Genomic DNA, 71,735 nt, shown 5'->3' with positions numbered 1-71,735 from the left:
TGAGGGAGACCGAGTGGGGCTCCTCTGGACAGGGAAGGCCCCTCTGAGGTGACATTTGAGCTGACAAGACCTGGATCACTGAAGGAGCCAGATGTGTCAAGAGCAGAGTGTCCCAGGTAGAGGCAGGACCCACCCCATGATTTATGGGGTCCCGGGCAAAATAAAAATGTGTGGCCTCATTCAAAACTCATTAAGAATTTAAAGATGGTGACAGCAGAGCATAAAACCAAGTGTGGGGCTTAGACAAGCTCAGGGCCCTGTGTGACTGCACAGGTCATACGCATGGGTCGTGCACCCAAGAAGCACGCCCTGGCAGAAGGGAGGGTCAGCCTGAGAGCCCTAAGGTTTAGATGGGCCTGGAAAGTTCCAGAATTAGAAAGAAGCCAGTGTGCCCAGAGGCAGAGGGCATGAGAGGTGGTCATAAAACTGCGTGTGAGGGGCCAGCCCCATGGTGTAGTGGTTAAGTTTGGTGCCCTCCACTTCAGCCGGGGTTCAGTTCCTGGGCACGGACCTACACCACTCATTAGCAGCCATGCTGTGGCAACGACCCACATACAGAATGGAGGAAGATGGGCACAGATGTTAGCTCAGGGCAAATCTTCCTCAAGCAAAAAAAGAGGAAGATTGCCAACAGATGTTAGCTCAGGGCCAATCTTCCCCAGCAAAAGAAAAGAAAAAGGTGTATGTGTAAGCAAGACAGATCAGGCAGACTTGGGTAGCCTATGAGAGAGGGGCTTTGCATGAGGGAGAGACTTGATCTGGGTAGCGACTGGTGTGTAGTGGCATCCGAAGGGAAGCAAGGAGCCAGGCTAGAAGGCAGAGACGGTGATGGTGGTGGTGGAGATGGATTGGCCCAAACTGCCTACAGTGTCTCAGGGTCACATCTCAGGGTCTTCCCTCCTCCCTCACCCACATCTGAAAGTCCCCCCAGCCTTCCATCCTCGGAACATTTGCTTTGCATCCTCATACTCATCCTTCAGCTCTGCCTTGAAAGCCGCACCTCAGTGAAGCCTGGCTGCAGGCGGGCCCCACCGGTGCCCCTCAGTAGCACCCGCCCCGGACAGCACCCACCTCCCCCTGGACCAGGAAATCCCTTGTGTTTCTAGGGTCCAGCAGAGTGCCCGGCACGCGGCGGCTCGTGCTCAATGGCTGCTTGTGAGCGAGTGGATGAATGTATTGATTCATGTCAGAAGAAACAGGCCCCGCTCCAGCCGGCCGGTCCCAGCCTGGACCTCGACCTGGAAAAGGCGGCTTCTATTTCCAAACCCGCCTGGTTCCCTCTCATTAGATGTTTACCAAAAAAAGTCAGCAAAAGAAAGAGAAGCTGGCACCTGACGCTGTGGCACTCAAATTGCAGCCTCCGACTATTGTTTACACTATATTTGTCCCGTCTCCAGGCGTCACCCCCGGAGACAGGAGGGGACATGCCATAACCGTCCCTCCCAGCTGCAGCATCCCAGGGGGGAATGTTGCCCTGCTGCGCCCTCTCGTGGCCGGTACGGACACCGAATATGCCTGGAAGGCTGAAGTCCAAAGACTGAAGAACAGGACGGTTTTGATGGTGAATGAAGGCGGGGTGAGCCCCCAGAGAGGCTCCGGGAGCTGGGGCCTCTTGGGCTGGTGGCCTCCGTTGACCCGGGCTGTTATTTATCCCGGGTCGTCCCACAATCCCAGGATTGCCAAACTGCCCGGGAGTTGGAAGACAGCTCTCCTGGACAGATGACTGGCAGCTCTCGCAGGAGCAAGACAGAACACTGGGCCTTCACATGGCTTTTTATGGTCCCTTCACAGAGCCGTTTTATTTACCTGCTGCAAGGATGAAGTCTAAGAAAAACCCAGATCTACCTTATAATTTGGAGCTAAGTACATGATGGACACCCAGAGATTTAAAATTAGCCAGGGAAACTTAATATGGGGGCATTATGCTTGCTTTCCAGCGCCTGGATGTCTGTTAGGGAGGCATCACTTGGGAAGGACTCCTCACAAAATAATCAGACTCTATCCTCCCTAGAAGTGAAAAAGGACCCGCTCTGAAGGGGACCAGTTGTCCCGAGCATCCTCCAACCAAATCAGTGTGTAGAGCTGGTTGTCCATGTGCATCACGTCCTGCGTGAGGGATAATTTTGTGGTTTGCACAAATTCAAGTGGGGTTTCGGGTGATTTCCAAAAGGTAAATGTGTATTTGCTATTTTATCAACACACCCCACTTAGCTTTCAAAACTGAGGTTCTCCTCTCTCCCCCACTCTACGGTGGGGTGAACGGTAGGTGGGGTGGGGGCAATGACGAGGCTTGTCCCTTGGCACCTCTTGCAAGTTCATGGTGAGAAAAGAGATGGCACAAATTCACAGTAATAGCTTGCATGTGAGGGGACACATGCCCTTATGCTCTTTAAACACATTATTTCATTTAATTCTTACGACAACTTTACAAGGCAGATGTTCTCACTTCCATTACTAAATGAAGAGGCTGCAGCTTAGAGCCATTAAATGACTTGCCCATGATCATGCACGAGGATGAAATGCAGAGCCAGGATCCAAACTCAGGTTTGCCTAATGGCTGCTCAAGCATCCTGCGCTATTTTCTCCCAAAGTGGAGTGGAATCCGCCAGGTGTTACACCTCAGATCCTGTCATCTGTTGGAATTGTAAGGAGCCAACCAATAACACCATTTACTCCCCTTTGGAGCATCCAAACAATTGAGAAAGGGACTGTATTATTTATCTGTTGCTATGGAACAAATTTCCCCAAAATTTAGCAGCTTCAAGCAACAATAAACATTTATTGTCTCACAGTTTCTGAGGGTCAGGAGTCCAAGAGTGGATTAGCTGGGTGATTCTGAGACAGGGTCTCTTATGAGGTTGTGGTCAAGAGGTCAGCCAGGGCTGTGGTCAGCTCAAAACTCAGCTTAGGCTGGAAGATTGGCTTCTATGCTCACTCGTCTGGCTGCTGGCAGGAGGTCTTATTCCTCGACATGTGGGTTCCACCCAAGGGTGCTCCTGATCCGCATGCTGGCTTCCCCTGGAACTAATGATGAGACAGAGAGCTCAGAAGGGCCACACTATCATTTTTGCCATATGTTAATGGTCTCATAGATCACCCTTGATACCCTGTGGCTCTATACGAGAGCACAATACCAGGAGGTAGGGATTATTGGGTGCCATCTTGGAGGCTGCCTATCACATAGACAGAGAAGTTCGAAGGATGGAGAACAAAATGATGGCTTTAAAACTGAAAAAGCTGCATTAAAGGAAGTGGCACAAAACGTGTGGCCACAAGGGACTGCTTAATCCTTCATCCCTGAAATAGACACACTTAGCCACCTGGTCACAGGTGGCGCTGGGGAACCCCAGCTTCCCCTGCAGGAGCACAACAGGCCAGGTAGGCTTAAGGCACGGAGGAGCAGAGAACACACACTGAAAATAATACATTCTGCAAAGAGGATGGGCTGAGCTGGGCAGGCTCAGCAACGTCTCCCAACTGCCCAACCCAGGTCACTTCTCCTCTCCCGGGATGCTGGGGATGCTGCTCTAGTAGACTTGCCCTGATAGGGACATACAGCCAGGGGACGGATTCTCAGTAACACCATCCTGGTCCAATCAACTCTGCATCCCTGGTCCAATCAAGTCTGCATCCCTGGTCCAAACAACTCTCCATCCCTGGTCCAATCAACTGTCTCGGTTCCACCACTACCTGCTACATCCAATGGATGTTTTATGGACCCCTGTAGGCAAGGGATGTTTCTCATTGATGTTGGCGCCCCCAGAACCTAACATGGTGCATGACATGTGTCATTACCATCATCACCACCATCGTCATCATCCATCATCGAGTGCCTAGCATGTGCCAAACAGTGTGCTGATTCCTTCACAGGAATGATCTCATTCCATCACCATAACCCTCTGCAGCAGGCACTGTGACTGTCTCCATTTAAGGAAGAAGGCAAGCCAGCCCTAGAGAGGCTAATGTGCCCGTGGTCATACAGTTAGCAGGTGGCGGAGGTGGGATTTGAAGCCAGCTGGTCTGACTCCGCATCCTTGCTCTTAAACCCTATGCTAGAGAGGCTGTTCAGTAAAAATTTGTTGAAATAGATTAATTCAAAAATAACTATCGGCTTAAGAAAAGGAAATAAAGCCTAAATAAGGAAAGTTCCTGGACCATAGCAGGTTTTAGAGAAAACCTAATCCCCACAGTGCTTTCTCCAGGTCTCAGGAATAAACTTAAGGTTGAAAAAAGGAACACCGTCTTGCAAAATAAATAATTAATTTCCAGAAGGCAGAAGCCTGGGGCAGGAAGCGGCTTCCTTTTCAGCATGGAGCTGCTGCTTCTCTCTCCCATTCGCTTCTGTAGATGCCGCCTCCATGGGTACAACAAGGCTGTCCAGGAGATCTCAGCAAAGCAGGAGGAGGCGAGAGCTGTGCTCCCCTAAATAGCCGCAGGAGGCCAACACAGTGGTCAGTGCAGATGGCTTGCGGGCTAGGAGCAACTGGAAATGGGGCTAGTCACGCCGGACTTCCTGGGAGACAGAAGCCCAGAGTTTGTTTGTTTATGAGACAAACAAATGAAAGGCCAGGAGACAAGATGCTTAGAGTCTTAAGGCCTCCGCCCAAGTTGTCAGTCGGCCTGGGAGCAACAGCCCATTTGCTAGTATCCACCAATGTCTTGCCTGGTTTTTCTGCTTACCCTGCCCCTCCCCACTGGCAGCTGTGTCCCTCTGCTTATGCTAACTCATTTTAATGTCCAAACCCAACCAGAGTTCACCAACTGCCATGAGAGCACCAATTATGTGTAAGACACAGGGCAAGGCTTATGGGGAGACAGGGGAGGCGAAGTCTCAGGGGGACACAAGGGGAGACGAGGTCTCGTGGGGACACATGGGGAGATGAGATCTCGTGGGGACACATGGGGAGACAAGGTCTCGTGGGGACACATGGGGAGATGAGGTCTCATGGGGACACCTGGGGAGACGAGGTCTCGTGGGGGCACAAGGAGACACGAGGTCTCGTGGGAACACGTGGAGAGATGAGGCCTCATGGGGAGACAGGTGTGAGGGAACACTTAGGCTGTGGGGAGCTGGATTTGGGTTTTTATTTGGCTGTCCTCAAGAAGCTTGCTTTGGTCTGAGGGTGAGTTAGGGTACACGGCACAGATCGAAGAGGGGATCAGCAGGAGGGAGGCTGAGAGGCGCTGGCCTTGAGGCTTCCGACGCTCAGAGGAGGGAGGGGGCGCGCGGGGCTGGGCCGAGGAGGGAAGCTTTTAGGGGACATGGGACCTGAGGAATTGGGCCAGCGGTTCCCAACCCTCATTCTCACATGATTTTTGCAATATTTGGCTAATGCCTGTACTATTGCTTACTTAACATTTTCTTTACATTGAATCATTTTTTCACGTGTAAATTAATTCCTCTTTAAAGGAAACTTTATATCGCTACAGTAAACAGAAATCCAGTAGTACTTTCCATCATAGAATGTAGCCATAAGATAAAGATAATGAAAACAAAACAATGGTGTTAAATTCTAGCCGGATATTATTGCCAGTGAAGTCGCTCTTAACAGGTGTTACAGCAATGTTAAAGAGACAAGAACACTTAAGGCAGACTTTGTCCTTGATCGAATCCAAAGATGAAAAGTGAACTGAATTCCTTTTGCAGGAATATGGCAAATCTGTTCCCCTGAGGGCCCCTCCCACCACACGACAACTAGACCCTAGGAAGATTACGGTAAACATACTTCTATGATTGCCTGTATGAAAATAAGGACAATCTCCAAGGTTGGTGGAGGAATGGGAGAGAATACTGAATTGACAGTAGATGGGGACTAATCAGCAAACGTGACAGCGGGAGATGACATGAGTACCCGTGCTGGGGTCAGGACACAAAGCTTTGGGCTCTCTGCAAGATGGGAGAAACAAACCCGAGACTCCTGCCATCAGCCCTGATTCTCTGAATGGAGCCCAATGTGGTAACAGCCTCTGGCTCTTGAGAAAAACAAACACAAATCCTCCCCAGAAGAAAGCACCACCAAATTAGGCTCCAAGGAACCCTACAGATGATGCTCCACCAAATATAAGCTCACAGTAAGACATTACCAAATAGGCAAGGAAACAAGCTTCATCGAGCGAAATCAGCAGAATGAACAAGATACAGATATAGAATCATATGAATTTCTGATATTGAAGTTGTAAGATACAAAGTATAAGGTATGAAATGTTTATAGAAAAAAATGTGTAATTAAAAAACGAACAAAGAACAAGAGACTATAAAAAATTGACCAGGTAGATTGGAAAAGAACCAAATAGAACTTTCAGAAAGGAAAAATATAAGCATTGAAACCCAAGGGATGGGTTAGCTCCAGATTAGAGAGAGAATGGGTGAACCAAGGAAGAGATCTGAAGAAAGTATCCAGGATGCAAAACAGAGACAAGGAGATGGAATACATCAAAGACAAGAAGTCATAATGAGACAGTGTTATATACACCCGATTAAATTAGTTAACACAGGCAAAGCACTTAGAAGAGCGCCCGGCAATTAGTATCAGCAAAGCCAAGTGTTGGTTCTTCAAAAAGACACACGAAAAATTTCAAAACCTCTGGCAAGATGAACCAAGGAAAAGAGAGACTGCCCAAATAAACAAAATCTGGCATAGGAAAAGAAATGCAGATGTAGCTGAGATTACGAAGATAATAAAAATATACTGTAAACATTATGCAAATGGATTGGAAAATCCAGATGAAATAGACAAGATAGAAAATATAACTTACCAAAAGTGACTAAAGGAGAAACAGAAAATTTGAACAGTCATATAATCATCAAGGATATAGATGTTTGAAATAATAGCTAAAATTGACCCTAAGAGAATATACGAGTCCCAGAGACATTTACAGGTGAGTCCAACCAAACTTTCAAAGAACATGTTATTGGGGGAAATATTTCCCTATTTATTGTATAAGAGAAACAAAACTTTGATGTTAAAGCCAGACAAGAATAGGGCTGGAAAGGAAAATTACAGGTCAATTTCACTCAGGCACACTGATAGAAAAATTGTAAACCAAATAATTTATCAACAATCTATAAGAAAGGTAAGAAAGACCAAGTTGCATGTAATCTAAAAATACAAGTATAGTTTAACGTGAGAGAAATGTATTTATTTATTGAGGAAGATTAGCCCTGAGCTAACATCTGCTGCCAATCCTCCTCTTTTTGCTGAGGAAGAATGGCCCTGAGCTAACATCCATGCCCATCTTCCTCTACTGTTTATATGTGGGACGCCTACCACAGCATGGCTTGCCAAGCGGTGCCATGTCTGCACCTGGGATCTGAACTGGCGAACCCTGGGCCACCAAAGGAGAACGTGCAAACTTGACCGCTGCGCCACCAGGCTGGCCCCTCATCCTTCTTCTTGTGATGATGAGAGATGATACAATGCCAATTTTTATTGATTGATTGATTGATTGATTGATTGATTGATTTACTTTTTAACATGAGAAAAATTTATAAGCACAATTTGTCATCTTAAAAAATTCAAGAATGGAATCATGATCATCTTAATAGATGCAAAAAAATCATTTGAAAAAGTTAATACCCATTCAATATTAAAAACTCTCATCATATTAGGAATGAAGGAAATTGCCTATAGCAAGCATCATTCTAAATGGAGAAACATTAGAAGCATTCTCTTTGAAATCAAGAACCAGATAAGGAGGCCCACCACCCCTGTTTCTATTTAACATTGCACTGGAGGTACTTGCCAGGGCAATAAGACAAGGAAAAGAAACAAGAGCTTAAGGATTAGAAAACAAAAGTATCAGTATTCCTAGATAACATGATTATCTGCACAGAGATAGCCCAAAAGATTTTCAGATTTAATTATTAAAATTAATAAAACAGTTTAGCAAAGTGGCTGAAAATGAGATCAATATACAAAAATCACTTGCATTTTTACACATGAGTAATGAATGAAAATATTAATTTTTAAAAAGATGTTATTTACAATAGCAACAAAATAGCAAGTATCCAGGAATAAATATAACAAAAGATGAGCAAGAAGTTAATAGAGAAAAATTTTAAATGTTTGGAAAGATATTTTTTAAACCCTAAATAAAAACCATATTATGGTTAGAAACACACAATATGAAGATATCAATTGTCTCCAAATTGATCTATAGCGTCAAGTGATTTCAATCATAAACCCAACGGATTTGTTGGGTTTTTTTGATAAATCACACAGATTTGTTGGGGTTTTTTTTTTTTTTTTGAGATATTTGAGGAGCTGATTCCAAAATGTCTATGAAAGAAGGGCCAAAGGGCCCCAAATAATCTAAAGCCTTTCTCAACTGAGTTACTCCTCTCAGCTGTAGAACTCAGAAAATGATTTTAGGGACTATTTTCTCAATTCTCCCAAGGATGGGCGTGACTAGTACCATTCTAGATGCCTAGGAGAAAGTGATTCTTTACATACAGCGCATGCATTATGGCATTAGGGCGAAGAAAGGCTGGCTGGAAGGTGAGGGTGGAGGAATTTGCCTAATCTCCTATCAAGACTTATTATGAAGTTATAGTAATTAAGATAGTGTGATATTGATGCAATTATAGGCATAATAATCAATGCAACAGAACAGACCCCCAATTATTTGCAAACTTGATGCATGAAGAGGAGACATAGCAGTTCTGTGAGTAAAGGATGGACCATGCAACAAATCCTGAGACAACTGGTCATCCCCCGGGGGAGGGGGGAGCCCTTACCTCACACCTTATGCAAAATCAGTTCCAGGTGGATTAACAACTTAAATGTGAAAGGCAAAAAGTTTAAACTTCAGAAGAAAATATGAAAGACTATTTTTTAAGAGTATCTTTATATTTTTGAAATAAGGAAAGATTTTTTTCATATAGATTTAATTAAAAGAAAAACTTGACACATTGAACTACATTAAAATAATAGTTTCTGTTGATCAGAAGACAGCATAAAGAAAAAACAAGCCATGCATTGGGGGATATAGATAGGCCTTATATCCCACGAATAACCACAAAGGACTGGTAGCAAATAAAGAATATACATACGTGTGTTAAATTCCCGCACGTCGATAAGAAAAAGACAAGACAACCTACTAATAAAATAGACAAAAGATGTGAGCAGATCTTTCATAGAAGAGAAAATGTACGTGATGAATGAATAAATGAAACGACAATGTCTTATTAGTAATCAGGCACTAATTTGCATATAGCACCCTAATGAACGGTATTATTTTACACCCTCTAGATCTGCATCGTGCAGGAGCGAAGAGCAGACCCCAGAGCCAGACGGGCTGGGTGCCACCCTGGCTCCTCCAAGACTTGGGAGGGCAACAATTCTCCACACTTTGGTTTCCTCGACGTAAAAAGGGACATGACCCGGTAAAACCTTGTTGAAAATTGAGTGCCATCATCCACCCAGCCCCTGTTTTCATTCCATCAACCCTGTAATAATACCACCTAATTTCTTAAGTAATTGGGTTTTTGGACCTCGTTTATAGGATTATGGCAGGGTTTTACCATAGCACCTAATTTATAAGGTTGTTGTGAAGTTTGCATGAAAATTAGCATATGTAAAATACAGAACAGTGCCTGATACATAGTAAGTATTATATAATAATTAGCCATAGTATTATTGGAAAGTCTGACATTAAGATGCGATGACAGCTTGTGGGGTGACAGAAACTCTCTACTTCTGTGAGGGTGGCGGTGGGGGAGGGGTGTCAGTCGGAACAATGTATCACTCTGGAAAACAATTCAGCTCTTTCTTGCAAAGTAGTGTCTTAGTTCATTCTGGCTGCTGTAACAAAATGTCATAGATGGGCTGGTCCTTATAAACAAAAGAAGTTTATTTCTCACAGTTCTGGAGGCTGGGAAGTTCACGATCCAGGAACCCGCAGATTCAGTGTCTGGTGAGACAGTCTTTTTGCCATGTCCTCATGTGGCAGAAGTGACAAGGCAGCTCTCGGGGTGTCTTTTACAAGGATACTAATCCTATTTATGACCTAATCACCTTCTAAAGGCCCCACTTCCAAACACCATTACTTTGGGGGAATAGTTTTTACCACATGAATTTGGGAAGACACAGTCGATGGCAGTTAGACATGCTCACGCATATGCTCACTCCCTTTAATCTAGTAATTCCACTCTTAAATTTATGCTAGTGGTTCTCAAACATCAGAGGGTATCACAATTGCCTGGAGGGCTTGTTAAAACACAGATTACTGGGCCCCATTCTGAGGGGTCCTGATTCAATAGGTCTGAAGAGGGGCCCAAGAATTTGCATTTCTAACAAGTTCCCCGGTGATGTCATGATACTGGCCCAGAGACCACACTTTGAAAATGATTGATTTAGAAAAATTCTTCAAAGTGGACACCAAGAGACCTCTATGCAAATAGTCATAGTAGCACTGTTCATGACAGCAAAAAACTAAAAACCCAACCCAAAAGTCCATCAACAAGAAATGAAAAATAAACTATGATATGTCCAGACAATGGAATATTATACAGCAGTGAAAATGGATGAACTACGCCATGTCCAACAGGGATGAATATGCACAACTTGATTTTGAATGAAAAAAGAAACAAGTTGCAGAAACTACATAATTTAGGAACCCCCCTTTTTTTAGTTCAAAAACAAGCAAATTAACTAATCATTGTTTAGATATACATACATATGTGGTAAACCTATTTTAAGAAAATCAAGGGAAGGATAAACAGAAAACTTGTGATGGTGTTAGCTCTGAGGGTTGGCAGAGATGCTCGGGGGGAAAATCCTACAGTATTGGTGAAATTTTTGTGCTTAAATTACGTGGTGAATTCACAGATGTTTATTTTATTATGGTGCTTTATAATTTTATTAGGTGCATGTAACGTATAACATAGGTTTACGTTATATATTTCTTGCATGTGTCAATTATTAAATAATTTTTTATAAAAGAAAATTGAAAAGAGAATAACTCCCTCTCCATGAGATTCATTATTATTTAATGTAATGGAAAACGCTTTGTACAGAGGTCAAAAATTAAACACTTCTTTGGGAGCAGGCAGAGAATGAAGTTTTCTTCATTTTTCAATAGATGTCTTCACTTTGGTCCAGATATTGGGTTTGAGAGGAATTTAAACACTCTGCTTATTGCTAACTGGATCTCTTCTGGTTTGGAAGAGTCCCCTAACAACACCTATTCATTCCTTTTTGGGGAAATGCTCCATTTCTCAGAATTTCTCTTCCTAAATGGTATCTGGGTGCAGGGGAAGTTTCCACGACTCATGGGGACAGTGGTGCGAGGCCGTGCCTCTTAAATATGCTGTGACTGCTCTGGCTTTGTCCTTGGGTATCTTGCTGGCCTTTGGGCACTGGCCTCTGTCATTGCTGAATGGGCTGGTGAAGTCATTGGTCCTGCCTGCTCTTAAGCCGTGAGCTGGCATCCGCTATTGCTATTCTCCGCTCTGCCATCTGCTCTGTCATAAGGTCACTGCTCTCTGAGGTCTCCCTGTCCTAAACAGGTCTTCTGTCAGGACCACTGGTCCTCTTAGTCGTCTCTCTCTTTCCCCCAGGGGGACATGAGGGACTTCTCACGGAGGGGAGCCAGCAGTGCCATTTCAGGATGACCGATTCGGACCCTATCTGGTGTCGACGCAAATAATCCATAATCAATCTAAAAATCAAAATTCAGATGAGCTTATTATGAGCCAGAGTGAGGACCGTAGCCCAGGAGAATTTTGCCACCAAGGAAGGAAGCTCTCCGAGGAGGCGGGGTGTACAAGGCGGTTCTACACCATCTGGAACAAAGAACATACATCACACAGGACAGGAATATCTCTTTTGCTACCGTCACAAGATGCCTTGCTAGCACAGGAGGTCAGTGGTCACAAGGTGAGCACAGCAGGTCGGTGGTCAGCAGGTCAGCGGTCACAAGGTGAGTTAACGCAGGTCAGTCATTAATTCTTAGTTTCTGGGAAGAAAGGCTTGTCCTTAAAGAAATGCTGATGTGGGGAAGGCAACATCCTCATCTTTAGGGGCATCGTTCTTGGCTTTGGGACCTTGTGACTGTTTCAAGCAGATGTAGAAAGCATACCCAACAGGCCACGTCAAACCTTTCTGGAAAAACAAGGTCAGACTGAATTAGTTCTAAACCAAATTACTTCCTCATATACTCCAATATATCTTGTGCTTTTCACGTATTCATGACTGGGAATCTCCCTCCTCTGGGCGCACTATTTCCTCCTTGCCATGTCAGATGTTTCTGGAAAGAGAATGTCAGCCCATATGTTCTTGGGATGTGCCCTTGACCTGTGGGGTTTCTGCCTTCTTCCCATCACTCCCAACCTTGGGTAGAGCCCCAGGGGACCAGGGAGCACCTGCTCTCCCCTCTCCCCTTCTTCTCCCTTCTGAAGGTCTTCTTTTCTCTTCCCTCTCACTTCAGAAACATCACCCCTCCCTCCCCAGGAGAGAGCAGCCTAGTGGGCAGCTGGGCATACGAGTCTGGAGCTTAAGTTGCGATCTGGCAGGAGACGTCAATTTGGGAGTTGTCAGCACTTAAAAACCGTAATTCCGATGAGAGTGATTTTCAAAACTATGTGCCATTGAGTTACTGGCGCCATTTTGAGTTTCTGGCAGGCCCACCGAAAACACATTACCAACACTGATTAAATGACTACTAATTTGCCTGTCATTCTTTCGCTTAAAGGCACTGTGTTTAATTGGTTATAGTCAAAAAACAGTTGGGAAAATAAAAACATTTCTCATTTCAAGACACCTTTGCCAATGTATTTAAATAAGTTAATTTCATCTCATCACATGCTTTACGTTTATCTTCACAAAAACCCCATAGAGCCGCAAGTTTTGCTTGTTGAATTAATAGGAAATCTCTGAATTAATAGGAAATCTCTGCCATGAAACCTGATTTTCAAAGCTGATGCTCTCCATCAAATCAATCAACCAAATCAGACTTTCCTCCTGCCAGGAATCTACCTTTATTTCAACTCAAAATGACGAGTTACTATTACCCCTTCTCGAGAATTCCGATTCTTCTGAATTCTGATTCTAACATGGATACACTGATACAGCGGGAACCTTGGCCAGGAGTTTTGCCTCCTCCTTCTTGCAACGAGACCCTGCAGCCTCCAGCGTTTCTCTTTGTTCCCTCTTTGCTTTGGTTCCCCGGGGCTCTGTCTCAGAACCATGCATCTGGGTCAAGAGCCAGGGTGTGGAAGAGGCCAGGTCATAAAATTAAATTGTCATCACTTTCGCCCCTCGAATTCAGAATAACCCAACCTGGATCAAAATACCGCCATTCTAAAGCTGGATTTCACACTTAACAGAAATATCCACATGCCAGGAAAAGATGTCAAGATCTCCTGTGGGCTTGCGGTGCTTTGCTGAAAGAAGGTCACGCACACACCAACATTTCAACCTGTCCCTTATTTGCCCTTAGCGGGTTTTCACCTCCCTTAGGCAATGTACCACTGTAGGATTAAGGATGATTATGAGGTTTGTCTTTCTACAGCAAAGTGGAAGACAAACAATTGTGAAAGGGGAGGGAGACCCATGTTAGCAAAGAGAACGTGTGTTGGTTGAGAATCTGCAAACGGATGCCCTTTAAACTTTCCTGCCTGTGTGCGTCCCCTTGGAGGGTCATCGCTGTGCAGCCCCAGCTGGAAGGTTGCTACTCTGCCCCATTGACTTCTTTCATTTTTTTTTATAACACTCAGCACAACCTCTACTTACCTTATTTGTTTCTGTCCCTATCATCTATCCCCTGACAGAATGTCAGAGGCTCAGAAACAGTCACCTGGATGCCTTCTTCCCTGCCACGTCCCTGGAGCCTAGGACACTGCCTGGCACACGGTCCACGTTCACTGGATAGTTGTTGAATGAAAGAACAAATCCTCTGTATTGCAGCTCCCCGCTGTTACTGCCAGTAATTACAAGGTGATGTGATTCCCGGGTTCCGCTAAGGAAAGCAGTCGGATCTCTCCACCAACATCTCCCGGAAACGCTCCTGTGCCCCCCCCCGCCCATCTCCAGAAACCTTTAACATGCTGCTCCAGTGCAGGGAGAGTCCTTGTCCCATCCGAAGGCAGCTGGGGCTGGGGGAGGGGCGCAGGCTCTGGATGTTGGACTGCTAACATAGAAGCTGTTTTCTTCCAGCTTTATTAACTTTTAAGCCTTTTCCTGTTTTCCTCTCATAGCCAAACCCACCTCTTGGCAGACACGAAAGTCTGAATTTCTGAATTAGATTCCTGAACAAAGATTAAAACAGATTTGGGACCTCAACAAAAGAGATTCCAAAATACCAACAAAATCCAGGCTATTCCAAAGGGATTGGCCCAGTGGAGGCAGGCAGGGCAGGCCTGTCCCGTGGGTCTCTTGGTCTCATCTCTGTGGAAAGCACCGTCTGCTCCCGGCAGGGAATTCCAGGCTGGGACGGCACGAGGTCTGCGGTTGTGGCTTGCTGTCATTGCCCCCAGCATGTGGGCGGCAGGAGCTGGCGGAATACAGGATGAGTTTGCTCCAGACTTCAGCTCACATCATGCCTCCTGGGTTGGTGTTCTCACTGACACGCAGAGGCCTTACCACCAGCATTTTCACAAGCCCAGTTTCCGCCCAGGAAAACCCAGGGGGAGAAAGGCTGGGACTGATGTCTTCAGGGCTACCACCCTTCAAGAGAGCAGTAAGATAAACACCGACCGCCCAGCTCTGTCCCGGCTCGACTTCCCAGCCTCCCACACTGAGACACATTCATTCAGATTGTTTTCCAAGCGGTGCTGAGTCTTCAGAATGAAGGGCTCTCTGAGCACACCAGTGAAAGGAGCTTTCTGTGGATCGGTCTGATTTGTAAAAAACATCGACATCTCCCAATGCTTGTCTGACCGTTAAAACTCAGTGTTGATTCAAAAAGAAAAAAAGAAAGAAAGAAAAACCCAAACGAACAAAACAACAAAAAGCAAAACAAACATAAAACTGACTCTGTGCTCCCAACCCATTAATCAGTGACCTTTTTCTCCCCAACCATCCAGCATACCTGAATTCAAATCCGCTGGTGGATTCTGCCGACTTCTTCTTTTGTGGGGGAGGGTAGTATGTCAATAAGCAATTTGTTGTGGTGAAAACAAATTACCAGTGGCCTGAGTGAGTTCTCTTTACATTTCTTTGGTGCAGTTGGAGCCCACATTAGAGTAAGAGTGTAGAAAACGGAGCGTGTCACTTCCCCATGGAGGGGATGTCCACACCCTCGGCCAGGTCAGAGCCCTCCGTTCTCCTAGTGTCTGTGGACTCGCTCTGCATCCAGCAGAGAGGCCCAAGGCTTCCCCAGGACGACAAAGTTCACAGAAGCCTGTTGATCCCCAGGGTTGAATGTTTTCCTAATTGCTTCAAGCACAAGCCCAATGCTTTTAATAGACCAGTGACCGCGGAACATCGCATCTTGTTCCTTGTCCCGAGACAGCCACAAAGAGGGCCCCACCTCGGCAACCAAGACTCAACCTCCCTCTACCAAAACGAGGGATGGAGTGGAGCAGTTGACCGAGGGGCTGATGACATGTAGAGGACGGCGAGGGGAGGACCAGCTCCAGCCAGACTCAGGAGGTGTCGAAGTTGCCACTGCATGCCCAGTGCCTACAGCAGCGCTGGGCGCCTGTCGGGGAGGAGTTCCAATAGCAAATGAACAACAGCATGAACCCTGAGCTGCTGCTTGACCAAAGAGAGCGACGAGGTGCTTAAAAGATGTCTTTAGCATCTCAGGGCTTTCTCTCGTGTGTGCTTTCCCCTTCTCAGCAGTATCCAAGAAACTAGTCCCCTTGACACCTTATCAAAACCAGCTCTTGGGAGAAAGAAACCCACCCACATCGAACTCTGCAAGACTGACCGTGCCGAGCGCCATCCTTCCCAGGTGTACTTCTATTCTAAAAGGGGTCAGGTCTTTAAGCTAAGGAGTGAATCTCTATGTATGGAATTTTAGCCAGCAGCCAGTTTGCAGTCGGGGGGTGGGGGGGGGATGTCCAAAGATGTACAAAGGAGAGGTGCCCAGAGGGCTTTCCCAGAATCGCAGAAATCTCGGCAGCCCACCTGTTCATCTTGACTTTGCACAGTCAGGCTGACCCGTGGTATATCATGTGCCATTGACGCAATCTCGGGGCTGGGCTCGGCCAGATGGACATGCGTGGGGGTCCTCGGTGATGAGGATCTTCTAGTGGGCCAGATAAAATCAAGCTTTCCTTTCATAGATATTTATGGAGCGTGTGCCAGACGCGGGGGCGACAAAGATGAAAGTATCGGTGAGCTCCTGGCTTCCGGGAGCTCACGACAGCCTCAAAGGGGGAGGGAGACGCCAGAGCTTGGATCTTATTGGGCGCATCCTTTAACTATAGCAGGATGGGGTGAGGTGGCCCTAATGCCGGGAAGAGGTCCAGCCAGGCGGGGGGACAGGGCTGGGGACTTCCAACTGCACACAGAGTTCCCCAAGGGCATGCCAGCAAGGGATCAATCTCTTAAATCCTCAACGTTCATAAGTTTTCCTCTAAAACTTCCCAGAGAATGCAACACCTGCACAATAACCCTCCTCCCATTTACACAAGAGAGGTGGCTCCTCATCCATCTGAAATCTTATCACGGAGCATTTTTCCGGGGTGTAAAAAACACTGTCTTTCCCCGTTTTGCACACATGCTGTTGAGGGTGGAGTTGGGGTGTTCCGAATTCAGGATCAGAATGCCTTAACCACGGGATCAAAGTCAACACTCATGCCCACTGGGAACTGACAGCCTGGCCACCCCCAGGGACGCACCGAGAAAACACGACATCACTTCTGGGGTCGTCCAGCCACCAGTGCAACCCTGAACCTAATCATGAGGAAAGATCAGACGAACCCAAACTGAAGGACATTCTGCAAAATAAATAGAGCCTCTGGTCTCCAAAAAGCGAGTTCAAGCCAGGCTGAAGCAGAGTTCCGCTATCTTCCGGACACGACAGCCGAGTGTGATATGTGGTCCGGGATTAGATCCTGGAAAAAATCATAAAGGACATTATTGGGACAATTGTCAAAATGTGAATATGGACTGTGGATTAGACGATAGTACTGTTTTAATATTAAATCTTGTGATTTTGCTAATCCCACTGCAGTGACTGTGTTCTTGGGAAATACACACCCAAGTATTTGAGGCTACAAGGCAGATATTTCCATCACTCTCAAGTGATTAGAACAAACCCAGGATGGACACATACATCAACACACAGTAAACGACCAAGCAAGAGGGGCAAAATATAAGCAAATCATTGAATCTGGGTAAAGGGTATATGGGACTTCTTGAGTTATTCTTCCAAGTTTTCTGTAAATTTGAAATTAGGTCAAAAGAAGTTGCAAATGAAAACACAAGGAAATCTGGGCATATGATCATTTTTCTACATTCCTGTTTTCTGCATTTTCTTTAATGAATGCATATTTTGTAATGAAAAATTAATAAATGCATATCATTTTTTAAAAAGAATATGGCAGCAATGCTGACTCTTTTAAGTGTAACCAGAAAGTTTTCTAGATCTTCTATCAAAAAATATCACTATGTATGGATTAAAATTCAGAGATAAAAATTTTATATAATTTTTTTCACGAACAGTGTGCATATTCAGCCAGTGTTATCAAACGGTATCATGAAATATACTTTCCAATTACAGTTAGTCTTCATCTTATTTCTTTTTATGGAGTGTTTAATATATTCTCCCTCCCACCAAATATACGTTTATTTAACTCTATGATGAAAAATAACTGGTACTTAGTTTTTTCAAAATTCTTTTAGGGGGTCCCCAAGCGGAATCGTGTGCAGCCCACTGGACTAGGGCATGTGATGGTTTGACAACAGAAGGGGGCAGTCAGCACTGGGGAGACCCCTGGGAGAGCCATGGGGTGCTCTGGCAAATAGAGGCAACCCAGTGGGTGAGAATGCAAGCCAGCCCCTGACGCGTGGATCGGCGGGAGTCAGCCTCCAGGTCCAGTGCAGAACGTAGCTGCTGGGTGGAATGCGGAGATAATCCAGTTTCCCTGAGGGGGACTTGGGCCCAGAGAGCAGGACGGGGATCCGGGGGAGCCTCTCAGGAATCAGGCCAAGGTCAAGGTTGGACTAGCAGAGAGGATGAGTTGATCCTGACCCAGAGGACTCAAGAGGCTGAGAACCAGGCAGGGCCCGGCAGAAACAGCCGTCACGACACTCAGCAGTTATACTCCTTGCTGTGTACAGAACCCTCCAAAGTAGGAATAACATGCCCATTTGAAAGGAGATCAAACTGAGGCTCATATTGCTGGAGACCACCATGGAGCTGAATTTGGATTCCTAAACACTGAGGCTCTTTCCAGCAAAGCAAGCTGCTGCAGCTTCCTTCTGTCCCAGCACCACCACCCACACACCATCCCCGCCCCGCCCCGCCCCGCCCCCGCCCCCCAGCCTCATTGCATTCCTGCTAAATACACTTTGGGCCCAGCTCATACCCCTAGGTGCACGATTTACTCCTGAGTCCTAGGGGCGCCCTTGATATCAGAGTTCCATCAGGTGGAATCTCAGCTTGGCAGCCTGCGTGCTGCGCGGCAGGAGAAGATGCTGTGATGTCTTCCCGGGCAGCCTGAGGAAGCTCGCCTGCTGCCCTCCGACTGTGCAGAGGCCTCAGAGAACACGGGGAGCACCAGGGATCCTAACATCCCCCGTCCAGCATCCCTGGGGTGGCAGGTCCCACGCGGGGTGCTCTGGCTCCGCTTCTTCTCCTTCAGCAGCCTGGTCCCCCACCCTCAGGGGGGCCTCCTGCTCCCTAAAAGCAACTTACAGACCTCTTTCCAGATCCTTAAGCAAGACAGCACAACAGGCTCAAGGCCTGCCGAAGGGTGATGGCGGCTCCACCCTTTCCCGGCAACCCGGAGGATCTGTGTGGTTTCTAAACCAGCAGTCATCAAAGTGGGGCCCCAGGGCCAGCAGCAGCAGCGTGCCTGCTGGGAACTTGTTAGAAACGTGGAAATCTCCCCTGACCTGCTGAGTCGGAAGCTCAGGAGGAACCACCCACCCCTTCAGGCGGAATGGATGGACTCAGCTTGGGAAACCACAGGTTTCCTAGTATGTAAAATGCGTATTATCAGTGCTCTTAACCCGAGTGTTGTTCTGAGGATTAAATGAGATAGTGGGGGGGCGGGGGGGCGGTCCTGGCCTGCAGGGTAAATGTCACTGTCATCTCACCAGTCTCCGCTTTAGGAGTACCAGCTGTTTCAAAGAACAGAGGAACTTCTGGCATGTTCCCTGCTCATTTTCTTCTTCCCCTCATCCTGGCTGGTGGCAGGTTTCAAATCCCCTGTGTTCACAGTGGCTTCTTTGTCCTACCCTTGTGTCACTCAAGTTGCCCTGGCTCCAACCCCTGTGTCCGAGGCCAGGTCCCCTCTCTCTCCTCTGCCGTTTGCCATGGTTGAGGAAGGTCCCCCCACTAGGCTCAGGCGCTCTCCCCAGTTACTCAAAGCGGCAGCACCCGGACCCTGTCCACAGACTCCGGGGCCTGGCCTCTCTCCCCATCTCCTCCCCTCCTCCACCCTCTACCAGAAGGTCAGGTGACCAACTTTGCAGATTCTAGACACCTCCCTGGAGGGTGGGGGAGGACGAGGGTGCAGGGGCATCTCCTTCAATAATAACCTAGCCCCGAGCGCTTGAAATTAGCTGCAGTTAACGTGTTCTCCCACCTAGGCTTCATTTCCTCTCTGTCTGCACGTGAAGGTGGTCTATCTTTTCCTTTTTCACCCTTGACTTTGGAGTGGATTTGCATCTATTCTGCACCTAGCAGGCTCCACAGACAATACAGGGCACCATTCAGTCTGTGAGCAAACCTTAGTGACAACGCAGTAACAGTAATATAATGTGTTAGAAGATGGGCAGTCACTTCGGTGTCTCCTCTCTCCCCAGTTTTCTCTTGACATTTCCAGCCTCTTGACTCTCCGGGCCCCTTCCTCTCCCTACTTTGGGCGCCGGCTCCTCTCTTGTAGCCCCAGGACCAGGCCGCCTTTGGGAGATGTTTAGACATTTGAATCTACCCACCCCAGACCCACCCAGCTGCACTTGCATTTTAACGACACCGCCCGAAATTCTCATGATCCACACGCTCGGGGGCCACTGGCTTAAAATAGGAATTCCCAAAGGGTCTGACGAATGAGTTGGAGGTGGACCCCAGGAATCTGAGTTTTTTAAACAATTTCCCCAGGTGATTCTTACGATAAAGTAAATTCGGAATAGGGGTCTAGGATAAGGATCTGAAAAACAACCAACTTTCACCCCAGTTCGGCGCTTTGGGGCATTAGTCTTCGGGTTCTTTTTGTTGAATGGAATTTGTGGCACCTGGAGTGTGGCAGAGGCCAAGTCCCAAACTCCTCTTTTTAAAAAAATTTTTTTTCTTTTAATTCCAGCAATTCAAAAGGAAATAAAGTAAAAACTATAAGTTCTTTCCCTGATCCTAACATCCAGTACCTGAGGTCAGGACAAGACTACTCAAACTAGCAAAGTGGAGATTTAGGGACCAAACTCCCCGGCTGAATGGGCTGCGCCCCAGCTGGAAGAGGGCACGGGTTTGGCGGCCAGGTGCATCCTTGGACATCCTCGGGCCGCAGCGCCGCAACGACCGTCCGTTCGCGGGCCCCAGAGCCACGGCGCTGCATCCAGTCGGGAGAGGCCGATCTCCAGCTCAGGCGTTTTTCCCAAACTGCCAAAGTGCCCCCTTCTGCCAAGCTCCGCGCCGGCTCTCGGGGGGCAGCCCCCTGGAGCCCGCCCCCTTCGGTTGCCTGGACAAGGGCGCAATTTACCAGCGCGAGCCGCCTCTGCCCACCCAGATGAGGGCGGCCACTTTTTTTTTTAAGCCATCAGATTCAATATTTACAAGAACAGTCCCATGCTCGGTTCTAAAATTACTGGCCACACAAGGAAGGGTTTACTTCTCACAAGAAAAACCTAGGCTTGTGACTCACTCTTAAAAAGCAGAATAATAAAGTAAAACATTAAACAAAATAAATTGCTGATTGCATGCGCCCCCTTTCCCCTCCTGCTGGGGAACAGAGCCAAAGCCAAGCGTGCGGCGCTCCGAGCCCTCCGCGCGTCCTGGCAGCCCCGCAGCTGCAGCCCTGTAACTTTAAACCTGGCCTGAGGTCATCGTTTTCGCGCCGGCCAAAGAGAGCAAGGGGGCGGTCCTAGAGAGCCCCGGACTGGGACCACCTTACAGCCGACCACTCCCCGCCCTCGTCGGGAGGGATAAATGCGGACTCCGATCCGAAAGTTCCCAACGGCCAACTTTGCTGCTCCAGCTGCTGCGGGTGAAGGAAGCTTGCGGACCCCTCCTGCACTGGGACTTCTGCTCCCTGCGTCTTCACTCTCGCGCTCCGCCAGGCCTGTGGCTGCAGAGCTTTTTAATCTTCCCCCAGCCCAGAAACCAGCTGCCCGGCCCGCAAAGAGCACAAGTCAACTGAGAGGATGTGGAAGGTGCCAGTTCTGCTCTTGGTTCTGGGAAGCGCCTGGCTCTGGGTCCTGGCAGAAGGAGGTAAGACACGGCAGGAGTGGCTGCCAGGGGCTGCTGGAGGGGACGGGCGAGCCGGGGCTTGCTGGGCTGCCTGCGCCTGGTAGTTGAGGTTGCCCGGGAGAGCAGAGGGGAGGCGGGAGTGTGTGTGTGCCCGAGTCTGGAGGACCGGGGAGAAGGAGAGACGGAGGCTTAGCTGGTGCCAGGTCCCAAAGAAACAGCTGAGCTGGGTGCAAGGAGGAGCCCCCGAATCCACAGGCGGCAAGGGTGGGGAGCAGAGGGGGCCTCCCTCCAGCGCAGCCCACCTCCTTCCACCCCCTTCTCTGAGCACCAGTGAGAGGGCGAATGGATAACAGTAAAGAGCCTTCCGCTGGCAGGAGTGGGCTCTCCTGCAGGGCTGTGTCCTGGAGGAGCTGCCCGTGGCCTCAGAAGAAACTGGCCCCGTGGAGTCTGGAGGCACATTCAGGAGAGCTGGGGTGGGGGAGGTCCCCCCGGTGCAGCGAAGGTCTCCCTCTGGGGCCTACCAGGTCTTACAGGCTGTGCACCCACCTGTTGGGCACACTCAGGCCCCATCAGTGGGGACCGGCTGGAAGAGGCCTCGTTATCCTCTGTAGAGAGGACAGTGTGTGTGGAAAGGACTGAAGTGGAGATGGCTCCTGAGTAGCGTGAAGGAACAAGGATGGCTGTGAACACCGAGAGTTAAGAGGGTTTGGGGCTGTGTGTTGAACTTGGTCAACAACGTCAATGACTAAGGAGTGATGTTGACTCAGAAGTTGTCTTAGATCTAGTGCTGGGCGCTTCCTGCCCATCCTCTACATCTTGCCGTCTCCTTTCCCTCCTCTTCCTTGCTCTTCTTGCCTCTCTCTGCCCAGAGTGCTGTGTCAAAGTCATCCACGCACCTTTGTCAATATTTTAGTTCTTTTCTTGGTGTTTGTTTTGTAGCTCTTTTCCCAATAGAATATAAGCTCCCAAGGACACAGCTGTGTCATAGCCTTGATCCCCAGGGCCAAAACAACGTCCAGCACGGAGTAGTTGCTCACTGAATATTGAGTGAAGGAACTGTAAGCTCACTAGCGATCTTTGGAGTTGGAGGTTGTTAAGCCGCACTCTGAAAGGTGAACTCTTACCTTCTCCAGATTGAGGCTGGAGGCAGTCCTGGTGCCAGAGGGTCCTTCTTGGCAGGAGAGGTTTGAGGGAGCAGTGGACCTGCCTTAGGTCTTTATAATTCCCTGCAGAGATGAAAATACCCAGCCCTAGGGACATGATACAGGATGTAGTGCTCCGTGCTGGACTGGCTGCTTCGAAGAGACCCAGCAGCCCTCTCTACAGGGCCACGGGCTATTTGTGGTGGTCCTATCTTTGGAACTTCTCTTTCTACTGGGATATACACAGCTCTGCATTTCAGTTACGTTTCCTTTTTGGCGAGACAGTATGCCATTGACACCATCTTGTGCTCACCAGGGCAAGGTGTGGGAGGCCCCCAGACTGAGCCACATCCCGGCTCTGCTCAGGGCAGGAGGCAGCCGGGTGGCCTCCCCTGTTTTCTCTCAGGGAAAGGTTAGCTGTAATTATCTTTAAGCCAGTTCCCGAATGTCAAAGCTACTCCTAAGGGTGGCGGTAAACCCTGTCTGAAAAGACAGTCACCACTGGTCCTAGAAACTACTAAAGACAGAAGCCCCCCCCCCCACCCCCGCCTGCCCTGGCTGTGCTGGGGGGCTGGCTGTGTGTAGAGGCTGTGTTGCTGGGCTGCTGGCAAGGAGCTGAGGCCCATGAGGGGTTTTGTCTGAGGATAATGAGTGAGGCCGCTTGAATATGGATGAATAACTTCATTGAGCTGGCTATTGTTGGTCTTGTTGGGGAGCTGGGCTGGGGGTAATTATGGTGATGAATTTTATTATTTTTCTCATAGGCTCCTACGCCCCACTGGGCTTCCCTCGGCTAGTGTTATAATCTGGTTTGGTTTTATAATCTGGTCCCATGTGTTGTCTCTTTGGATGTGAGTGGACTCAAAGGAGTTCTGTTGTCCGCACATCTGGCATTTTCCTCAGTTGTCAGGCCCCACCCTCGTTCTGAACGTTCATCCTGAACGCACACTTCAGGGCCCTCCGTTAGACGGTCTGTCTTGTGAAATTCTGCAGGCTGCTGCTTGCTGCAAACCCACATGTGCTTTTCCGGGACCAATCCACCCAGGATTAATCATGCTGTGAGCGAATTTCCCTGTGATTTCCCTCAAACTCTTGCCAGTTTCGGAGGCCCTGAAATCTTCATGAGTTGCTAAATTTTTGTTGCACTTAAGGCATCTATCGAGCGCTAAGGAAAGATCGGGTCAGTTAGAGCCTTTGTGAGGGAGGCCTATCCATTACACTAGAGGATACGCACATTTTTAAAAAGTACCCAAGTGTGAGAAGGCCAAGTCGGGACATGGTGCCTAGGGAGGAGCCCTGGCTGGGCAGGGGTACGCGGCTGCTTCTCTCTTTCTCTGAAACGGGTCGCCGGTGAATGATTCTATACCACAGAATTATAAAGACCCCAAACCTTGGCGTGACAGTGGATGGGCTGACCACGTAGGAAGGCCACCACTTCCCTCCCATTCCCATCCCCCACCGAGTGCTAGGAAAGTCAGTTACCCCATTGAAACATCACAGCTCCTTAAATTATACATTATTATCTTCAGAATGTGCCAGAAGTGGGATTCGAAAATGGGGTCTGACTCCAAACCCTGGGCTTTTCCCCACTACATTACCTTGCCTCAAAAAAAAAAAAAAGTTGAACTTGAAATTAAAGGTTAACCTCGCTTTAAGTTCCTTAACCATAAAAGCAAAATTTCTTTTAAGGTATCAAAAGTCCTTTACATGACATACTTAGCATAATATTCCTTTAAGAAGGAAAATGTCACAGTACATTAAAATAAGATTCATGAATTCATTCCCCAAATAGTGATTAAGTGTCTCCTGAGAGCTCGGTCCGGTGCTCCATGCAGGATTTGAGCTGTACACACGTTTGAGAGGGGACCGCCTGACACTGTGAAGTGGACTCCGGAGTCTTCACCAGCACAGCAGCGGACCTGTGCTTTAAATTCCACTGGCTTATCTGAATATTTGTCATATTTCTGGCTTCTAAGAGCGGGCATACCAGGTTACAAGTTGGGAAATATGGTGGGGGAGGACGTGGAGGGAGAGAAGACCGAATACGTCTCAGTGCCCTGTGCAACTCACTTGAGGAGTAAAATGTGGTCCCGCCAGGCTCTCCAAGGAAGCCTTGCCGTTCCTGTCCCCCTGAAACCTCTAAAGGAAATATCCAGGGGGAGCGTTTGGATGGAAGAGAATCCAACGATTGGGGTGAACGGAGGTGAGGGTGATACTTCCAAGCCGAGTGAACAGTAACAGTTACTGAGTCTTAGGATTTCCATAGGGGCGGGCAGGAGAGAAAGAAACTCTTGACTGGAATTTTGAATTCTTTACCTACTGATTTCTTAAAGCTTTTGGGGGAAGGAAAGTGATTGGGCGCTTTATCCGAGGGCTCTGATGGAGCCAGGTTAGGGAACAGCTGGAATTCTGCCAGCTTTATCCACGGCAGGAAGATGAGGTGGCTGTTTCCTTCCCTCGTGTCTTGTCTCGTCCCAGCGTGCACCAACCCGCCTGCTGGTTGGCAGCAAGCCTCCCCTCGAGCCTCGAACTCCCACAGATCGGGTGGGCCGGCTCTCCTGCCTTTTTCTCTGGCCCGGTGCCTTTGACTTGAGAATTGCTCCAAGGAGATGGGTTTGTCCTTTGAGGGGAATCGTGCTAAATACGGAGGGAAACCTGCAGACCTGGCCCCCTCATTCACCTGGTTGTTTAAGGAGCTGCAAACTGAAATTGATAGGGCAACACTAAATTTCATGCAGGGTTAAAAAAAACAACAAAACAACCCAACAGACCTACAAAGAGGATAATCACCTTTCCGGAGGAAGATGTGCTGTCGACCTCTGTCCAGAGGGGCAGAGCGGACAGCGCTCCAGGCAGCAGGGAGAGAATCTCACTGAGCTGTGCTCTGGTGATTATTGCTGGTGTTACCTTTGTAGCGTGCAGGGGAATGCCAGTTACATAGAATACAGATGGGAAGCAGGGAAGGGGCGGGCTAGAATTCGTGTAAACATATTACCGATGAGAATGGCGTGTTTCCTGTAATTCATCAAGGTGTCTCCATCCAGGGGAATAGAACAACGAATGGAGGCAAAGCTGTGATCCGATAACTAGTATCCTGCCCAAAGGAGGAGAGAGTCCATTTGCCTAGAATCTGGAAAGGGAGAAGAAAGGAACAAGGAGTTGATGACGTAAAGCCTGCCTTGCCCAAGGAATTCATTTATTTAACAAATATTTATTGAGGAACTGCTCTGTGAGTCAGGCAAGACACATGGCATTCCTGCTTGCAGCTAGTGTGCAAGCTGTCATATTTGGTGGCTGTGGGATTCTGATCTCAATCAAGGTGGTTCTATGATGAATCAGGGACCCCTGTTTTATCACAGTCTGGAAATGTCTTCCCCCCGGGAGCCCCACCCTCTGCCTTCCACGTACACCCAGCAGCATCTCAGGTATGTTGCTCTCGAGAAGGACATGCCTTGGATGGCAAATATATGTATGAAGCATTGGAAAACTATTTCCCGTTCTAAATAAACTGTTGGTTTCGTGTCCTCTTGTGAGTTTGGCTAAGGTGAAACAGTTTCCTCTGAATTGGATCACTCCATAATAAGAGTAAATTTCTGAGTCTGTAAAGCTAAGGGAACTCAATTCTGGACAGATGGTATTAATAGCAGTAACTATGTAATAACAGCTGACATTAACCAAGCGCTTAGCACGCATCAAGCACTTTCCAAGCCCTGTTTCATTTAATTTGCGTAACAGACCTACAAGGCAGGAGCTATTTATATTTTATAGATGAGTAAAGAGGCTCAGAGAGGTTGAGTAGCTTACATACAGACGCAGAGCAAATGGCCGTGGTGAGACTTGAATCTAGGCAGCCTGAGCCCAGAGCCCATGTCCCTGACGCTCAGCACAACGGCCAGCTATGCTTGAGGTCAAGGCCACCAAGGCCACCCAGAAAAGTCAGCCAGTTGATTTCTTCAGGTACCTCTTACAGCAGCAATACCACTCATTATTTGTTAGAGACATAGTTCAGATGGAAGAACTGAATTTGTGTCAGAGTACCAAACTGAAGGCCACTTTCCCTGCCGCCTTAAACGTTTACAGAGCACACATATTGTTAAGAACTTTAAGAGTCAGAGAGGAAGCATAGGGTGGGATCGCGACTCACAAAGAGGCAAGACAGATGTGTGTGTGGTGTATGCGGAAGGGGACGTATGAGGCAGCGTAAAGTGACAGCACGCAGCATCATCTGCTGCTCGCACTTTGGAGGTCAGATTCTTGCGGCTGTCGGGTGCTGGAGAGAGCCTTGTGGGGAAGATGCGACTTGGTCTTGGCTGCGAAAATGCTGGGGTTGGTTGGACAAGGTGGCAGAGAAGGGCGGTCCAGGCAGGAGAGGCTGCTTGAACAAATGCACGGAAGTTAGAACAATCTGGAGGTTCTATGGGAAGAGCCGTGAAGGCTGCCCAGAGTCAGGGGCGTTGAGCTGGGGAGTGGCAGGAAATTAGGGAGAAGGATGAGTCCTTGTTGAGTAAGAGAGGTGGAGCTTCTCTAGGAAATAGGCAATGACAGCATGTGGGAGCACAGCGGGCCATGAATAGTGATTTTCGGACGAAAAATGATAAGGGAACCCCATGCGGTTGAATCTAGTTTATGGCACGAGTGTTGCGGGGGCGGTGAGTAGAGACTAAGTGTGTTGACAGCAGAAAGGTGGGGTGAGATCAGATTTGGGGGAATAAGACCAGCAAGCTTCACAGCTCAGTATTTCCTGATTTCTTATTATTCTTTCCTCATTTCCTGACTTCTTCTTATTCACCTCTTACAGCACTCATCACTGTATTAAAACTTTTTTTATTGGTATGTAATTCACATATAAAGTTATGTGAACACTCCAGTGGTTTTTAGTATATTCACAGAATTGTGCAACCATCACCACTGTCAATTTTAGAACATTTTCATCACTCACCTCCCCAAAGCCCCAACCAGTAGCAGTTGCTCCTTTTGCCCCTCCCCATAGCCCCCAGCAACCGCTAATTTGCTTTCTGTCTCTATGGATTTGCCTGTCCTAGGTGTTTCATATCAACAGAATTATACAATACGTGGCCTTTTGTGTCTGTCCGCTTTCACTGAGCATGACGTTTTCAAGGTTTGTCCATGTTGTAGCACGTGTCAGAGTTTCATTCCTTTTCATGGCTGAATAATATTCCATTGTATGGACATACCACATTTTGCTTATTCATTTTCCAATTGATGGACATTAGAGTTGTTTCCACCTTTGGGCTGTTATGAATGTTGTTGCTATAAACATTCAGTACAAGTCTTTCTGTGGACACGTGTTTTCATTTCTCTCAAGTATATACCTAGGAGCAGAATTGCTGGGTCATGTGGTATCTCTATGTCTAACTTTGTGAGGAGCCTCCAAACTGTCTTCCAAAGTGGCTGCACCATTTTACTCTCCTGCCAACAAGACGAACGAGTTTCAGTTTCTCCACGTCTTCACCAACACTTATTATTTTCTTTTTTTTTTTGATAGTAGCTATCCTGACTGGTATAAAGTGGTCTCTCATTGTAGTTTTGATTTCCATTTCCCCAGTGACTAATGATGTTGAGCATCTTTTCACGTGCTTGTTGACCATTTATATTTCTTCTTTGGAGAAACATCTATTCAAATCCTTTTCCCCTTTTAGAGTCTGGTTGTCTTTTTATGGTTGAGTTCTTTATATATTCTGGATACCAGGCCCTTATCAGACATGAATCGCAAGTATTCCCCCCTTTCTGTGGGTCGTCTTTTCAGTTTCCTGCTAGTGCATTGAACCACAAGTTTAGAAAACTTCGATGAAGCCCCATTTCTCTTTTGTTGCTGTCTCCTGTACTGTTGGTGTCCTATCTGGGAAGCCTAATCTGAGGTCACAAAGATCTGCTCTTACGTTTCCTTCCAACAACCGTATGGTCTTAGCTCTTACGCTGAGGCCTCTGGTTTCTTTGGGGCTAATTTTTATTTCCAGTTAGAGTTAGAGGCCCGGCTCCATTCTTTGTCGTGTGAGATCCCCGGTTGTCCCAGCACTGTTTGTTGAAAAGGTGATTCTTTTCTCACTGAATTATCTTGGTCCCTTTGTCAGAAATCAATTGCCCATAAATATCTGTATTATTTCTGGACTCTCAGTTCTGTTCCTTTGATCCAGACATGTATCCTTATTCCAGGACCACACAGTCTTGATTACTGTAGCTTTATAGTAAGTTTGAAATCGGGAAGTGTGAGCCCTCCTACTTTGTTCTTTTTCAAGATGTTTTTGGCTCTTCTTACCACTATGTTCGAATTATTTCTGTATATCTCTTGCTCCTTAGAGAAGAGAGCAGGACCCATCTCTAATTTGGCTCTTAAAAGAACAAGGGTTGGTACATAGTCAACATTTGGCAAGAGGAGGAGGGCGGACACCCAGTGACCCAGCCTTCTGGCGGGAATGACAAGAAGGCAGGTGAGAGGAACATGAAAATCACAGGGCAGGGATGAGAGGTTAGGGACCCATGGCATGAGGAGTAGGAGTTTGTGTACTCTGTGAGGACAGAGTGAGTCTGAGGTCATAATAATTCATCCAATTTGATGTATCTGAGGGGTACCTGGGGAGAGAGTCAACCAAAATGGCATCAGCAGGGGGCCCTGGGGACATGAGCAGAGGGCCCTGGGGACATGAGCAGGGGGCCCTGGGGACGTGAGCAGGGAGCCCTGGGGACATGAGCAGGGGGCCCTGGGGGCATCAGCAGGGGACCCTGGGGGCATCAGCAGGGGTCCCTGGGGACATGAGCAGAGGGCCCTGGGGGCATCAGCAGAGGGCCCTGGGGACATGAGCAGCGGGCCCTGGGGCCATCAACATTAAGGCCTGGAGACAAAGTTTGCTGCCTGACCTCCCCATTCATTGAACAAGGGGAGAAAGATAGCAAGGAAAGTCAGAAGAGATCCCCTTATCTAAGAACAATTATTTTTTAAGAATCTACTGAAGTGCACTTAAAACTCTCAAACCTGGCTGAGGATCAAGGCCAAGGGCAGCTAGTGGAAACACAGCTAGCTACATTCTGCGCATTCCTGCGGGGCCTCATCCTCCTGGGCTCACAGCTGGCCTGTCTGCAAGCTGCATGGGCGGACGGTGAGGTCAGAGTCAAAGGGGCTCCTCTTTTCATTCTTGCAAAATCAGGGCCTGCTCAGCTGACAGCCCTGAGTGAATCAGAAGCTCAGTTTCCGAGCAGATGGAGAGTTTCCCAAACACTCCGGCCCGCCCCCCCACCCCCCCACCCCCCCAGATGCTCTGCGCCAGGGCAGCTCTCTAAAGCAGGCTGTGGGTGTTTGGTTATTTAAATGCTAAGCAGTCCTCCCTATGAGGTGGCCTTTTGAACAGGACTCCCGCCCCAGCTAGGTTCCAGAAAAGTTATTACAGAGGTGTTGATTCCAGTTGACAAAACCGTGAACTCATTTCCTCTTTTCCCGAGGACGTCCTGCTCTTGGTCAAGAGACAGACGTCTCCCGAGGTTGAGAAATCTTGGTTGAGGTTGTACCCAGCAGCCTCTAGTTTTGACGCTTAAGGAGTTCTGAGCCCTGTTTGTGGTTGAGGGTGAGCGGTAGTTTGATTCACTCGGTGGATGGTGAAAAGTGAGTGGTCATCCATTCGTTCGGCTGTCAGACGCTGTGCCAGTGGCTGGGCCGTAACTTACAGCAGAATGAGCATTGCCCTCCGGAAGCTTACAGGTGCTCGTGGGGAGAGCGTAGTGAATGCCCGTGTTCTCGAGTTCTGTACCAGGTCAGAGGAGATGGCTTTCTCCTGGCACCGTGGGAGGACTCTGAAGGAGCAGCGTTTTACCCGGGCCGTGAAGAGCTGGTCGGGTTTGGATGGACAGTGATGGAGTTGAAAGAAGAACCTGCAGGTGCCCTTGGCATCCAGAAGCCCACCATCAGAGCAGCTTCAAGGCTTCTTCAGCCCCTTCTCTGTGGAGTTGAGAGAAATAGGACTGGCAGCTGCCGGAAGGTGATCAATACAGGCGAAGGCTGTGTGACACAGTGGTTAGAGCGAGGCTTTTGGCCTCGGACCGATACCAATGTCTGGTCCCTGTGTCACCACTTGCTGGCGACGTGGGCACTTTCCTCTCAGCCTCGTCATCCTCATCTACAAAATGAGGAGGATGTCAGTTTGCGAGGCTTTTGTCGAGCTCAGCATTTTCTGATAAATTCGATAAATAGTCGCCATTGTTAAAATACCTACCTTGTGGGTGGTCGTGGAGATTAACTGTGAAGATTTGTGAAGGGTACGCAGTAGAACTCAGTTTCTTTTCCCGTATCAAAGGGGAGAGAGTGAGGACGTGGTTGGGAGGCCTGGGGTTAGTCCCACGGACTGCGTGTCCTGCACCTTCCACCTGCCTGTGACCTGGTGTGAGTCCTTGCTGTTGCAGTGACAGTGAGTCCTCAGCCATCATGGACCCTCTCCTTTCTTTATTCCCTGTGCTCAGCTGCAGAGACCTTCAGAATCCCGCATCCTTGGGTCCCAAAGTCAGGGGACGCCACTCCGAATCTTAACGTGTAGCATTTCTTCTGATTTCTCTAGAGAGCCCAGTGACACTTGTCTGATGTCTTCAGCCTTTAGACATTTCTCTTGGATTTTACAGGAGAGGCCCATGTCCCCAGTGCCAACGGCAGCCTGTCAAGTCTCGTCACTGGCCTTGGCATGCAGGGGCTGACAGGACCTGACACAGTGAGAGGACAGGCTGCTGCTCATTAAAAATCAAACAGCAGGGCAGGAAAGTTCCTCCTCCTGGGTGAAGGGTTCTCTCTTCAGCCATGCTGTCTCTTTCTTCAGGGGAGCACAGTGGACAGTGGCAGGCATATTATAATATAAGTGATAATTCAAAAGAAATTTCCTACTTGGCTGTAACTGTACTCTTTGTCAGTCACTCAACAAACATCTGCTAAATATTTACCATGGTGCCCAACACTGAGAATATGGGACAGTGTGGAATTCAAATAGCACAATGCATGCCTGGAAGAAAATTAAGAGAGTGCGTTTCTGTGGGATGCTGAGTGGCAGGGCCAAACCTTCTAGGAGGTGCCTAGAATTTCCACGGCCAAACTTTCGATCCAGTGAGCACTTTTCCAAGGTTCCAGGGAAAGGATGGGTGTGTGCGGAGGGGGAACCCATTGGCCACATGAGTGATTATATTGACCACAACCCAGTGTCTGCCAGGAGCTGGGAGTCTGGCACACAGCACTGAGTCAGGGAGTGGCTTTCAATATTCCAAAGAAAGAGTTCTACACACAGTCAGAAGAGGGGCCAGCCTGTAGGATGTGAGGAGTAACTCAAAAGATGTGGTAATAAAAGCAAAGTTTAACATCTTTCTTCTGGCGGCAGAAACTCACTTCATGGTAACTAAGGAAGCACCCCCCAACAGCTAAGTTTGGGATGTTTGGAATTGGGATGAAGGATGTACAAAGATCTGAGGACCTCAGTGATCACAGTGGGTGGTCTGCAGAGCACTAGAACACGTTGGAGGTTGGCACCTTCCTACAGTTCTGGGTGTGTCTATCTTCAGGCTTCTGAGCACAGTATTGAGACATGATAGAAACATAATGTGCTAAAGCTGGTGTCTGGGCAAAGGAACAGAGGCAGGCGTTTTTATTTTTGCTTTCCAAATAGATGTTTTGACCTCCCTCTGAAAGCATTCCTTCATCCCAAGTGTCACTAGGAGGGGGGATCCTAGAATCAGTTGTTTATTCATTATCCTACAGTTTCTCTTACGGGGAAAACCAGAACTTCCTAAGATGTCCTAAGAAAAAAAACAGCGTTCTACTTCTCGATGCCCACAAAAACCCTTCCAAGGTCACATAGACAACCGTCTTCAAAGGTTCTTCTGTGCGTTTAGATGCTGGAGCAGCTCGAGATGCTAGAAAACATCAGCCGTCATGGACCATGCCTTAATCTATTGGCTAACACCACAGGTTTCCTTTGAAAACCCCGAGGGTAACTCAGCTTGTGCCTTCTTTATTTTTAAAATCAACTTCCCCATTTCAAGATAAAACTCTGTCGAAGCTGCTTCTCCAGCTGTCCGATTCTGAAGCTGCAGGTCAGCAGAAGGAGGGGTACAATGGACTTCTCCCTCCTGTGGAGGTGGAAGTGGGGCGGAGGCTCTTTGCCTGAACTCACGTAGGGAACTTTTGTGGCTAGCTTGATAGAACAACGTGAAGCCCAGGAAAGGCCTCGGCATCCTCGGGGGATATCTTACTCAGTCCATCCATTCATACCCTAAATGCTGTGATCCTCAGAGCTGTAACATGGTGAAGTGAATTCTCGGTGCTGAGATTTTGTATTTATTTCTGATTGTTGGTGGGTAATGACTTCAGACACTTCCTGGTTCTGACCTGCCCAGTTCTTTCACCTCCCCACAGCCGCTGTCCTGGTGCAGCATCACCCACTCCTGCCTGGATCTAAGCCATCGCTCTGCTTCAGTCTGATCCAGCACCTTCCCTGAAACACACACTCCACTCGCACCCGGCATGACTTCTTGGACTCACTGATGTCACTCCCCTTCTCAGAGCATCTCCTGGCTTCCTTTAGCACCCCAGTTGGAATCAAAACTCCCTCCTTACAGAGTGCCACCCAAGTGGCCTTCCATACCTCCTCAGTCTCGTCTCTTACCATCTAGCCACCCTGACCACCCTGTTTCTAGAGTGTGCAGTGTCCCAGGCTCGTTCTGGGCTTCGGGTTTAGTTAGGCTGGCTCTTCACTTATCTGGAGTTCACTTAGTCATCCAACAAATACTTACTGAGTGCCCAGTATGGGCCAGGAATTTTAGGCAAGGGAGATGCTGAGATAAAACAGCCTCATTGAGCTTATGTTCTAGTGGGGCAGCCAGTTAGTGACCATATAGCATGGTAGGTGGTAAATGTGTGAGTGTGTGTATGTTGGGGGGGTGGTGATTTCAATGGGGGTTGGGGAAGGCCTCCCAGAGAAAGTGCGCTGTGAGCGGAGATCTCAGGGGGGTGAAGGAGCGCTACCTTGAGACTTTCTTGCTTGTCTGCTTGTTATGAGCCTCTGCTCCACCCCGCCAGTACCCAGATCCATGAGAACAGAGCCTTTGCCTGTTCTCTTCTCTGTCTCCGGTGCCCGGAACGGAGCCCCGCAAACAGCGGGTGTGCAGAAAATGTTTGGGGTGTTGACACAAGTAATCTGTAATCAACCTATAAATCAAAATTGGGGTGAGTTTATTATGAGCCAAGCCCAAGGACATGTAGCCAGGGAGAGGACCTGCACAAAGGAAACAAGCACTCCAGAGAAGTAGGGTGTCAGAGTGCTCTGTATCATCTTGGAACAAGGAACACGCATCATGTATGACAGGAATGTCCCTTTTACAACAGTCGTGAGATGCTTTGCTGGCACAGCAGGTCAGTGGTCACGTGGTGAACTCAGCAAGTCAGTAATTAATCGTTAGTTTCTAGAAAGAGATGCTTATCCCTAAAGAAATGCCAATAAGGGGAGGAGCCACATGTCTATCTTCCAGGGTGACATTCTTGGCTTTGGGACGTTGTGAGTGTTTAAAGCAGATGTAGAAAGCATGCTCCACAGGCCACATCAAGGCTTTCTAGAAAAACAGCATCAGACCAAATTAGTTCTAAACCAAATGGCTTCCTCCTATACTCCAGTGTACTCTATTGCTTGTCGGTTATTCATCAGGGGATATCGAGGTAAACCTTTGGAAGATTCCAGTCTTGATCATTGCTGCTGCCTTAATTTGTAAAGCCAAGAGGAGAGTGGCTGCTCAAAGAGACACAGCCTTGTGTAAAGCAAATCACGCTTTCCTTGTAAGCTACCACTTCTGAACGCTTGGTCCTAGAAGAGGATACATTTGAGGAAATCAAGATTGGGGTCGCTAAATAATTAGGTCGGAAGATTCTGAGCAGATGGGACTTCATGAGAGGAGGTGGGATGGCAGAGGAAGCAGTTGCTGCTGACAACCAGGATTAAAATTTACGAGAAGGGGGCTGGCCCCGTGGCCGAGTGGTTACGTTCGCGCGCCCCGCTGCAGGCGGCCCAGTGTTTCGTTGGTTCGAACCCTGGGTGCGGACATGGCACTGCTCATCAAACCACGCTGAGACAGCGTCCCACATGCCACAAGTAGAAGGACCCACAACGAAGAATATACAACTATGTACCGGGGGGCTTTGGGGAGAAAAAGGAAAAAAATAAAATCTTTAAAAAAAAAAATTTACGAGAGGATGAGGATGGAGGTGAGAAGGAAGGATGTCAGAACCAGGGAGGGGCAGCAGGCTTTCCAGGTCAGGGGATGGAAACTTAGGAAGAGGAGATGTCAAGGGGAGGGGGTCTTGCTATGCTGGCCTAACAGGATTCTCGCTAAAAGCTGGCCAAGGGCTTAGGCTTCAAAGGTGGGGGATGGGGAACTTGATCAGAGGTCGGGGTGGGGGCTTCTCTCCAAACTGACTTAGCAGGATTCTTGCTGAAAGCGGACTCTGCAAGGATGGACACAGAAGCTTAAGGTTGAGACTCAGAGGAGCCTAACTATGGTTTGGTCAGGCAGAGGCCTTCATCACCCTCACTTTCCTTGTCTGATAAATGGGGACCATGATGCCAGTGCAACCCAGCTACGGGGCTATTGTGAAATTGAGTCAGTGGAAGACAGCACATAAACCCGATGTCGCTGAACAGATGTGAGGGAGGGTGTTGTTACAAGCTGTGCCTCCCGTGTGAGGTAGACCCCACAGCTCAGAAACACCTCAGTGCACTTCTGTTCAAACAGCCCACTCTTCCTCCTTGCTGTCTACACCCCGTTTTATTCTAGCTACATCCTTGGCGCTGATTTAACTTGGTAGCAGCCAGCCGATGTGTGGGGGAAGAGCGAGCTGATGGTGAGGGGAGCATAGATGCAAGAATCGGTTCCAGAAAGAGTCTGTAGACGGCGAGCAGTATGTAAGGAGGCAGACGCAGTGCCCAGGCCATTTAAGCTGATCCTTGAGCGGAAAGGTTTTTCCTATGACTGTGACACGGTATTTGAAGGGAGACATTTGTCTCAATGACAGCTAGTTTTGAAGTAAAGGGGAAAAGAAGATTTATTGGAACGACAGCCTAATCTTTTGGGGGAAACCAAATTATATTCCCATTTTACCTCATAAGATAAATAGAAATATTAAGTGTAAGAACTTATGTAACCATAAGGAAAATATAGGTGGGTGAATATTTCTGTAATCTTGAGGTAAGATTTGTGTCAAAGGGACAAAACAGGCTTAAAAGTTTGATTGGCAACAGAGCTGCCACTTACAAAAGAGATGCAAATGCTAGCTAGTAAAAAGAAAATGTCTGGGGCCGGCCTGGTGGCGCAGTGGTTAAGTGCGCATGTTCTGCTTCAGTGGCCCAGGGTTTGCCGGTTCAGATCTCGGGTATGGACCTGGCACCGCTTGGCAAGCCATGCTGTGGTAGGCGTCCCACATATAAAGTAGAGGAAGATGGGCATGGATGTTAGCTCAGGGCCAGTCTTCCTCAGCAAAAAGAGGAGGATTGGCAGTAGTTAGCTCAGGGCTAAACTTCCTCAAAAAAACCAAAAAAAGTTTGCAGCATCTATTCCAAAGACTATATTCTTAAGGCATAAACAGCACTTGCAAAACTCTAAAAAAGATGAACACTGTAAAAGACAAATGGTCACAAAAGAAGACATTTCTAATGGCCAACAAACAAATGGAACAACTCCCCACCACTAATCAAAGAAATATAGGTAAAACCAAAAACTGAAAACACTTGTTCAAAAGATTTTTCTCAACAGTTTGGAACTATTACAATACAGTTACAATAACAGCATGATTTAACCTTGCATCTAAATTCTAAAATATTTTTAAAGAAGTGCCATCCCATAAATGTATGTAAATTAGAATAATTTCTTTAGAGATGCTAGGCTTTGGTGCACAGATAAAAATGATTCATAATTAGTACTTTCACACCAATAAGCATCTCTTCTGTTCTTACTTGTTCTCAAACTTAAGGGCTTGTTGACTCAAATAATCCATAATCAATCTATAAATCAAAATTGGGGTGAGTTTATTATATGAGCCAGGTCTGAGGACTATGGGAAGCTCTCCAAAGAAGTGGGGTGCACAGAGCGGTTCTATACCATCGTGGAACAAAGAACGGACATCACATATGACAGGAATATCTTTTTCTATTGTCATGAGATGCTTTGCTGGTGCAGATCAGTGATGGTGCACATCAGGTTGGTGGTCAGCAGGTCAGTGGCCACAAGATGAGTTAACGCAGGTCAGTCATTAATCCTTAGTTTCTGGGAAGAAATGCTTCTCCTTAAAGAAATGCTGATATGGGGAAGGCAATATCCCTATCTTTACGGGCATCATTCTTGGCTGTGGGACCATGTGAGTGTTTAAAGCAGATGTATAATGTATGCTCAACGGGCCACGTCAGCCCCTTCTGGAAAAACAAGGTCAGGCCGTATTAGTTTTAAACCAGATGGCTTCCTCATATACTCCAATATATGCTATTGCTTGTCATTTATTCATCCAGCCTTAAGGTAAAATGATTTATCGCATCATCTTCTCATAGGTCATGTAAACTTTGGCCTCGCATTCTTAAGAAAAACACACACACCCAAATTCTGAACTAAATGGATGGGTTGCTACTGTATTTGGAAACTTCCACTGATTCTGACCCGCCGCTGGGTGAGGCTGGGTGTGTCAGGAAGAGGTGTTCACGTAAGCAGGAGTGTGCACTGCTCCAGCACTGACGCTGTTATTGTGGGTTCCTCACCGGGCTTATGTAAACAGCTGTGTGTGTTGCCTGTGCACACACGTGTCTTAGGAGGAAAAAACCACTGGCGAGCAATGGCCTTGATACTTGATTTGAATTTCACCATTCAAGGGAAAGGGACGTCAAATGCTGGCTGGAAACTCGGCGGCTGGGCGCATAGGAACTCCTCACCCAGGACAGCCTTCAGCCAAAATAATAAGAGGGACAGTGGAGGATCTCTCGTTAAAGATCAGCTTTCCCATGGAGCAAAAAGAATGCCAGGGCCCTGAGACAAAGACTCGCATCTTAATCATGAGTGTCATTCATAAAACCCCCTTTGTCTATTCAGAGGGATTTTAGTGCTTGGCCCTGTGGGCCAAAAAGAACAAGGAGGAATTTTTATCAAGTTACGCTTTCAATGAACTGAACCTTCTCTGAAAGAATTCAAACCAACTTCACTCAGTACTTGATTTTTTTTTCTAAGCAAGGGTGGCTTTTGTTTTTTAAAGTTAGAGGACGCCGTATAGTAAGTGATTTTGCTGAACAGCTCCAGAAAATATTTTTTAAATTGATGATCGGTTAACCGCGTTCAGTCCGGGAGAAGAAGGCAAAGCGATATTTCGCCTTGAGCTCGATAAATACATTCAGCATCTGCCTGCACCACAGAGTCATAAATCCTTGTGGGAGCCAATCGCGACCCCCACACCCACCCCAGCAAATGGCCAGCAGGGGAGGCAAACTATTTGCATGCACTGAGGCATTCGGTTGTTGCTAACTGGTGAAAGCTTTTTCCCCTCAGATGAAAAATAAATGCATATTCTTAGGAGGCTCCTCAGAGCCTTTGATTGGCAGTTTCAGATTAGAACTCTAGATGCCAAGAGAGACAGCTCACGGAACAAGTGAATTCACTTGAGAGGTTTTCTCCCTCTGCATCAGCCAAGAAGTTGTGATCAAATATTTACTAGCTGTGTCTTTGGCATGGCTGTCAAAGCATAGAGAGAAATAATATATCCTACGGCGAGAATGGGGCTGCTGACTTGAGCTCTGCCTCGATACAAACATCTGCTCTTTAATTACACCGGGCAGTCTCCGGGCGCCCCTCCCTCTTGCTCCCCGGATGCGCGTGCTTGCTTATTTTGCAAGTGTAGTCAGTCAGTCATGGGATTTCCAGAGCCACTCTGAGCCTGGGGAGGGAGGCCGTGGCCAGTGAGTCAGAGCTTTAACTCGTGGAAAGGATTATTTGAAGAGCTGAGATGATGCTCCAGCTCGGTCATTAGTTCAGGTTGTTGTGACAGAGGTGGAAGAAGAGGCCACTGTGGCTATCTGTGTTCTCCCCTGGTCCTGGAATTCAACCTGCTCATCCACCCCAGCCATCCCCTGCTGCTCCAGAAACCTTTCTCATTGGCGCCACAGGGTCATTCGTCCGATGTTAATGCGGAAGCGCCAGGGCCGGGGCAGTGAGGGCTCCTATAGCCCTGGGTGCACTAAGGGTTCTGTTGGTTATCTCGGCAGCCTTAAGTATATTATTGGCCTTCACCTGTAGACATTAACCCCAAGTGTAAAAGAAGAGGTTGAATTCTGTGTAATCTCTGAGGTCTGTGGTCAGAGCCATTCGGGTAGACAGCAGTCTCAAAATTAAATGGAGAGCAAACTTGATTTTAAAAAGATGGAGATCCCACCTTTGGACGTTCTGGTTCAGTAGGTTTGAGATAGAGTCTGCAAATTGGTATTTTTAGAAGACTTTCCAGGTGACTTTAATTTAGAATTTTTCCAGGTCTAAATGATATCCTGTTAACCTGCATACATTAATTCACTGTATGAAATGGCACCAGGAAGAATCTGGTTCGTTACTGAAAAGGAACGGTGTCCACCCCCATTCAGCCTGCCTCCATGGGACACCAGGGAGGGGCTGGGGCTCACCTTTTTGTTTTTCCATCTTCCTTTGTTTTGCAATGGAGATAACTGGGCCATTGTACGTGCTAGGGGTGCTGCAAGGAGAATGGTTTGTGGTTAGTGGGAAAAATGACCAACCCCCACCCCACAAAAATCCTCAAAAGAAATGGGAAGGAAAATAATCTGATTGTACCCGGCCAGTTGGGTCTGCCTGTACTATTTCCACCTTCAGTCCTGACTCAGTTTTTCTTTTTCAGCCAGCACATTAGGGCCAGAAGATAACATTATGACTCCAGGTGTGGAAGACGGCGTGGTGACTCCAGGTGGCAGTGAAGACTCTGAGTCTACTGGCTCGCCAGCTCTGGTGAGTGTCGCCAGGAAGGGAGGAATTTGCTCCGTGGGCATGCAATCACGTGCAAGGATATGATAAATGTATATATAAATCAAATCCTCGGGAGCCGCCATGCGAAGGAATTGTTGTGTGGCTGACAACAAAAGGTACTTCCCAGTGTCATCTTGCTAGCAGGTAGTTGGTGTGCTGATCACGGGGGATCTGAGAGTGTACACCAGGCTTCTCGGACTGGTAAGGAAGTGGGTTTATAGATGTTCAATCTGTTACAGCCCAATTTTCAATAGAATAAAAGTCTTGGATGTTGCGGCACTGTCTTTGCTATAAAAGTTTCTAAATATGTATTTGCAATTTCTTGTCTTTTTGTAGACCAGTAATAGCACAGACTAGAACCCATCCACAGACCACAGTGGTGTAGGCTATGTGGAATCTCAACCAACACGTTCCTAACCTAATGAATTTTAATCAATTCATATGTGCCTTAAGCACCTGCCATAGGCCACACAAGATGCCAGGCTCTGGGAGGCATTGAGGGCGTATATCAGCCAACCCTGTGATCCTTGAGGTGCTTATAATTTAGTTAGTAACACGGAACAGAGGCTCCTGCCCACCCGTCTGACCTCGTGGCACCGCTGTCCGCACTTTCTCTGTTTCAGCCATGTTGGCCCTTCTGGCCTTTGAAATTATTCCACCTTAGGTTTTTGTTTTCTCTTCTTAGAACACTCCCCAGATCTTTCCATGGCTGACTTTTTCTCTGAACCCTCAAGTTCAGACGTTATGTCAAAGAGGCACAGAGTAATCCTGCTGCCCCCTTCAGCCACTCTGCCCCCAAGAAGTTACCCTCTAGCCCTGAGGTCAGCAAACTACCCACCAGATTTGGCCCACCGCCTGTTTTGGTAAAAAAAAAAGTTTTATTGGAGCCCAGCAATGCCTGTTCAGTTGAGAATTACCTAAGGCTGCCTTCCTACTGTAAGAGCAGAATTGAGTAGTTGGTTGCAAAAGAGCCTGAATGGCCTGCAAAGCTGAAAATATTTCCCATTTGGCCCTCTACAGAAAAAGTTTGTCAGTCTCTGCTCTAGTCCACTACCTAGCTCATGTTTTCTTCAAAGCACTTAAAATCATCTAAAATGACCTTTTGTATATGTTTCTTGTTATATCTTCATACCCTGCCACCCCATCCCAGAATGGAAGCTTCAAGAGGGCAGGGCATTTGTATTACTCACATTATATCTTCAGGGCTTGGAACCATGCTGAGCACATAGCAGGTACTCATTAGCATAATTTTTTATTGTGTTAAAAAAACACATAAAATTTTACCATCATAACCATTTTTAAGTGTCCAGCTCGGTAGTGTTGAGTATATTCACCTTGTTGTGACACAGATCTCCAAAATGTCTTCATCTTGCAAATCTGAAACTCTAGATCCACTAAACCAGAACTCCCCTTTTTCTCCTTTCTCCAGTCCCCGGTATCCACCATTATACTTTTTATCTCTATGATTTTGACTACTCTAAGTACCTCATGTAAATGGAATCATACAGTATTTGTCTTTTGGTAACTGGCTCATTTCACTTAGCATAATGTCCTCAAGGGTCATCCATGATGTAGCATGGTACAGGACTTCCTTCCTTTTTAAGGCTGAATAGTATTCCATTGTGTGTGTATACCACATTTTGTTTAGCCTTTCACCTGTCAATGGACATTTGGGTTGCTTCCAACTCTTGGTTATTGTGGATAGTGCTGCTGAGAACACGGGTATGAACATATCTCTTTAAGACCTTGCTTTCAATTCTTTTGGGTATATACCCAGAAATGAGATTGTTGGATCATATGGTAGTTCTATTTTTAGTTTTTTTGAGGAATCTCCATCCTGTGTCCCATAGCACTTGCACCATTTTCATAGCATAGCATAGCATAGCATAGCGTAGCATAGCATAGCATAGCAACTGCATCCCACCAATGGTGCACAGCGGTTCCAGTTTCACCATGTCCTCGCCAACACATTGTTTCCTGTTCTTTTGATAGTAGCCAATCTAATGGATGTGAGGTAATAATCTCATTGTGATATTTATTTTCATTTTTCTGATGATAAGTGATATTGAGAATCTTTTCACACGCTTGTTGGCCATTGTATATTATCTTTGGAGAAATTTCTATTCAAGTCGTTTGCCCATTTTTTAATCAGGTTATTTGACTTTTTGGTGTTGAGTTGTAGGAGTTCTTTATACCTTTATCACGTATAGGACCTGCAAATATTTCTCCCATTCCGTAGGTTGCCTTTTCACTCTGTTGATTGTGTCCCCTGATGCACAAAGTTTTTAAGTTCGATTTGGTTCCATTTGTCGATTTTTGTTGATGTTGCCTGTGCTCACTGGCATATTTGTTGAATGTGACATTGGCATGAACTTTGGAGTCAACAGAACATCTTCCAACTCTTCTTCTGTCGCTTGTTGGCTAAGTGATCGTCTAATCTCTTGAAGCTTTGTTGATCCTATACAACTAATAATAGGATCTACTTCATCGGGTTTTCATGGAGTAAATGAGAAGATACATCCATGCACCGCATGGTGACGTTCAGTTAACGTGGGACCACATGTACAACAGTGGTCCCAGAAGATTAGTACCATAGAGCCTAGGTGTGTAGTAGGCTATACCATCTAGTTTTTTGTGTAAGTACGCTCTGTGACGTTTGCACAATGAGATCACCTAACAACTCATTTCTCAGAAAGTATCCCCTTCGTTAAGCAATGCATGGCTGTATTTAAAGGGCCTGGCACATAGAAAGCCCTCAATAAAAGCTAGCTATTACTCTAATTGCGGGAGGGAGGGCATTGAAGGATGAGAAACCATAATATGTGCCAGGGAATTGTTACAGACAGAAGTGCCATTCAAGTTCAAGGGAGAGAAAGAATTAAAGCCTGGTGATCTGGTATTTTCTGAAGAATTAAGACCCTAGGAAGTCGTGCTAAACATTTGGCTTTCATTTCTGGAGTAGATTTGGTTCTATTCCTGTCCTCACTCTTGTTTCTTTTTGTTTGTTTATTATCTTGTTTCCACTTTAAATTTATGTCATTGTCTAGTTTATGTGTGTATACCACTTTAAATCCTTTTCTGTTATAAGGCAGAGTATATATTTTAAAGCATTATGTTTTATTTCTGTTTTGCCTCATTTACACCTCTAATAGGTGCCAAGAAGTACAAAGAGTACAGGTGGAGATTTCGAGGATCGGTCAACTCTAGGCAACACAGTCCATACCCCAGGAGAAAGCCAGAGCACCAGAACGCCAAGTGTGCTAACTGGTCACCCCACAGGTAAGAAAACCAATCATCCCAATAGGGATTGACCTTCTTTTGCATAATCAGTGCGTTCCCAAAACCATGAACAAATATAATAATCAATAGGGCACATTTTGGAATGCAAGAGTCAATTCTGAACCAAGCTTTATGTGGTAGGTTCAGAATTCGAATTGTTGGGTTGCTGAACACAACTCTCTACCTTGAATGACAGCTAGTGATAATGCCCCAACAAGGGTAAGTTAAGTAGTTCCTGGTGTCATGTTGCTGACCCTAAGTTGACGTCATACTACGCTTAGAACTTTGTGTTGACATCCAAGAGCATAAACCTCAGCCAACCTACGTAAATCTTAATCGGGTCAATACTAATATTTACCATCTTGTATGGAGTTCGTGTCGGTACACATGGAGCAAGAATCTTTTCTAAACCAGTCTTCCCAGGATTGGGGATTGTACTTGTGATTCACAGTCGGCACCTGCAGCAGTGTGACGAGAACACCTGGGAGAGAAAGTTTGGAGGAGGACGTTGGGTCTTTGCCATTATTATGAGGTTTACACCATCGCTGATGAGAATGAGGAAAGATCATTGCCATTACAACTTAGCCATAGAAAGTGGTAGTTTCCTATTTCTAGAGCTTTCTGAAGAGAAATACAGTTGTTTGGGATTTTTACAAAATGTGCCTTATTTTATAGTAGATAGGGATGTGAGAGCAAAGGAACTAATCCTCCAATAACTGCAATGAGTGCTTGCTAACTTGAGCAACTTTACATAAATCATTTAATCCACATAAGTATTTCCATCTTTAAACAAAAGTAAATACAAAGACTTTGCCTAAAGTAGTGGTTCCTCAAACCAGTTGCACATCTGAACACCTAGAAAGTTATTCTTTATTGTTTCGTGTACATTTCCAGACACAATAGCCAATCTGGTTTTAAAAACTCTATGGCACTTCTGAAGATTTAAAGAGTGCTTTGTATTTGTACATCCACGTTCATAGCAGCATTATTCACAATAGCTAAAATGTGGAAATCATAGATGGATGGATAAACAAAATGTAGTATAGACATACAATGGAATATTCCTCAGCCTTTGAAAGGAAGAAAATTCCTACACATGCTACAATGTGGATAAACCGTAAGGACATTATGCTAAATGGAATAAGCCAGTCACCAAAAGACAAATACTGTATGAGTTCACTTAGATAGGTACCTAAAGTAGTGAAAATCATAGAGACAGGAAGGAGAGGAGTGGTTGCCCAGGGGCAGGGCATGGGAGTTATTGTTTGATGGGTTTAGAGTGTCAGTTTGGGAAGATGGAAAGAGTTCTGGAGATGGATGGTGGTGATGGCTACACGACAATGTGAACGTGCCTAATGCCACTGAACTGTCCACTTAAAAATGGCGAAGATGGTGAACTTTGTGTTATATATATTTTACCACAATAGAAAAAAAAAGCCTCATAAAGTGCTTTGAAAATAAAGCCTAAAGGTCATTCCAAGATGCTAAAGAAATGGTTGACATTTAAACACGGAGAAAACCAAATAGGGCTAAGCAAGGAAAGAATCATCAATACAATTGGTCATTGGGAAGCATTTTAAAATTTTGGAGAAGAATTGATCATTTTTAACCTGAGTTGACAGCTAATTAGCAGCAGAAAATGGAGCCTTCCAGGCTGAATATTCTTTCTGTCATATAGGATACCTCTCCTATCCCTTAAAAAAAGTTCTCAGTTGCCTGGAAAATACTCATGGTTATTCTCTCGTCCCCTCCCACCCTGTCACAGAGAGTGTGACTTAGGGCACATTCCCACTTCAGACATCAGTGTCCTAAGAAATTTTCACATGTGAGTTAAAATTTAATTATAAGCACTCGGTTTTTTTTAAGAGGAAATTTTATTAGGGCAGCAGATGTGTTTCCCATGAAACGTCCAAGTTCGATGATGTTCACGTTTATGACACATTCTCCTGATTACAGACAGTGTCATCGGGAGGGAGCTGGGGAGTATACAACTCATAAGCTCTAATTTAATAGGGGATCTTCCGCAAACTTTATTTTTGGTAATACGTTTTCTAACCAATGGTGCATCGGTGGTTATAATGGCGTGTTTGGAGGCCAGAATTGGCAGCCACCATGTTAAGACATGGTAAGTAAATGATTGACCTGTCGCTGCTGGGAGTTGGCGGCCAAGGATGACACTTTGGGAGCTGATTCAATGACACTTTTGTTCCGGGCAGGCTTCCAACCCAGCAGGCTCCCCACTACGTCTTTATGGTGGGAAAGCACAGTCAGCTGGAGCTCCATTTAAATGCTCCAGAGCCATGGGTTCAGCTCCTGCAGGGACTCCTATCCTGGGGCCATCTTGAAACGGGGAAGACAGCCTTGGTACAAAGAGGATGGCTTCTTTCAAACCCAGCCATTAGAAAAAGCCAGCATCTCATAGACGATGGTTGGCTGGTTCCACCTTTGATCAGGAGAGCTGCTGGACATCTGTGGTAACTTGCAAGTTGTGAGCTAAGGTTCTAGGGGCGGGTGTGACTGAGTCACTTCTCTCCATTGTGTCATTTAATCAAGGAAGACATCTTGACTTTTTCTCCATCTGCAAACTAGATAAACAGCTACCATCCACAGAAGTTAAGGACTCCTTTAAGAGACTGATGGGAGAAACAAAAGAAAACAAAAACACTTTATTTTTAAATAGGAAATGTATAAAATTATCTGAAAAAAAACTGACAATTTTATTGCTTGCTTATGGGAAGGCACTCGTGAGTAACTTACACCCATGTGGTAGGTAAATGAGAATAGTCACACTGTAGCTATTGGACTAGGTTTGGCTGCAGATAGAAATCCTAAGGTATCAGAGGCAGAAACACAAAGGGTGTGTTCTCTCATTAAACTTAGCTGGGCATATTGCTGCCCTTTAAGATCTGGATTTTGCTACACAAGAGAAAGCAGAGAAAAGATATCACAAGACGCATCACAGTCGTGGCCACATCTTCCAAATCTAGAGGATTGCTCTCAAAATGAAAATCCCTCAAAATAGCCCTCATTGCAGTGGGGGAGTTTTCCGTGATCTTGACATCGGACCAAGAATCAACAGCCTTGGATTCTTTTGTTACCCGACCTCTGAAACTTCCCGACCATTTAGTTGCAATCTCTGTGGGTCAGTTTCCTTGACTCTGCTGTCTAATGTGGATGAGAAAAAAGTAATGTACACGAAAGTACTGCGGACCCATAGGTGTGAAGTAGTGTTCATAAATTCAATAATAACAGTTGTGAAGGCCAGATCATGCCAGAGCTTGCTTAAAAATTCCCTGATCCAATTTATTTCAGAAATTATCCTCTGTTTGTGTTTTCTCCCTTCCACGTAGGGTAAATTCATCTTTTGCCAATTGTTAAATTATAGTTATTAAATCCTAATAATTCTATATCATTACATCTCTCTCTTTACAGAGAAAACGGATGGAAACACAAAGGCAACAGTTGAGAAAGGTAGGCTAGATTTTGGTATCAAAATATTCTTATGGGAGCTAAAAAAAAATATTTCTTTGAACCTAATCTTTGTGATGAATTACATTTTTTCCTGGATTGTAGTCAACAAGCGCAGAGCGCAGAACTTCCGGAGATCAGGTTTCAAACCTCTTTTAAGAGAGAAAAGGGAATTGCCTGTATTTGAAAATAAACCAACCACAAATGAGTCTATTCACTTAATGACAGCTATGGAGAATGGTATCATATCACAATTTATTGTGACTAAGAATGAAAATAGGGGCTAATTTAATAGTCATACGCAAATACTACCCAGTAATTACCAGTGAAGCCACCCAGTATGAATGGTATGCTTGATAGATCCTGAAACCCAGAAATATTCCATTCATAAGATGAGATCAGAATAGTGCAAAGTTTCTCCTCTTCTAAGTCAACTTCCTCTGGACAGAGGGGAAATGACGTATTATTTTCTGTGTGCTGTGGGGCGGTGGCATTGTTTATCACAAGTATATTATTTATCTGCGGCTCAAGCTTTTTCTCCCTCTCATTCAGATGGTTTGTCGACAGTGACTCTGGTTGGAATCGTAGTTGGGGTCTTAGTAGCCATTGGATTCGTTGGTGGGATCATCATGGTGGTCGTGCGAAAAATGTCGGGAAGGTTCTCGTAAGTAAATAACTTACTCCCATCTGATAGGTAAATGAGGGCGGTCATTTCTAGGACTCCTTTGAACTAATAGAAACTTCTAAATAAAGGTCATGTTCAGAAGTCCCACGCCTTCCCAGTACTCCATCTGAAGTTTCCCCAGGGGAGCTGGTGTCTACTTGGGCCTTAGAAGGTTCCAAGAAAAGAGTCAGAGCCAAAGATGGCTCTTGAGTTGACTTCTGTTGAGATCTGATCAAATCTGACCTCTTGTCTTAATTTTTCAACCAACTGAACTTGAAGGAAAGCCCAAACCAAGTTTCAACTTGATATACCTAATCACCGGCTCACCATCATCAGAGGGAGGTGGTTTCTGGAAGAGCACGAGTCCCAGAGCCAGGGCTCCATTCCACTGAGGGATTCTACTGGTGATGGGGTCCCTCCCTCCGCTCCTGCCCTGCAGGCAGCCCCACACCCTGGTGTACGCCTAGCATTGACTACAGATAAGGGGAAGGAATTCTTTCTCTATTAAAATTCCTTAAGAGTTCAGAACATTCAAATTCATAGCCAGCGGAAAACTTTTTCTTATTTCTGTTGGGGAGATGACATATGACTGGGGGGACAGGGAGAGGAGAAATGCTGTAAGACGGAGGGGTTGAGGGACACGATTGACAATTAAGTTGCAGACTTATGTGTTTGGAAATGCCTGGGAATCTGGCCCTGGCTGCATGAGGACCAGGCATGGAGGAGAAATGAGCAGGGAGAGAAGAGTGCCAGGTTCCAGGATTGGAAGACCTACACAAAGGACAATAGGAACGATGACTCACGGGTTACCATTCACAGGGCCAGTAAAAGAAGTGATAGTCACCTTTCTCTTTGTTTTCACAGGCCCTAAAGAGCCAAAGAACTGTGCCCTTCTGCCAACATGTTTAAAAAGAGAGTTTCCGATTCCCCCGTCCCTGGGCATGTGGGAGAAGATGACCCATGGAAATGCTTGGCCACCCCACTCAAAATCCATGGTGATCCCTCCGCTTGCCAAAAGTAACCGAAAGACAGAGAATTCGCAAGACTTCCTCCTCTAAGCACTTGTCTTTTGAAAATTTTTTTAAATATAGATTTTGTAAAAGATGATTTAAAAAACAAAATGTATATAAAATAGAGCAAAACTGTGTAAACTGATTTGTAATTAAGATGGACAATATAATTCAATGTTAGCAACTGTTATCATGACTTCGTACTGACCATTCTCTGTTATTGTTAAAATGCAAAAGAATCTGAAAATATTTATACCAATGGAGTCTTTGGGTCTACTGCTGTGTCAGTAAATGGCATGAGCATTTTGCAATTTCTGATCTGTTAAAATGGCCACGTTGCGGTCTAGTTGGGTCTATTTTGAAAGCCCGATTGAGTGTGAATAATCAAGTAGAAAATTTAAACTTGATAATATGTTATGAGCAACTGTCTTTCATTGGTCCAGATAAGTCATTTCAAAGGCATCCATTTTAGATCATAAACAGGAATCCATACTTTGGAGAAGGTGTTTTGTTTCTCACAACAAGGCCACTGGGCAGCCCCTAGTCTTGCTTTTCCGCCTTCTCCAGCAATGACTCGACAACTCAAAGGTTCGCTCCCACCTGCCCCCTCTGCTCCTTCAGATGTGGGGGAACCAGAGCTAAGGGGGCAGCCTTTTCTCTTTCCTATGACGCAAGTCCTTCCGATTGGCTGCTTTGTTCTGAAATATGGAGATCTCAGCCCTGGATGCTGAGGAGGCTGCTGGAGGCCCAGTGGTGCCAGAGGCTCCAGAGTCCCAGAACCACGAAGCATGATGGTCCCCGAACAGAAAGAAGCCCTGTGTGTGCCTCTGGCCTGGGGAATGGAAGCTGCCAGGTTTCTAACTTTCATTTGCTACCTCAGAGGAAAGACATGGGGAAGCAAAAATAATGTTGTAAAATATTAAGTTTTAAAAAGCAGCTGGATTTGAAGACTTGATTTAAAAGTGAAAGATATCCCCAGTCTTCATGAGACACCACAGATTTCTGTGGGGTCATAATTGAAAAGCTCAGAATAAAGGGGCCCAAGCTGCCATTCTGTCTTGGCCCCATCCAGCTCAGTACATTTCTTCCCATAGTCAGTTGAAGTCTTTTTCCTAAGCAAAAAGTTTTTATACTGAGCAGATGCTCTGTCATGATTGTGGTTGTGCAATTCTGACATCCTCTAAACATGTACGAGTTCATAAATCAGGAAAAAGTAAATGATCAGTTGGAAAACACAGCCCATCCCTCCCATTTTTTGCAGTAATATGTGGATGTTATTTGAAACAGTGTGCCCTTCTGCTGCCCAAAATGCAGCTGGTCCGCCAGCCCAGGGTCCATATTCGAACATCGACTGATTGAGAGAAGGGCTTTAGAAGAACTTTAGGAGCTTAAATATCCTTCCGTTTCATTGCTCAGATTCCTGAACAGGAGTTGGGAATGCTGTCCATTTCATCTTTTTATCCTTTCCTTTTTTCTCTCACTGTGAAAAATAGCAGTCGACCCCAAGTCGTACACTGGACCCATGACCTGCTGGGACAGGACTGTGGGTTTCTTGGTCACATCTGTGTTGGTGCTCAATGCAGTGTGGACATGTTTTAAAATAAAACAGATGATTGCGCGTAACAATGAGTCAGACCTTTGATTGGAAATCTCGATCAAGTCTGGGTCACACTTGAGAACGTCTCCGGATAAGATCATAAGAGATGTAAACATCTGCCTCTTGACTTGATTGGGAGCGCATTATAAAAGGTCACAGGATGTATGTCCGTGGGAAAGACATGTAACTACACCTTTCACCTAGGGCTCTGCCAGAGCAGAGAGGTTAAGATCGAGCCAGGAATGGGATGAAAAGTCGAGGAGCGCCTGGGACTTCTGCCCTCTGGTCACAAAGCGTTGACAAGGTTTGGCCTGGCTCCTGATTTCTCTGCACTGAAGGGAGGAGCCAGATGAGAGAGCAGTTACCCCTTGCTCCTGCCTCTTCCCTGGGAACCTGCCCTCAGGGCTGTAGGGCTTGGCGACCGAAGAACAGGAGGTAATAACCCCTGTGAGTTGTTCCAGCGGCCCGTGGGCCTGGACAGCATGCCGCTCCGGAATTCCCGTTCCTGGGGCAAGTCACTGCTCTCTCGCCCTCAGCTGCAAATGCCCTGCCTGGTCTGGAGACTGCCGTGGCCAGGTGGCTCTGCTTCTGTCCCTCTGTCCCTCTCTGTTGGTCGATCTGCTCTGCATCCCCACCTACACCACTCTGTATGGATTCCAGAGCCACACGCTGGGTCCCCTCCCTGCCAGCCGTGTCTCCACTCACCAAGGTTGAATGCCAGGAGCAGGAGAGCTGTTAGCATTGTGCTTTCCTATAATACTCAGTTTTTGTTAAATCTGGATTGTGGAATTTGCCAGATGTCAGGGATCCTGGGTGCCCCTGTCGTAACGGGTGACACATAGTGGAAAAGCCCAGGATTCAAATCCTGTTCTGCTACTTTTTCAGCTATAATCTCTCGGATGAGTCATTTAACTTCTTTGGGCTCCAGTTTCTTCTAAGAACTTCCATGAGGTAGTTCGGAGAGCATGCCTTTTCTAGCAGAAATCTAAGCCCGTCCACCTAGTCCCACAGACTCTGAAAGAGAACGGGCCCTCAGCTCCGTCAAGTGTAAATTTCTGTTCTATCACACGCTACGCACAGGAGATGACTGGAGACCAGGGCTGCCAAGGGTACCAGAAGCTTAAGGAAACGACTCCATCCGCTCTGCCATCCCTCAGAAACATCTGGGGTGCAGGCGACGCTGCAGTTAACTGTTGGCACCATATTAAAGCCCTGTTTGAACCCCTATGATGATTTTTTTTCTTTCAACCTGAGAGAACCAATTGAAAACCAGGACTTAGTTCTGCTTCATGTGCCACCTTTAATGAACAAGGAAAGAACAAGTCACTTAATCCCTTGCTGTCTCCATCTTTATTTTAATTCCTACTTATTTGGTATTCAGGGCATGGGGTTGCTTGTGACAAATACTTCCATGGGGAGTAACGCATATTGACATTAAAACTTTTTTTTGCTAATTAAAAGTCCAGGGAAAGTGGGAGACTTCCCTGAAATACAGCTGAGTGTTAACACACACGCTTGGAATCCACTGTGAGCACCGCAGGACTGAGCAGTCCCTGAAAGACCGTGCTTCTGTTTGCTCTTCCTGAAGCTTAAAATCAGGTTAGAACGTATGGTAGAGCCTAGCTTTTTAAATTCAGTAAATATAAATTATGTAACCACGGTAAACGGGCAACACTGCAGAATAAATTTAAAATCTGGGAGTAGAGGAATGAAGACTGTCCCACTGGGCTGAAGGTGAGTTCTTTTGCCCGTGGGCCGTGTGGACGTGTGTCCGCCTGATCCAGGTGAAGTGCCAGCCTGGGTTCTCGGACATTATTCCTCAGCACTTTCGCTCTCTGGGGATCGTTTATCAGACTCTGATGGAGAGCCCGGTGCAATCTGCTTCTGCGTCCAAGGCTCCCGGCCATAAGCCAGACAGTCCCGTCCGTGATCCTGAGACCTTGTTCCTCCATTTTTTCTTTCCTCTCCCTTCTCTCACCTTCTCACTCATGCAGATCGTTCAGAAAACGATCACGTAGGGGATGTTTCTGAGTGATGGCTACCCCGTGGATGCTACTGAAAAGGTGTCTGAAATATGTACCCGAACAGCCAAAACCACTCGGAACACCCATGTGTCACCTCACGCAGGTGTCCATGTTCCAACTGAAGGGAGCATCCACCTGTGAATGAGGATGGGGCTGTGGGGGCACAGGGCCAGCTGGAAAGGGAACGTGTGGTGCGATGTTTGTCCTGCAAGACCTGGGGACAAAAGACACTGATGGGGCAACAAGGCATTTTGGGTGGCTGGAGAGAGACTCTCGGGAGACAGGAATAACCTGTGTGTTCATTCATTCATTCAACAAACATTTATTGTCAGATCCTGTTCTAGGTCCTGGGGGTACATGGTGAATGAAACCAACCAAAATCCCTGTCCACATTCCAGCATGGGAGACAGACCGTCCCCAAAAGAAATAAGTAAATCGTAGACTGTGTGGAAATTTAGAGGGGAGTAGGGGTGATGGAGAAAGACACAGAAGAGGAAGCGTGGGGTGCAGGGCCTGCAGCATTAAATCGAGTGGGCAGGGAAGGCCCCGCTGAGGTTGAGCAAAGTTCTTGAAGAGGCCCTGACGGAGTGAGCTGAGTGGGCGTCTGGGGGAAGCGTTCCAGCAGCCAGAGCATCAAAGGCTGAGGCGGGAGCTCGTGTGGCGTGGTCCCCGGGAGCACAGGGGAGCTCAGGGCAGAGGGAGGAGATGAGGCCAGAGGGGTGGGGGGTCCTTGTGAATGGAGACCGCTGGATGGTTTTGAGCAGAAGAGTGACATTTCAGAAAAAAATCTGACTTCCATTTAAAAAAAATCACTTTGGCTTCTGGTTGGGAACTGGTCAGTTAAAAAGCCAGTGTGATGGGCCGGCCCAGTGGCTCAGCGCTTGAGTTCACATGTTCCACTTCGGTGGCCCGGGGTTCGCAGGTTCGGATCCCAGGTGCAGACATGGCACTGCTTGTCAAGCCATGCTGTGGTAGGTGTCCCACATATAAAGTAGAGGAAGACGGGCATGGATGTTAGCTCAGGGTCATTCTTCCTCAGCAAAAAGAGAAGGATTGGCAGCAGATATTAGCTCAGGGCTAATCTTCCTCAAAAGAAAAAAAGCCAGTGTGGTAATTCAAGCAAGAGATGCTGGTGGACCAGACCGGGATGATGGCAGTGGAGCTGGCACGAGGTGGTCTGGTTCTGGTTAGATTTTGAATAAAGTCAACAGAATTGTCTGATGGGTTGGACATGGGATATGAGAAAAACAGAGAAGTCAAGATGACTCCAAGGATTTTGACCTGAGCAGCTAGGAAATTGAGCTGCCGTCAGCTCCCCAGGCCAGGCTGTGGATGCTGCAGGTTTGGGAAGGAAGAGTGGGAATTCTGTGCTGAACACGTAGAATTTAAGAGGTCTGTTGGAAATCCAGGTGGAGACGTCAAACCAGCAACTGGGTATATGAGTCTGGAGCTTAAGTGAGAGACCTGGCTGGAGACATAATCTGAGGTCTCTCAAGCTCTCCAAGTGGCTTAATGCTGGGATGGGGGTGTCCTTGATAATGGACACAAATGTTCCCCTCACTAGAAAAGAATTTCATTCATTGATAATTACCTACCTGGCATGTGGGGTTATAAATCAATTTCTTATGAGTTTGATTGGCGTGAGTTAGGCCCTAGAGCCATTCAACTCTTATGCAATTATGATTTCAGAAGTATAAATCTGAGGGCCAGATCTTGAGAGAATGATAAACACATCAAGTAACCACTGCTATGTTGGGCATCCGACTCTCCTCCCTACACAGCACTTTTGTCATAAGTCCCAAATGGGGACTGTAATGGCCTGCGTGACCTCCCACAATCTAGCCTCCACCCACTCCGTTGACTTGCTCTGACCAAGCTTCCAGATGACCTCCCACTTGCCAGTGCCGGTGGCCTCTTTTGGTCTTGTCCTCAGTGATCATCAGCAGCAGTCCGCCTCGTTGACCCCCTCTGGGAGCCATCTTCTCTCCCGTGGCTTGCATGCCAGGCCACCACACTGGTCGCCCTCCTGGCTCTGCTTGCTGCTCCACTGCCCCTTTTCTTGTCTCCGCTTCACCCTCTCTCCTGGGAGGCACACCTAAGGCTCACTTTTCACTTCTCTATAGTCTCTCCTCGGGGAGCTCATCTACTCTCACAGCTCAACAAGCAGGAGCTGCAGGAGGGCAGGAGTCCGTTGGGTTCATCGTTACATCTTTAGCTGCTGGAGCAGTGCCCGGCACAGAGGAGTGAGCAATTCTCTCACCCTTTACATATACACCACACCCTTCTGGTTCAGATCCTCAAGCAAAACCTCATCATTATTGCAGAGTTAAACACCCACTTGCCGTCTCTCCTCACTCCAAACTGATCCATATTCTACCAATGGGATCTTCCTAAAATACCTTTCTGTGCAAGTTACCACCACATTCAAAAAATGCCCCAACAGCTTCCTACAAAATAACTTGATGTTCAGGGCTTCTGGACTTTATCGTGAGACCCACGTCACATTCGTACAGCCGGTGTATGAGAGTGGAAAGAGCACGGCTCCAGACCCAGATTGCTGTGGCTTTGGTTCCAGCCTCTCCCTCCTCCAACGTGGAGGAAATGATTTAACATTTTTGTGTCATTAGGCTTTTTTGGTTGCAAGAAACAGAGACTTATGCAGGTGGCCTCGCGCAATGCTATGTATTCCATGGATGTGTGTGAAAACAAGGGAGACAAACCCCTGGGAGCCCCCGAGAGGCAGCATGCCTCAGCCACAAGGAATTGAGAGTTCTCCAAGCAATACTGGGCTCTGGATTATCTTGACCCCTCTGTCTGTGTGCTGGACAGTTTTCATTTGTCCCTCTGGGCCTCTTCTCCGCTCTCCCCACCTGGCTCTGTGACCTGGGAGGCAGACACGAGTGGACTACATCAACCGAGTTCTCTTGCTCTCTGGTCCTGGGTGGGCTTGGCCAATGGGAGGCACTGAGAGGTGATCAGAAGAGACAAACTGGGGTATTTCTTCCTCCAGCTCCTTCCCTGCCAGGCCAACATGTTGCCGGTGGTTCTGTTTCTCTACCAAAATCCACAGGTCCTGTTGGCTGGCCCTTTCTCACAGCCCTAGGCCTGGCCAGTTTCCATAACCAGTCCCTGCTCCTGCCTCTTTAGGACTATGCGTGTCAAGGGCCTCCCACGGTTGCTAGCCGCAAGTATCCCACTGTCCCTTGTTGGTTTCCTTAATCCCACATTGCTCTCAGTGCATCGTCCCTTCAGCCAACTCTCCCCCATGACTCTTGAGGGTACCATGTATTTTGTGCTGGGACCTTGACTGGTCCAACCACTTGGATGTTTGTTGATGCCCAATATCAGGGTGACTCAACTCCTCATTTTCCCTGCCTTTGTGGTTCCTGCCACTACCAACCAACCAACAGATTCTCTACTCTGAGCATCTGTTCTCAGCTTCCTGGCTTCTGCTTATTTATAACTTCCACTAACTCACCCATGGTCCAGTAGTGTCCCCCTAAACACACCCACTGCCTGCCTCTGCGGCCTCTCTCTCTGTTCTCTCAGCTTTGGCTTCTGCCATCAATGGGCTGATTCACTCTGTGTTTCCAAGACTTCTGACCTCCAAGGGAATCTGCTTCGTCTGGCTATTTCATCGTTGTCTATATTGGTCAGAAGCTCCTACGCCAGGCCATGTCAGTCACCAACCACTGCAGGTCCCCAGTCCCCAACCTCTTGCCCATTCCTTGTTGGCAGAGAGCGGTTCTGGAAGGAAGGGCATGGGAAAACCATCTGTTTCTGAGCCTTACTCTTCCTTATGTGAAAAAATGTGGAAAATAATACCTACATCATAGAGTTGTTATGAGCCTTCAAGTAAATAATGAATGTTCAGTGCCGCCCAAAAGCAGTGACTGCTCAATAATTAGCAGCAATTACTCCAACGACCACTTCTTACTTCTATTACCATAGCCTCATTTACTCTCACAACATCCCTGTGAAGTAGGCAAGACAGAGATTATACCCATTTTACAGATGAAGAAATTGAGGTTCAAACAGTTGCCTGCAATTACAGAGTTACGAAATGCCCGAAGCATAACCGGGGTGCAGGCGTGTTACTTCCTTCTCTGACCCCCCTTTGTTTGGTCCACATGACATCTTTTAAAATCAATTCTCTTCCTATTGGCTCAACAGTAGCACATTTTTAAAACACAGCTTCTTCAGCCAGTGGAAAATAGGGAACTTATCTTTTAAATTATGAAATATTTTAAACATACAGAAAAATACAGAGAGTAATAAAAAAGCCCCATATATCCACCATTCAGCTCCAGCAAACCCTAACATTTTCTCATATTTTATATATAATTTCTTTTTTAGATATAAAAGCTTGCATATATTGTCTCTGGGGTACCCTCCTGACATTAGTTCCTTTCGTCTCCCCTCTCCAGAGGGACCATTCTTCTGAATTGGGTGCATTTCATTTGGAAACATGTATATTTTCTACTAGCCATATTTTGTGTGTTTGTATCTATAATCAAGATGTAGCATTGTTGTGCACGTTTTAACTTTGATTTGCATGGAATCTTTCTCTGCAACTTGCTATCTCCATCCGCATTATTATTATTTTTTTCCTCTGGAAGATTAGCCCTGAGCTAACATCTGTGCCAATCTTCCTCTACTTTGTATATGTGAGATGCTGCTATAGCAGGGCTGATGAGTGTCCAGGTTCGCGTCCCGGATCCAAACCTGCGAACCTGGGTTGTGAAGCGGAGCGTGCGAACTAAACCACTACTTCACGGGGCAGGCCCCATCTGCATTATTTTTGTGAGATTGATCCTTGCTGTTACACGGAGCACTAACGCATCTCTGTGGCTGGTGTAGAGTGTTAAGTTATGGCTATACCACTACTGACTTACGCTTTTCCTGTCGATGGATATTTAGGAGGTTTCTAACTTTTTGAATTCCAAACGATGTTGTGACAAATGGGGTTACAATGGGAGAACTTCCATTTTTCTAGAGAGTAGGATTTTGTCCTCTAGGAAGAATAAAAGAAAAAGTGAGTTAATTTTTTGGATATTTAAATATCCAGACTTGACTGGGAATTACTTGGCATCTTTCTTATAAGTGTGATGCTCATAGAAAGTCTAAATTAATTGCATTTAAGTGGCCAATAATTCCACAATGATTCTTTGTCTCTATCCATCTATTTCCCTTTGGATGACCTCCTGATCTTTTTTCTATCTGAAAATATTTGAATAAAATATGTTCATTATTTTTTTCAAAATGATAGAAATGTCTCATCTACATTCTATGAAAACTTTTTTGAAGCTAGTTAATTATTTCTAATAAAAATACAACTCAATGAATTTCAAAATCAGCATTTTTTAAAAGTACAAAGCGATGTACCTGATGTTGGAAGAGATTTTATAATATGTACAAGAAAAATAATTTAAAGATGTGAAATTGGCTCCTGAGAAAAATCCTTCCGATGACCTGAAGTCTAAATATTTATGGGAAGATGTCAAAAATGAAAACATTTCATAATAGGCACCGTCTCTGAAATGAAAAAGAATTCCTAGGTACACAAAATTAAATTCAATGTTTTCCTCTTCTAAATAAGAAATAAGAAATACATTTGACGTTGACTGGGAATTTCTCTACATATTATTTTATCAGCATCACTTTCAGAAAGCAACTGGAGCCATGCCCACCTGTAGTGGGTTGGACCGTGGGCCCCCAAAAAGAGATGTCCGAGTTCTGACTCCTGGTCCCTGTGAAGGTGACCTTATTTGGACAAAGGGTTTTTGCAGATGTAATTAAGTATCTCAAGATGAGATCATCCTGGGTGAACTGAGTGGGCCCTAAATCCAATAACAAATGTTCTTATAAGAAAAGGAGAAACACAGAGGAGAGGCCACGCGGACATGGAGGCAGAGCTTGGAGCGGTGCTGCCACAAGCCAACGAACGCCGGGAACCACCAGAAGCTGGAAGAGGCTGGGAGGCTCCTGGGGAGCCCTCAGAGGGAGAAGCGCCTGCCCACACCTTGAGTTCAGACTCGTGGCTTCTGGAACCACGAGAGATTAAATTTCTGTTGTTCTAAGCCAGCCAGTTTGCGGTAATTTGTTATGGCTGCCCTGGGCAACTCATACGCCCCTGAGTAACTCGTCTGTGGGGGGCAGCTCCCCGCTCCCCGCCCAGCTCATCCCTGAGGGGAAGCATCACTGACCTCGCGCCCTCTGACCTGGGGTCATTCCCTTGATTCCTCCAAACAATGGATTGGCAGCCACCGAGCTTCCTTTGTGACAGACAGATGTTACTAGACCTTCCATGCTGTCATTCCCATTTGTCACTCGTGTTGGAGGAACCCATGATGAAAGAAATGTGGCCTAGAACAATAAACAAAGCCAGCCCTGGCACGACGAGTGGAACACAAAGGCGGGCCCAGCTGCACTAATGCCTCCCCCATCGTGGTGACTGACCCTGACACGCCTCCCCCACCGCGCACTCGCCTTGAGCCGTCGGAAATGCTCTATTGAGACTAAAGTCGCACTGTCAACTGAGCGAGCGCTCAACAGAGACGCACTGAGCGCCTCTGGGAGTCAGGCGCTGCCATGGCTGTCGACAGTGACACATTAGTCAATAATTCATAAAGCGTGCCAATATAAATATTCCTTTGGGTTTGTGGCGAAAGGAGAAACTGTCTGGGGTTTGAGGAGCGTTCTTCAGTCATAGATTCCATTTCCAACGGGACCAACTGCCAATAACGACCGTGTTTACAGATTGCCGTCAGACAGCCAAACGCAGTGGTACAATTTCAGAGATGCTTGTGGCAAAATTAAGAACGTCTTTGGCGTCCTGTCACCTCTCCTTTGTTCCCTCCTGTCCCCCAGGCTCCTAGTCTGTGCCCCGTCACCCTGGGCCTGCCCTCAGCAGGCTGCCACCTGCTCCACCGAAGGGGCAAGCACCACGGAGAAGAAGGAGCTTCGAGTCAAGGGTGGGAAGACCTGGCTTGCAGTTCACCTACAGCGATTACCTGTCTGTTTCCTCCTCTGCAAAAATAGAAATAATAACCCAGTCCAGCCGGCTCACAACACTGCATCTGGAGCAAACAGATAGTATGTGCGAAAGCATTTTATGAATGATAAAGCGATATACAACAGCTGGAGCAGTTGCTGTTTATTTGGCAACAATCACGTCCGGGCATGTGCTAGATTCTCTACGTGCATTGAATCTAACCCTTCTAACCCGGAAACGTGGCTGTTGCTGCTGCTCTTTGTCAGGTGAGGAAGCCAAAAGTTGGAGTGGTTGAATTTCCCAAGGCCACCCAATAGGAGGTGAAGGAGATGCACACCCAAATCCGTGGCCCTTTCACCAAGCCGCTGTACCCCAAATATAAGGTGCTACATCTGCAGAGGTTCACGAAGAGGAATTTTATGTCTGTCTAGAGAAATACATTGTGTAAAAAATCCAAGAATCAAAGGAATATCACCAATGGTGGAGTTTCAGGAGCTGGGAGACGTAGAAAGATCCTTTGAAAAGGAGCCCTGCTGGGGCCCTGAAATTATGCCCCGAAAGTGGCCCCTGCTCAGCATCCTGCGTGCACTTCAATGTCTATGCCACAGAACTGGGAGACGGTTCAATGCCGTAGTACTGTTCATTGCAGCCCAAACCGCGCTGCCACTCCTCCCGTTTACTGAGGTCAAGGCCTTGCTGTTGTGAATTCAGCAGCCATGAAGACTTGGGTGCCGTGGCAGGAGGGCCCAGCCCAGGGCCTGGCTCATCGCTCACACCCCAGCACACAGGGCCACCCAGGGATCAGACGGGAGGGCATGTGGAGCTTCGAGTGCCTCTGACATGATCCCACTCTCCTCCTTTGGTGGTTGCGGCACGGCTCCTCCAGCGAAGGCAGGAGGTAGGGAACTGGGGCGGGAGAGGAAGAGGAGCGGGAGGTTCTGGAGGGGGGAGCTCACTCTGCTAGGTCTCATCTCAGATTCCATTCACACTTCACAGCTCAGCGCCCAAAATTACGACACTCATATCCCCCAGGCTCCCAGCGGCACGCAAGGAGCAAAACGCACACTTCCAAGCTTCTGCGCTGTCCAGGGCTCTCCTCACCCGGGCTCCAGGTCAGCGCTGTGAGGGAGACGAGAGAAAGTAAGGGCTTGATTCCCCACCTTCAGGCCTTAGGAGCTGGTTCGGGGAAGAAATGAAAAGGGAAGGCGGCACGGATTTGATTAAACTGACCCCAAACTTTTGCTCCCTAGCAGTAAAAATTCTGTGAGCTCTCACTCCAAATGTAGTATTAGGCTGAACCACGTGAAACTGCCATTGTTGTAGGACAAAAAAAATAGTCCAATAATGACAATTTCACATTGTGCAACCCAATAGATCTTTATATAATGTATATATGTGGATCTCTGCCAATTTGCCAATTGAATATTAGAAAGGCTTGATTTCTTCCTTTTTGGAAGATACAGACTAAATAGAAAAAAGAGTTCTCAAATCTTCTTCTTGCAAGCCGAAGGATGGTTGTGTGCCCCCCGGCTCTGGAGATCGCTACTATGGATGCAGAAATCCGTGGGCACTCTGACATGCAAGAAGGGCTATTCGAGCAGAGCCTGAGGAATGTCGGAGTTGCCGAGGCAGAGGGTCCAGTGAAGAATCTCCCTAAGGAGGAGAACAGTACAACCAAATCACCAGTTGTCGGGGGCTTGTGGGTTGAGGGGTGGTGGGGCCCTCCTGTCCATGCGCTCAGGCCAGCCAGCCAGCCCACCAGCATAAACACGCCCAGGACTGAGCCTTTTCCTTCAGCTCAATGAGATCTTTAACCTTTTCCGGAAAACTTCGTCTTGTAGGATAGATGGCAACAAGGTTTGCTTTCCCATATCGTGTTCTCTAACCTTCTTTAAAGGAGAAAGGGCATTGGAAAGAGAATCTGTGTCTAGGTGTAGTGGGTCCAGTGATGGCCCCCAAAAACATACATCCATGTCCAAGCCCCTAGAACCTGTGAATGTGACCTTATTTGGTAAAAGGGTCTTTGCAGATCTAGTCAATTTAAGGATCTTGAGGTGAGATCCTCCTGGATACCCAGTTGGGCCCTAAATCCAATAAGCGTCCTTATAAGACACAGAAGAAAAGACACAGACAGAAGAGGAGGGGGCACGTGGCCTTGGAGGCAGAGACTGGAGTGATGCAGCCCCAGCCATGGTACCCCGGCAGTCCCCAGAAGCTCGAAGGGGCAGGAGCGGCTTTTCCCCGAGAACCTCTGGAGGCAGCGCAGTCCTACAGCACCTTGATTTCGGACTCTGGCCTCCAGAACCGTGAGGGGAGACGCTTCTATCATTGTGAGCCGCCCCAGTTTGTGGTACCTTGCTATAGCAGCCCCAGGAAAGGAATATATTAGGCAAATGCACTTTCACTCCCTGTGCTGGGCTATCTGCTGATGCTGCGTTCATGTAAAACTGGTGGGGGAAAGACCCACCTTTGGACAGACCCCAAACCATCCCCCGGAGGGCCCTCCAAATGCACTCGTCTTAGCATGACATGCCAGCCTCTAAATGAAGCCTATTGTCCCTTGTCCCCAGTGCCCCACAAGCAGAACATGACCATTTATGGGGAAAAGCTTTGCTCACCTGGGTCAGGCCATCTTCAGTGACTCAGGGCCTGAAATTGGCCCTGGCTAATCCCAGCCCAGCCTGGGTCATCAGCCTGTGGATTCTGAAGGGCTCCATGGCGAGCAACAAGATGGGGAATGTGCAACCTGGGGGACCACCCAGAGGAGGTGCCGGCAGTGACAAAGGTCTGAGTCACAGCCTTGTGCTGTCCTCCAGCCGTGGCCAGAGCCCATCGAGTAAATAAACCCTGCGTGGCACCAGCTATGCGTCTCTTAGTCTGCATCTGTAGATCTAGGCATCAGACCAAACCCACAGACCCCCTCAGTAACAAACTCTTGGGGGAAAAGTACAAAGATCTCCATTCAACCTCCTTGCTTGTTAATTTCTCCGGGCCGAGGAGAGCAATGCTTAAAACCCTATGTAAATCAAATCTGGGGGCATTTTAACAGGCTGGGCCCTCTCTATTTTATACATTTTCTGGCATAAGTATCCAACGTCCAGAGGATTTATTCCTCTCACTTCTGGCCGGGAGGGTCTCAGTCCTGACCACTGAGTGTCCCAGGCGGTGGGAAGGAGCACCGGGGAGAGGAGCTGGGGGCTGCTGTTTGATCAGCGGGCTCCTCTGCATTCAGTAAAAAGGTAACACATTTAGAACCCCAACTCCCTGCGGTTCTTTAAACCAAAACATCTCATCAGATTGCATGTGTCCTTGAGAGAGGCTATGGAAACCAAAAATCTTCTGAAAAGAAAGCCCCAGTGTCCTCTGAACTCCAGGATCATTTCACAGTAACTGGAGGGAAGCCCCACCAGCTGCCACCATGGACCTCGGTTTCAGACAAGGAAGCAGAGGAAGAAATGGGGTCTGGACTAAATGGACTCTCATGCCCTTTTCTGGATTAAAATTCTCATTGGTTGAGGGCAGAGGAAATGAAGAGACATTTTTCCAAAGAAGATATACAGATGGCCAATAGGCACATGAAAAGATGTTCAACGTCACTAACCATCAGGGAAATGCAAATCAAAACCACAATGAGATATCATCTTATACCCATTAGAATGGCCACAGTCACCAAGACAAAAAATAACAAATGTTGGAGAGGATGTGGAGAAAAGGGAACCCACACACACTGCTGATGAGAATGCAAACTGGTGCAGCCACTATGGAAAACAGTATGGAGATTTCCTGAAAAATTAAAAATAGAAATACTGTATGACCATGCTATCCCACTACTGGGTATTTATCCAAAGAACTTGAAATCAACAACCCAAAGAGACTTATGCACCCCTATATTCACTGCAGCATCATTCACGACAGCCAAGACGTGGATGCGACCCAAGTGTCCATCAACTGATGAATGGATCAAGAAGATGTCGTCTCTTCCTCAATCCCTTCAATGAAACCCTCCAGGCTAATGCACTTCCTTCTGTAAAGCTTCAGTGGTTCACTGTGAAGACTTGCCATGGAAACTAAACCCCCAGGCTATGAGCTAGGCTCCCACCCAAAGGGTGACAGTACTCGGGTTCCTGAAGGCTCCGGACACTTGGGAACAGAGAAGCAAGGAGCAGAGCACTGAGCATCCACAAGGCGAGGAAGCAGCCGTGAGGATGCATAAAGAATCTATTCACTGCTTTGTGAACTTCAGGAAGAAGCCCCCGCACGAATAGCTCAGTTTCACATTGATGATGATTTCTGAAAGGATAAAGACCGCCCAGTCCTAAGTTACATATGGAAGAAATTCAATACAAGCCAATGATTACAAGATAGAAAGTGGACACTTTGATGCCTTCAAAAAATTTAAAATTATGCTTAAAACATATACACAGCAAAATCTCATTTTAAATGGCAACTTGAGAAAACACAATTTTGCACCCAAATACTATAGTCCAGGGAGGCATCTGCGTCCATTGTTGTGGAGGAGACAAATTGCAAGCAAATATGCAATGTAACTTCAGGCTGTGACACTTGCTGTTGAGAGACACAGAGCAGAGGAAAGGGATAGAGAGCAAAGAGGTGGCAAGGGTGCTAATCGGAAACGCAGCGGTCGTGGAGATGGAAGAGGTGAATATTTGAGCCAAAAATGAACTGAAGCATAGGAGGGAGCCATGCAGGGTTCTGGGAGAAGTTTCTGGATAGAACAGCAAATGGAAAAGAGGCCCTGGGAGGGGAAAGAGTTTGGTGTTTTTGAGAAAAAGAAGGTCAGTGTGGCTGCAGTGGAGTGAGTGAAAGACAGAGGAAATAAGAAATGAGGATGGAGAGGTGGGGAGGGGCTGGATCCTGTGCGGCCTCCTGTGAGAAGTTTGGTGGAACTTTAGATTTTATGCTGTGTGTTAAGGAAGCTATTGAAGGGTTTTGAGCAGGAAAGTGAGTTTGACATGCAAAAAAGAGGCCAGGTCCAGTTAAAGTTGACTAAGTCTATAGCACTGGCTCCCAATGATCCTCACCTTGTGACAGTCACACCCCTGTGTAGACCCCTTCAACATTAAATAGGTCTGACCTGTGTAACCAATAGAATATTGTGGCGATGGAAGAGTATGACTTTGAGGCTAGTTCACAAGAGGCTGTATGGCTTCCTTCTTGCTTTCGCTCTTGTAACACCTTCCTGGGAAAAGTCAGCCGCCATGTTGTGAGAATGCTCAAGCAGCCCAGTGGAGAAGACCGTGTGATAAAGAACTGAGTCCTCCTATAGCAACCGGCACTGGCTAGTCAGTCATGGGACTGAGTCATCTTGGAAGGGGACCATCCAACTCCAGTCAATGCTTCGCCTGACCACAGCCCAGGTCAACACCTTGACTGCATAACACAGCCTCGTGAGAGACCCTGAGCCAGAACTTCCCAGCTAAGCTGCTCCCAAATTCCCAAGCCATGGAAACTATGAGATAATATGTCTTTATTGTTCTTTTAGGATGCTAACCTTTGAAGTCATTTGTTATGCAGCAACAGATAACTCATACAAGAAATATTTTTGCAATCTTGGAGACTAGCTTATTGATGCAGCTGGGAGAGAATAAGGGGATCCTGAAAGGGGAGTTTTCTGGTACACAAAGATGAACAGTGTTTTGGAAAGAGTGCCAACCCCAACTCGAGTCAGCAGGAGTTCTAGAAAGCAGGATGAAAGGTGCACTGGGGAGGTGGAGGAGAGGGCATACTCTGGCTGTCATACGAAACACTTGGCACAGCTCAGTGAGGATCCAGTTTCTTTATAAGCCATCTCTGAAAAGAAAATAATCAATGCTTTCCAGGGCAGGGCGGGAGAATTGTGAAGCAGACCTCATTGATTCATTCATTCATTCATTCATTCAAAAAATATTTATTGAGAACCAACTACATGTCAAGTTCCACGATAAGTATTGGGAATTGAGCTGTACGTTACACAGACTTGGCTCCTGTCTGCGTGGATGTCTGTCATGGGGCCTGGGGAGACAGTGATCAAACAGTCCCACCAACAACTAGGCAGTGCCGGTGGGTAAGGACCTTGAAGGAGAAGGAGATAAAAATAGACGGCAGGGACATGAAAACTAGCTTGGGGGGATCACTTCCTTCCTGAGGAAGTAATGTTTGAGTTGAGTCTGAGGGACTAGTAAGATTAGTCAGGCAATGACAGCAGACAGCAGCATTCCAGTAGAGGGAACAGCGTGTAGGAAGGCCCTGAGGCAGGAAGGATAGGTTTGAGGAACCCACCCCGTGTGGCTGAGGTGCAGAGAACAACAGGAGAGAAGCAGCAGACGAGGCTGGCTTAGTGGGTGCGGCCAGGCCAAGCCCAGCCTCATGGGCACGTTAAAGATTTGGGTCTCTATTCTAGGGTCAGTGGGAAGCCTGATTGTCCTGGTTCTGCCATTGGATCCCACTAATATCAATTGATATTGTATTGATCGTCCAATTCATTTTTGTGTTTTCTTCCCAACCCAAGTACCACATCCACATGGGACATTAGCCAAATCCTAGAAGGAGAGGATTACTGGTTGACGATGGTAGAAGCTGGTGCCCAAGGAAGCCTGTTCGCCTTTGGTTCCAGATCAGTGTGTGCTCTGAGTTACCAACGCCACGGCTCCTCCAGAACTAACACAGGGAGGAGTCCAGGAGAAGCAATCTGTGGCCTGGCAGCCTTGCTCTGGGTTTGAGCTTTGAATGAAATTCAGCCCCTCTATCATTATTTCAAAGAGTCTCCTACAGAATAAAGGCTAAGTGTCTCCAGTCTTGCACTGAGCCCTGAGAATCCAAACAAATATTTGCATGTATTAACTTTCCTAAATTTGTGAGATGACTTTTAACATAACCTAGGATTGATACTAATTTGTCTTCAGAGCACACAGAGTTTTCTTGCCTCTGAATGTGCACTCAGGAAATGGAAACTTGATCATTTCTTCAACTGAACTGCTGCTCTGGAAAATTACAACCTTGCATGCTCTGGTGGGGACAGTCAGCAGCTAATAGATTTGCATGCCAACGCAATGTCATTAGGAAATCCGTTAGGACTTTGTCACACTCGTTTTATCTAACCATGTCTGTCTTTCCTCTCTTCCTTCCTTCCCCTCTCTCTTTTTTTCCTTCAGTAATTTAAAGCATATCCTTAACACCATGTCTTTTCATCTTGAAATACTTGTGTAGATATTTCTAAAATACAAGGCCATTTTCCACATATCATCACCTCATCTAACTTACATTAAGAATTCCTTTAAAAGAATGATGAGTCCGTTTATCCTCTAATGTCTCTACTCATTGCATTTGATTATTATGGCTCCTAAGTCTCTTTATAATCTAGAACGTCACCCCGCCTCTCCCACCCCGTTTGTACCCTTGACTTGTTTTGGAAACTGGATCGGTTTTTCTATAGGATGTCCCACATTCTGCATTTGTTTCATAATTTTCTTCTGGAGTCATTTAACTTGTTGGTTTGTCCCTAGTTTCTCCTGTAAACTCTAAGTTAGGGCTAAAGGCTTGATTAGATTCTTTAGCAAGAATAGGTCATGGTGGTACTTACTATGTGTTCTATTTATAAGTGTACTTTCTATCGCATCATCAAAGATGCATAACCTGGTTGTCCTCCATTGACTGGTGCTGAGATTGGTCACTAGGTTCGGGGGATGGCAGTCTGATCCCTCCATTGTAAATTTCCCTGTCAATCATTCTCCATGAGGTTTTGCATCATTTTAATCGCTGGATAAATTATTCAATTAGGAGTTGAAAATGGTGATTTTTCTACCATTTTTGTCCTAGTATTTCGTCTAAATTTATTAGCTTGACTTTTCCTGTAAAGAAGAAATTTTCCTCATCAACTAGGGATATTTAGTAACCCAGAAATAGAGTTCACATGGAAGAAGCAAGATAAATACTTAATTTTCCCCTTGAATTACCAATTCTCAGAGAAAGGAGTTTGTCTTACTCAGCTCAGGCTGCCATAACAACACACCACAGACAGGGGGCTTAAACCACAGGCATAGATTTGTCACAGTTCTGGAAGCTGGGAAGTCCATGATCAAAGTGCCAGCAGCAGATTTGGGGGCTGGTGTGGACCCTCTTCCTGGCTTCTTGCTTTATCCTCATGTGATGGGGAGTGGAGAGAGCTCTAGTCTCTTCCTGTTCATACAAGGACACTAATCCTATCCTGGGGCCCCACTCTGATGACCTCATCTAAACCCAAGTTCCTCCCAAATGTCCCACCTCCACATAACTTCACTCTGGGGGTTAGGGTTTCAACATAGGAATTTGCGAGGATACAGACACTCCGTCCACTACAGAGTTGGTGCCCCAGCTACCAGTAGCAGCTTCAACGGTGTCCAGTGAATTTTTTTGAGCTGCTATTACCCGTCCCCTCTCTCTCTTCCTGTTGCCATCACTCTGATTATCATTATGAACTCATTGATTCTCACAAATCTGTTTGGTGTCGATAGCCACAGCCTTCATTCTTTGGATGCTCAAATTGTCACGTCTTAGGCCACGGCCCAAAAAGCCCAAGTTGGCTTTTTGACGTGACCCCATTCGTCTTTGACAGCGTCCTTGTTTTCTGGCACAAGAAGTGCAGGATCAACTCATTTATTCTCTGCCTCCAGTTTGGGCTTAGCTATTTCTCTAGGAAGCCCAGTTCACTTTAGCGAGGGTGGTGTAGGCGTTACAGTCGAGCTGCCTTCGCTTCTGTTAATTGATTTAGAAAACACATATTTTTCAAAAAGAAAAGGCCTAAAATATTCACAGTGGTATTTTCACCTCAAATTTAGCTCCATTAATGTTCACTTGACTTTTTCAAGTTTATATTTGTGTGTCTTTTCTGTTATACTAAAAATCTTGATTCCTAACAATAATTTTTATTGCTCTAACGACTTATTAATCTACAATACACGTACAAACATTTCAAAATCACAATCCCAATATTGCTAGTAACAAAAAGACAACTGAATGAAGTTTCAATTTTCTTTGCAGTTCTTTTCGACCTCAGAATATTCCGCTAATGATGTACCATCCAAATGCCGCATCCAAAAGAAACCTGAAATAGCTCTTTTATCTCTGTCGTACGACAATCTATTTGATACATAATTTAGAATTTGTTCTGATTTCTTTTTAAATTTTAGGAGATGCTTCCCCCCCTCGCCTTTGATTTAATGTTTTGAATGTGTAAAACACCGCATGATTCCAAGGTCAAAGCTTTCTAGCAAGATGTGTTCAGAAAGCCTCATCCCATTCCCGCTTCGGTCTCTCCTTCTCTCCCACTGGTGTATCCTTCTTCAGTATCCTTTTGAAAACAGGAGAAAAATGTGTGTATTTGTATTTCCTCCCTTTCTTTTCTTAAAAGCTGGTACACTATAGACACTGTTTTGCAGGCGCTATTTTCTTGTCTTTTATCAACATATCCTGGATATCACTCCATATAAGCAGAGAGAGACATTTCCCCACTCCTTTTATGATGCACTGTGCTCCATTGTGTGGATTTTTCATACTTGAGTCAACCATTTCCCTATGGATGGATATTTGGGTTGTTTCAAATCTTTTACCATTACAAATAATGTTGTGATGAATAACCTATGAATACGTCACTTTGTGTGTTTGTTTGCAAAAGCATCCCTGGGATAGAGTCCTAGAAATGGGATCGCTGCATCAAAGAATAAATGTATACGGAATTTTGCTAGTTATTGCCAAATTCTCCTCCACAGGGTTGATATTACAGTCGTGTACCACATAACGACATTTTGGTCAACAGACGACAGTGGTCCCATGAGATTAGTACCACGTAACTTAGGCGTGTAGCAGGCCATACCATCCAGGTTCCTGTAAGTACATTCTGTGATGTTCGCACAACGACGAAGTTGCCTGATGACGCATTTCTCAGAACATATCCCTGTCACTGAGCCCGCAGGACTGTACTTTGTATTCCTACTAATAACGTATGAGAATTCCTGTTTCCCCCACACCCTGTTTTGAATTTTTGTGAGTCTGACAGGTAAGATACACTATCTCTGGGTAGTTTTCTCCCTTCTCCTATTGTATGTGAAGCTGAGCATCTTCTCAGATCTTCGAAGACCACTCACTTTTCATTTTCTATGAACTATTTGTAACTTTCATCCATTTTAGAAAATCAGTCTTTTTTTTTTTTTTGTGAGGAAGATCAGCCCTGAGCTAACTACTGCCAATCCTCTTCTTTTTGCTGAGGAAGACTGGCCCTGAGCTAACATCCACGCCCATCTTCCTCTACTTTATACGGGGACGCCTACCACAGCATGGCTTGCCAAGCGGTGCCATGTCTGCACCCAGGTTCTGAACCAGCGAACCCCCATGCAACGTAACGTACCAGATATAATTGGGGATAAGGGACTCGAACACCTGTTGTTGACAAACACAATGGCTCACACGCGTCACAAAACATTCCCATGAGAACACTCCCTCTCCTTGATCCCCATCACAGGGAATGGCTCTAAGTTGCTTTTAGATATGCCAGAGCTGACTTTTAGACACATTAATTCAGAGTGTTGCAAACAATGATATTTCTGACTTATTTCAAAGATTTTTAAAGGGGAATTTATCACGATGATAGTATAATAAAATGAAACTCAATTTGTGAAAATTTCTTATGTATTTTAAAGGGTGACATATACATCAAACTCAGGCAGAAATGGAATCGCCAGCATATTTTTACCAACAGATGAACCTTTCCTTCGTGCTTTTTTTGTCATAAAATCTGTTACTCTTCACTAGTTGAGGATAACAGAAGTAACCAACAGATAGTAGGACATGAATTTCTGTATTGTTTTTCCAGTAACGTTTCACCAGTCATGGTCAAAGACCCCACCCTTACAGAGAGAATTTTGGTGACCTGTGTCAGGTGGCTGAACCATAGCCAAGGAGTTGAAGAAAGTTCATCAGCCCAGGGAGGAATAAAATTTCAACCTCAGCCTCATTCACGCTGTCCTCTAGTCAACCAAACCAACTCCGGAATTCAAGCTAAGCAACTGTTACTTATTACCAATAAGCTGATCACTATTTAAAAATGGCAACCAATTTATGAGTAGACTTTAGTGATGGGGTAGAAAGATAACCCCACAAGATATCAAAAGGAAGGAAGTCATAATAAAGAACAGAATTAATTAGAAACAAATATATAATAGAGAGAATCGATAAAGCCAAAAGTTAGTTCTTTGAAAAAATTATAACATTGACAAATCTCTGTGATGTAAAAAAAAAAAGAGAGAGACCAAGACAGAATTCACAAATAACCAATACCAGAAATGAAAAAGGGACATGCTGTAGGTGTCATAGATATTAAATAGAAAATAGATATGATAAACAATTGTATGGCCATAAGTTTGAAAATTTTCAAAATGGAAAAATTCTTAGAAAAAATAACAGCAAAAGAGATTGATGAAGAAACAAAGCACTGGAAAATTTCTACAACTGTTGAAGAAATTGAATTGGTAGTAAATATTTTTGCGTTAAAAATTCCAGACTCAGATGGCTTTCCTCGTGCCCTTCACCAAACAGTCATACAAGACGTTGTTCTAATTTCACACACACTGTTTCACAGAAGAAAGGAGATTCTTCAAGTCTGTTTTGTGAGGTTGGCATAATTTCAATACTACACCCAGCAAAGATAGCCAAGACAAAAAAAATCCCAGCCAACCTCACTCGTGAACATGCAGGCAAAAATCCTATAAAAAACATTAGCAACCAAATCTACATTATATGAAATAGATAAACTCTAGTGACTAAGTTGGGTCTATACTAGGAATGCCAGGCTGGTTTATTCTTAAAAAAAATTAACGCATTCACAACATTCAGAAAGCTAAGGAGAAACACCATATGATTAGTTCAACAGATGCAAAAAAAAAAACCCTTTTGATAAAATGCAATACATATTTACAATAAGGCTCAGCAAACTAAAAACCTGCCGCAAATACATCAATGGTAGAAGCTCTTTCTTTGCTCTCAGGAGCAAGACAAGAATATCTGCCGTCACCATCGCCACTCAACACTGTAAGGGAGGCCAGGAAAACACAGGAAGACAAGAAAAGGAAAAAAACTAGTGAATCAGGAAAAGATAAATATGGAACAGAGCAAGAGAAGAGCTTTGTATGGTGGCTTGAGGGCATAATGGTGAATTCATAAGGAAATGTATAAACGCCACAATTATATATAAATGTTCCAACTGTAAAATAAAAACAGAGTTCTGGCTACCTGTCTAACTCTGTTGCTTCCTTCAAGGAGGATTTTAACAACACAAATTTGGGGATTAGGATTTTTACTAGGGTATCTTTGTCTTTAAAATCTCTAGTCCCCAAAATGCATCAATTACATTATATTATATTATTTTATAATATGACTCAAGAATAACCAAAAAAAATAAGTTTATGTGTTGAAAGTCACAATAAAATCAGAGAATTCTAGTGTAAAGAGCCTTTCAAGATAATCTTATTGGAAGGAAATCTCTTGGATGTTTGTAAGCGCCACTGTGGGGTGGCAGACACCCTGGTCAGGACCCGGAGAACTGCTTTCCCTACGATGATGAGCCAGACAGTGGAAATGACATACGGGCATGATGTCAAACAAAGAGGAACGACCCACTTCGGGTGACTGATCGTGGCTGATTCAGTGTAATCGCATGCTTACTAAATGGTATCTGAGCACCAGCTAGTGGCAAGATTAATGAAGACATTATTTGCCAGGGAAAATAGAACATTTGTCATAAGGAAATCTTACATTTCAATTTCTCAGCCACTTTTTAGGCGGCTTCCACAGTACATAATTTTCCCTCTTGACTAAATAACATAGACCTCTTTATATAAAATGCCGAAGGGGACTGTTTAGCTGGAAAACTGAGGAGCAACTTGCACGACATGGTTGTCAGAATCCTGGGAGGAGGGTCGAGGATGGGGGTGGGTGAAGAAGAGAATGAAAAACCTTTTTATTCGGAAAAAACTACCCTTGAA

General features: G+C 46.2%; 1 protein-coding gene across 2 annotated transcripts; it reads left to right on the top strand.

Moving 5' to 3' along the window:
- Positions 1 to 21,309: 21,309 nt before the first annotated feature.
- On the top strand, positions 21,310 to 49,733 carry PDPN (podoplanin). 2 transcript variants are annotated; one of them, XM_046662179.1, is made up of 6 exons: positions 21,310 to 21,543; positions 39,565 to 39,671; positions 42,842 to 42,968; positions 46,401 to 46,439; positions 46,989 to 47,100; positions 47,965 to 49,733. In XM_046662179.1, exons 1-6 carry the CDS (start codon positions 21,477 to 21,479, stop codon positions 47,969 to 47,971), a joined length of 459 nt encoding a protein of 152 aa, XP_046518135.1. In that variant the 5' UTR covers positions 21,310 to 21,476; the 3' UTR covers positions 47,972 to 49,733. The 2 variants fall into 2 exon arrangements, with proteins under 2 accessions (XP_046518135.1, XP_046518136.1); XM_046662180.1 differs by lacking the exon at positions 21,310 to 21,543 and adding an exon at positions 38,707 to 39,008.
- Positions 49,734 to 71,735: the final 22,002 nt, after the last annotated feature.

Source organism: Equus quagga, chromosome 5 (genome assembly GCF_021613505.1).
Source record: "Equus quagga isolate Etosha38 chromosome 5, UCLA_HA_Equagga_1.0, whole genome shotgun sequence".
Lineage (NCBI taxonomy): Eukaryota > Metazoa > Chordata > Mammalia > Perissodactyla > Equidae > Equus > Equus quagga.
This window is presented reverse-complemented; position numbering and strand designations above follow the sequence as displayed.

What these genes read in the sequence shown, in the direction of transcription:
- PDPN (XM_046662179.1), top strand. Translation starts at nt 21,477, where the DNA reads ATGTGGAAGGTGCCAGTTCTGCTCTTGGTTCTGGGAAGCGCCTGGCTC. An exon ending in CTGGGTCCTGGCAGAAGGAG is followed by an intron (nt 21,544 to 39,564) that starts GTAAGACACGGC and finishes TTTCTTTTTCAG; the next exon opens with CCAGCACATTAGGGCCAGAA. An exon ending in GCTAACTGGTCACCCCACAG is followed by an intron (nt 42,969 to 46,400) that starts GTAAGAAAACCA and finishes CTCTCTTTACAG; the next exon opens with AGAAAACGGATGGAAACACA.